The sequence below is a fragment of the Dipteris shenzhenensis genome, chromosome 10 (genome assembly GCF_047967505.1).
Source record: "Dipteris shenzhenensis isolate YYH24624 ecotype China chromosome 10, Dip_SZ_1.0, whole genome shotgun sequence".
Lineage (NCBI taxonomy): Eukaryota > Viridiplantae > Streptophyta > Polypodiopsida > Gleicheniales > Dipteridaceae > Dipteris > Dipteris shenzhenensis.
Genome location: NC_141605.1, coordinates 43,652,563 through 43,724,651, shown reverse-complemented (window position 1 = coordinate 43,724,651; position 72,089 = coordinate 43,652,563). Strand labels below are relative to the sequence as shown.

Sequence of the window (72,089 nt, the reverse complement as noted above, 5' to 3'; positions counted from 1 at the left end):
TTCAAGGCATAGGGAATCATCTTTAGGAGTCAATTATCAGGAGATAATCGAGGCCAATCAAAAACTAGTCAAAGGATGGTTGCCCTAGGTTTTGACTAAAAATCGGCAATTGTTGTTGATTGTAGGCCATCAACAGATGAGGGAGGTTGCACTAGTGTACCACGTGTTAAGTTTTAATTAGAGAAATTGGCGGTGGTTTGGGTGGGTAGGTGTTGTGGTGTTTGTAGTCATCTCTATGTGGCATGATGTCAATGCTAATGCTAATGACGTGTGGCATCCAATCGCATGGGGCAGAGTCATTCAGACTACAGACATGCTACCACCCTTTATTATAATGGCCTTTTTTTCGAGGGGATTCATGGAACCTTATTATTATTCTCGGAGTAATTTGGATCGTCAAAAAAGCAAGAGATTATAGTGCTGCAATGATGGCCAGTTAGTCGCATTATGTTGGAGGGCTTAAACCAATCCAAGGGTTGTCATTAGGCATTGATCGTGATCCATCCATCTAACCAGTCAATTTTACCTGATGATGGTAGTCTAGCCAAATCAAAATCTGCATTACATATTCCCATGATGGAAAAATATAGATATGACAACTAGGATCTCACCTCCACTAGAATCCAACATGAATCAACATGTATATCTTTCTGGCTGTATATGACCACACTTGTATTAGGCTTTGCAAGAATTCTGAAAGCCACAAAATATAAATCCATCTTCCCAAAGACCACCGCTTGATGCCGGAAGAATCATTTGTGTAAGTGTGTTTCAAGTCTATGTTGTTCACGTATGAAGCTCAAATCCAAATATGTGTTGAAGCAGCTTATTGCTTGCCGATTGTTATTGTGTAAGTTTAAAATAAAAATTTGGATTGTACTAGTCTAAAGTTGTTCAGAGGTTATTTTTTTCCCAATAGGTACACAACCGTTTGAAATGAATAGTCACCTATTGTATAATCATAATGTATGATGGCTCAAGTTCTGTTTGTGCAAGATGCTATCTATTGAATTGTTTTGATCCATTGTTGTTGTTCTAAATGTCAAGCTTGTCTTTGTTTTCTTTTTTATGAAAAAGAAATCAATGGGTGACCTTTATAGTTTTAAATGGATCATTTTACTGGCCCTTCTAAAAGCCTCACATAATTGGAGAAAATAAAAAATACAATGAAAGGAACTAAAAAGGCGAAGACTTTATGAACAATACCTCCTAGACCAATAGTTCGATGCAAAGCTTTGATGGCAACCTTTTTTTTTTCTTTGATTTTTTTTAAATTTCAGTAAATAGGAGTCTTTTTACTGGCAAGCATAAAGCCCATTTGGCTGGTGAAAAGCTCTTTTGGCAGGCAAACAACCCTTTTCAGCAAACTATTTTTGCTTTGCATAGAATAGATTTATTGGTATTTCTTGCTGTTTTATTGTTTTTAATAATAAAAACAAAACATCCACTTGGAAAACAAATTTTTTTTTCAGGGAAATGGCTTATTTTGGCAAACAAGTTTAGGCAACAGCTTTAGTAATGAACTCGTCCTCAGTTTTTGAATTTTGCAATGGATCTTCATTTTTAGGATCTATTATTAGTGCATACCAAACTAGTACATTCCTAGACATTAGTTTGAATTCTTCCGCAGCTTGTACTGAACTAAGTTTTCATCGAAAATATTTTGCATTTTTGTTGAAGTACTGATCAATAGTGGTGGTTATTACAAGTAGCGATGTTATCCAAGGATCTTTAACATTGACCCACACTTGGTTGTCATCTTTGTTTTGATTGTTGTAATCATATGATTGACAATTCCCGGCTTGATACAACGTTTGCAGTGAGTACAATTGTAAGTGTTCTTTCCTATTTGTTGCAACCTGGTCTATATCTTGCAAAGTGTATAAGTAGTGCGGGCGGTTTCGACGAACATTAATTCACCACAAATCTGCACAAGAATCAATGTTATAATAAATGGGACACTACTCAATAATAACAATCAAGAGTGTTGTTTTCTGCTATCATTCACCAACTCAACATTATTGTCTTGGTTTTGGTAATGTTCAAAAACTTATGTAAGTCTCTTTATGGTATCCTCATCAGCCTTGGTGGTGTTGCTATTGAGCATGTAGCAAATTGTTGTTTCTTCCTAGGCATATATCTTCGAGTTGTTGCATTCTTTATCACATATATAGCGGGATGCCCTTCGTTTAGTGCACACAACATCTCATTCTTTGATAAGCTCATGGTCACTGTAGAATGCCAACTGCACAAAAAGCAAAGAATACACAACATTAATAGTATTAGTCATATCTCCACTCACAATAGGAAAAATAGACATTACTGCAAGGCTACTTACAATTGAGTAGTCATCTGGACCCATTCCATCAGCGAGCTTTAAGAAATAATTTGAGAACCTTTCGTTCATATGTATTCCATCATCTTCCAAAATGACAACCACAATGTCGCCAGCTGGATATGTTTTCGGGCTGGAGAAAGCAATAAAATATAGATATATGTCAGTTCAGGACTACAAGTGTGTCAGTCCAGGGAGGAATAAAGAAGTCCTTTTAAATAACCAAGAAGACGCTACATTAAACTCTCCTTATAGATTCTCTCTCCATATAGATTTTGCATCTCTCATAAAGAACCCATAACTAATCTATTTTTTCAAATATTTGAATGGTTACCATGAAAGATTAACGATGAGTTTTATAAAAAGCAGATGAGATGAAGAACCAAACCTCAAGAAATGGTTGTGTGTAGCCATATTGGTAAAGAAGAACCTCATGGTATTTGTGATAATGCATTTGACATTCAGACTTCTGTAAAAATCCAAAAAGTTGTAGTTGAGGTGACTTCTTTTTCTCCTTCTCCTTTCCCTGAACATCTGCATGTCCACCTTTGTATAAACCCTTCTCATTGGGCTTTCTTCTCTTGACTGCACAATACAAAATTAAATTTGAGTCCTGCACAATGTAGCTAAAGTAAACAGAAGGACTCAAAAAGCAATTCTCACTAGGAGATTCCTCCTCCCTTACAGCATAACCTGATAGGTCAATGGTCTTCCTGAATGGTTTTTTTGCATTACCTGCAAACACACATAAGGGTTAGGTTCCCTCTTTGAATGTTTGCACATAAACGCGATACGAACATTTTTCTTATTAAATACCGTAAAATCACATTTTTAGGCAAAAATTTTTATCTATGGAAATAATGCTATGTACCCTAACATCAACCCTTAGCACACATTGGATGAAGCATATGCATGAGGCTAGGTGTAATAATAACAGGTTTTGCCCATAGACGCAATATAGGGTGTTTCCCAGCAACATACACTCAAATCGTGTTTTCAAGGAAACACCCTGGCCTCAAAGTAACAATAACTAGGCTCCAAGGAAAACATGAGGTTTGGATAATTCTAAAAGAAAATGGTCTTAGATCATGCAAATGCCTAAGATTTGGTGTAGTATTTACCCATTAGCTCGATAATCATGTTTTTCTTTCAACAGTGCATTGGAATTGTGTTTTTAACCAAACATATGGAAAGATAGATCAAGAAAACACATGGAGATGTAGATCAAGAATATGGTGTATATAAATACCTGTATTTTTTCTCTCCATAGATTTTGCACAAGTGTAGGAAGGCGAGGATGATGGTGAGAGAAAAGCCAAGGCTAAGGTGCTATCCAGATGAAGATGAGGAAGAACATGAGGCTATGGTGTTGGGATAAAGTGATGAAGATCAAAACTGTTGAAGGGATGGAGAAAAGTGAAGATAAGAGGGCATAGATATCTATGCAAGTCACACTTGTTAGCCACACATGCCAAAACGGTCTTCTATGTATTAGTGAATTAAGTATGTAATGATTGCTTGCACCTATTTTGAGACCAAGCTGCCATTAAGTAGACTTAATCTCCCCTTTTCATCTCCATCTCAAGTTTCATCTTCCTCCCTATTGTCTTTTGCTATCCAACCTCACCAGCTCCATCACATTGACCCACTATAGCTTCAGCTCCATCACACAAACCCACTATAGCTCTAGCTCCACTTGGACCATATAGGTCAGAAATCTGTCACCCATCAAGCTCATATTATCTTCATATAAATAAGGTTAGTCTTTTTGGTAAAATGGTCTTTCTTTATGCATTTTAGAGACTCCTGCACAAAAATTTGATCCAAAATGCGAATTTGCCAGTATATTCAAATTTGTTGCTCCAAATTGTGTTTTCAAGCAAATCAGGGCAGAAATAGCACGTTTTGACCATAAACACATTATGTGGTCTTTTTTTTGCTAATATACTCTCAAATCATATTTTTAGGAAACAATCCTGGCCTCTAAGTAACAAGGACTAGGATCCAAGGAAAGCTGAGTCTAGGCCTGAGTCTAGACAAACATAGATCAAGAAAACACTACTGCCCACAAATATAGCAGATTCCAAAGTGGCATATATAAATACTTGGATTTTTTCTCTCCATTGCTAGACTTTATGACTTGTCTATGGCTCTTGCACAAGTGCATGAAAGGCAGGGAGGATGTTGTCCAGATGCAGATGAGCATGGGTGTTGGACAAAAGTGAAGAAGATCAAAACTATTAGAGGGATGGAGAAAAGTGAAGATAAGAGGAGAGTCACATCAACCCTATCAGCCACATGTGCCAAAAACGGTCTTCTAGGTACATGTGAATTTAAGTATCTAATCATTGCTTGAACATATTTTGAGACCAAGCCGCCACTAAGTAGAGTTAACCTTCTCTTTTCATCTCTATCTTGAGTTTCAGTTGCCTCCCTACTATCTTGTGCTATCCAACCTCACTAGCTCCATCACACAAACCCACTGCAGCTCCAGCTCCTCCATCCTGAACAATCATGTGGACCTATCTGTCATCAGGATGCACAAGCCATGGTAAGAAATATGTCACCCATCAAGCTCATATTACCTTCATAACTATAAGGGAGTCATTGTGTTATGCCTGTTGTTAAGGTAAAATGGTCTTTCTCTAGCTTTCTCTCAAAGACAATATATCATTTGTTTTTGTTAAGCATAACTCATCTGCATTCTAGAGTATGCTACATCAAAATTAGGAGGATGCTGCATCAAACTTATTTGTTAGAGTATGCTATAGACAAATTTGATATAAAATGCGATTTTTTCAGTTTCTCTAAATCTCTGCTCCAAATTGCATTTTCAAGCAAATGTTTGCCTGGCTTATTTCTTTGATGTGTTTGGATTTATGTTTAGGAAAAGAAAACAATAGAGTATGGCAAGAACAAAAGCAACAACTAGGAAGAAAGATAAGGGACCTGACATTGCAGGGGCTGCCACAGCTACATCAAGATCAAGATCCTCAAAGAAGAGCAAGCATATGCATATGCTAGCAAGGAACATGAAGAAAAGAGTCAACCAAGGTAGATCTATCTTGATGGATCTTAGGAAGGCCTAGAAAGGCATTGGGTATGCAGTACCCATGGTACCATTCTAAATGCTTGTGATGGCAATATGCAACAACTGGAGCTTGGACTTCAGGTGGCAAAGGTCTGCACTGCTTGCTCTCCAAGAAGTTGCTAAAGAGTGGCTTATAGAGTTTTTCCAAGACACAATGCTGGTAGCAGCACATGCACATAGGGTGACTATAATGAGAAAAGATATCCAAACACTTGTAAGGGTCAGGTGGAGATATAATAGGATCCTTAATACAGAGGATTGGGATGCATTAGGGGAATTTTGGACTCAAAAAGGGCCTCATTAGGAGTGGATTAGCAAAATGGATTAAGAACTAATAAGGCTTACAAAGGGATTCATCACCCCATATGGGGACAAAAAAGTACATCTCCCTAGGTCCTTGGTGGTCCCCAAAAGTGCACCCCCCTCTCTTAGTTGGAGGGCCCCCCCACTCTCAAAAAGTTAACTCTCTTTACAACCTTTAGGTGGTCCACATTCCCAAAAAGTATCTCGCGGTTGCACCCTAGCCCAAAATTTTGAAAATTTTCAAAAGTGCCCAAAATGGCCCAAAACTCTTCAAAACTTTCCCCCAAACCATGCCTATGCACCCAAATCACTTTTCAACATCTAAATCCTACTCCTTCTCACTGTAATCATCTTTCAATCCCACATTTATACTCCTATCGTAAGCACATTGCAACACTCAAATCCAATTTCTTCTCATCATTTTGTTCCAAACTTGCTTCCATTGATCCGATTATATCTTTCCATTGTCCCAAACTTGTTTGCATTGATGCTATTCTATTCTTCGAACTAATCCAAGGCCTTATTTCTAAATCCCTCTCATGGCTCCATTGGAAGATCGCACCAACAAGCCACGAAAAAGCACCTTGCACATCGAAGTTGCACTAGAGTATGCCGCAACACATCAATGTTATGGCCATAAGGTTGCCGATAAAGATACACTAGATCAATTAAGACAACAAGGAACAAAGCATGCCGACTTATGAAGTGTTGGTGAACTCTATCCAGTGGATCCTTTGACAAGTGCTCCACCTTTGTTTGAAAATGTGACGAGTTTGATTCAATACATAGGTGATGGTCTTCAAGGCTTACTAGGATATTGTAAATGCATCGGCCATTCCAATGCTGAAGCACACTTTGCGAAGGTTCACGTGTTGAGAATGGAAGGAGAGACAAAGATACTTAGAGATACCATGCATAACCTCCAAGAACAACTAACCCAAGAACAAAAAAAACTTGCTGACTCAAAAATTGCAAAAGAGAGGTCACAAGAGACAACCACAAGATTAATAGATGAAAAGAACAAAGTATTAAAAAAGGCTTGGTGTATCCAACAAGAACTTCCTACATTGACTAGGAGATTAGAAAGGATAAAAAGAACCCCTCTAGGTTACAAGCATAGGATCAAGCCCATGCAACCAATGGAGAGCTTGGCATATGGTGGTGGAGCAAGGAAACGCAGAGTGAAAGCTACAACATATGTATAGTTGGACTATTTTGTAATTATGAAGCATTGCTTATTACAAATGAGTCATTTATTTTTCTAATCTTATCATGATTTATGCAGAAATTTTATGGAGGAGGTTATTGGAAGACATTCCTCTGACAAACTTTGTGCCGTAAAGAGTGTAGTTAAGAAGAAAGAATTCATTTCTATTCTTAGGGACCCTCGTCGGTGTGCATTGTGACATGCAATATTAGGTAATTTAGAGAATCTTGTAGATCCATCGAAAGTTATCCATGCATGTGATGCTACTGGCATTAGTCGGCAAGGGTACTTAGTTGTGTATAATGTCTTTGTAAATGGACTTCGAGGTAAAGGCATTAAGAATCCTCTATTGTCGAGACCGGTATATGTTAGAAATGCAAGGAAAGAAACAAATTCTGCTGTTCAAAATTTGTTGGGTGGGTTTATACACATCTCAGAAAGCATGACATTGGAAGGCACAAATAAGACAAATGTCCAACATAGCAAAAAGAAAGGAGGACCAACTACTAAAGGGGCAAAGCAAGGACCAAGTACCTTTGAGTACACAGAGCATGATAATGTTTTTTTGGATGTACATAGGGTCCAAGCTACAATGGTGGAGTTTTACAACATGAAAGCATGGGGTAGGTTAAAATTATATTGTTTAGAGAGCTGGAATTTTTATTGAAATCTTTTCTAATCACGTAAATCTTTTAATCTTTCAGATTTTGAAGGAAAGTTAGTATTCTTTATTAAATTGGATGAGTGTGAGGTCGTAAAAGGCCACAAGTTAGAGAGGGTTAGTATTACTTTGATGAATAAAGCCCTCGGACATGCCAAAGATAAGGAAATTAGGGAAGATTTTAGTGTGCAATCAGAACAGCACATTGGTGGCTTGCCGCATTTGAACTTCCTAAAGAGACACACCCATTCTTGAAATGGGTATTTGATAGATCTCCAATTCAAAGTGTCATAGATGTGCAAACGAAAGGAGAGTTGCTTCAAGTTGAAGGGTTTGGATCATTTAAAGTTGATTGGCACATGGTAGGAGATCTTAAGACATTGAAGTGTATGTTTGGAATGGAATTGAGTGCAAATGCAACATATTTGTGTCTTTATTGTATGCACTCACACCAACCTCGAAGCAATAACATAGGAATACATAGAGGGAAAGAGCAAATAAAAAGAGGAAAAGACTTTGGGAATCCTAAAGATGTAATGAATGACATCACAGATGATGAGGCTAACAAATGGATGTATTGGAGCAATGGAGTAATGAGCTGCAATCAGAATGCTGCACCCAACAGAGATCAGAATAATAAAAATTGGGATCCAATTTTAAACATTCCATTACAAAGAGTGCATTTCTGTGTGTTACATGCAGAGATGCGGCTCATTGTGATAAATTACTTTACTTGCACATTATATATGCATGGAACATGAAACTGGAGGAGGGAGTGGCATCATGTATAGCAAGGGTCAAAGCTTTACTCTCGAGCATGGGTCTACATGGGGGGAATGTAAAGCTAATCAAGGACACACAATTGTCAAGAAAATCAGGAAATCTTCCAAATAAAGTGTCCATGGGAGGCTCTAAGGCATGAAGGTTTTTGTCCAATCATGGAAAACATCGATTAAATCTGCATTGGAATTATTGGAAAAAGTTATGTGATTGCACCACTAATTTGGAAGATGATCCTCATGTCAGAACCTTGAGAATACATGTTTGGAAAGAATTGGATAATCTAGTAAAGATCTTGAGGAAGCATTCCATAGATGATGATGATATGCAACTATATAAAGTCATCGTGAAGAGTTCATTGAAGCCAGGGTAGATAGATGGGGTGAATCATAGATTACTCACTACATGGTGTGTTTGGTCTTTGCTATTTTCAAAATTATAATTGCAATCAATTTATTATTGTTTACTTCATGTGTTTTTTCTATGGATGCAGCACATTATTAATGCTCATGGTCCATGGTTTCTTCACTAATATGGTTCCTTGAATGCTTGGAGTGCCCAAGGGATGGAAAAGTCTCATTATAGAGCTCGAGGTGCTTATTTCAAGAGTACGTGACATGGAGGGGGGGATTAATGAAAGTAATGCTCTTCATGAGATATTCGAGTGGTTCTATAGTTGTATAGTCGGGTCCTCCTATGCAAGGAATAAAGCTTTGAAAACGGAGTTAGACCAAGCAATTCATCAAACTCAAACGAGTAAAAGAAGGCATTCGCAAGGTTCTCAAAAACATAGAAGTTGGATAGCAACCAGAAGTTGTGTTGGAAAGCGTTGGATCACTAAACCAAATGTACTTTGATGTTAATTTCTTGTGGACATTTGATTAATTGGCTCTTTTTGTTAGAACAAGTGTTAAATTTTGTACTTGTGGACCCAAGGGCGGGCGATGAGAAAAGGTTGGCGAGCGACCTCATGGGAGTTTAAGGGGAATTTCAAAAACCCCTTAAATAAGTTTTTTTCCCAAAATAAACACCCCTCCTCTTTACATAAAATTTCCCTAAAGTTGAATGAAAAAACCCAATGTTTTAATGAACTAAGTAATTTTTTTGATAAATATCCCTTCTTTACAATGCACGTGGTACTCCCTTCTTTAATACAATGCATGTGGTACACTAAAATTTTGTGAGGTTAACCCTCCAAGGGACAATGACAAATAGGGGGGGGGGGGAGGAGGGGTTGAGCAGGGCTAAAGGGGGAAGAGGGGGGGGGGGCTAACTAATAATGATGCACAAAATAAATATACCCCTATATATATGCAAATACCTTCATTTTCTTAGTACCATTAGTACTCTCTCATACTAGTACATTCCTTCCTACTGTTACATTTCCCACACCAACATGGCAAGTACAAAACAGACTAGAAGATCGGTTGATTCCAAAACAAAGATCCCAATCCCTCCCGATGTATACAATGCAATGATCGAAGAGAGAAGAAAGAGGAGGCAGGAGGAGGAGGAGGAGGAGTAGGAGGAGGACGAGAGGACATAAACCAATGAGCAAACACATGACAATGAAGAAGATCATGGGGAGCAATTCAATTTTCAGACTCAACCCGAGGCACTTCAAGAGCCAGAAAGTAGACCAGAAGAATAGGAACACAAAAGACACAGATTGGAAGAATGGCCAGAGGACAAGAAGGCTAGGCAAATGTGGATTCAATTAGCTCAACAACAAAGGGCACAAATGGAGAGCCAACAACGATGACCCGCATGGCACAATGCTACTCAGGACTTTCCACATTCTAGACATGGTGGAAAATCTTTGCCAGAATTGCATCGCACAGTGAAAGAAAAAGGCAAAGCTTACAATAGGTGAGGTGGAGGTGGAGGTGGAGTCCCTAGAAGACACCGCACAAAGCCTGGAAGGAAGGCGCTTCAAGAGATAAGAAAGTATCAAAGTAGCATGAACCTTATAATCCCAAGAGCTCCGTTCGCTCGATTGGTGAAATAGATTATGCAGTCCTACAGGGACGACTATCATATTCAATCAATCGCACTGGCCGCCATACAAGAAGTAGCATATGTGGCGATTGTAACTCTTCTTGAGGACACAAACTTGTGTGCAATCCATACCAAGAGGGTTACGATCATGGAAAAATGCATGCAACTGGCAAGGCGGATCAAAGAAGACCCACAACTTAGGCCATAGATCATATTTTTTGTTGTATTCACTATGGACACCAATTTTGGGTGTTAAAAGCAATTTTATGCGAAGATGGTTGTAAATCAAAAAATAGAATCCTTTGGAAACTATTTTTCTTGTAGATTTTCAACTTTGAGATTTCATTTTCAAGTGGAATCTTGTAGCGTATTATTTACTTCCATATTTGATGTATGTGTGTAATTGATTGTTGATGGCAAATAATCATGGTAGAATGTAATTAGTCACTAGTATGTAATTAGTCAATAATCATGGTAGAATGTGATTAGAAACTAGTATGTGATGGGGATGCATCCCCCCAAAAAACAAAAATAAAAAAAAGTCCCTGGGGGGCCTTGGTGCGACTTTGGGCCAGATGCCTGTGCGCACCAGAGACCCTCCAGGGCTTTTTTTTGTTTTTTAATTGTATTTGTTTCTTGTGTGTATGATGGGTGTGTGTGTAAGTGATGGGGGATGCATCACCAAAAAAAAAAAAAACCCGAGAGACCTTGGTGCGCATAGGTGCGACTTTGGGCCAAATGAGGACCTCGTATGGCCCAAAGTCACGCCTGCGCACACCAGGGCCTCTCGAGGGCTTTTTTTTGTTTTTTTTCCGTATTTGTTTATTTGTGTGTGTGTGTGTGTGTGTGTGTGTGGGGGTAAGATATGCCCCAAAAGAAAGACATACCCAAAAAAAAAAAGCCCTCGAGAGGCCCTGGTGCATGCAGGCGCGACTTTGGGCCATACGGGGTCCCCTTTTAGCCCAAAGTCGTGCCTGCACACACTAGGGCCTCTCAAGGGATTTTTTTGTTTTTTTAAATTAGGGGATGCATTACACACACACCCATGACACACAGAAGAAACAAATACATTAAAAAAAACAAAAAAAAGTGCCTATGTCATGGCCAACTTTCGATCAAAGATGCAAATTTTTTGCCCAAATCAATTTGCTTCATGCTTGAAATGTGCCCCAATTTATAAACCCATATCTTGATTATTAGCATTCAAATTTGGGACCCACTTTGAATCATGGTTTCATACGTCATGTTATTCACATCATTTTAATCCATTGCAACGATTTTAATCCATTGTTGCTCATAGCTATCACTGCATTTGTCAACCTTACCATTTTGTATCAAACTTCATTGCACTCTTCTAAAGCAAGTTTGGCCATTCCTAGCATATTTTACAACATTTTACACCATGAGGGCCTACATCTTCAATTGTGTGTAGCACCCCTTAGCCACAATTTTTATTAAAGTCAAAACCCAATCTCCTATGCTAGGATTGAGTCAGTCATATGCTCGTTCTCTATCCAAATTTGATAATACACAAACACCAACCAAGTATACATGTGGATTATTGCTATCTCCATGTGGAACCATTGGCATAAGTGAGAGCTTGCCATCTCAATCATGGAGCATATATCCTCTTATTTTAGATTAATCCTTCCAATTTACCATGCACATAACTAAATTAGCCACCATATTATTTTTTTATTTTCCTCCTAGGTTTGGGATGCAAAACATTCCTAGTCCCAAGATGAATTTAAATATGAAAGGGTTTGAGATTGTGCATTCAATTTCACCATTTAACCTTTTGTTGCTATCTTGATTAGAGTTCATCGGCAGTCTTGATCTTGTCTATTCATACGCCATGTAACTTGAAGAATTCTTGAAACCTTTGATAAGGGAATGCACTTTTCTTCAAAATCAACTGTATATTTAAATTAAGGATACACTTAAATCCAAGAAATGAAACTCAATTATAATGCAAAACACCACCCATTTGGAAAACAAGAGAAATGTATATTCAATTTTGATGTCTATACAATATTTCTTGTATATTGCATCCAATAGATGCACTTTTTGCTTGCTTAGCTTTAGCTACTATTGCTGCTCTCCTCTGAGTTGACAAAATAGTGGGTTCACTGAAAGATTCTACAAGCTGTCCAGCATCATAAACACCTGCTGAAGCACCCATAGCAGCAACTGCCATAATTCTTCCAGCTAGTTTCTCTCCAAAAGTAGGTAGTGCCAAGTCCCGCCTCACCAAAATATACTTGTGCCTAGAAGGGGGTAAAGGCACAAGGGAGACTAGCTTTGAAAGTGCCCTGCACTTTATCATCTCCTCCTTCCCATAAGGGGAGAACAAAGTATGGAAGCACACTAGGCTATGTTGCTTGAACATTCCCATGTAGTGTCCTAGTGCTGAATCCACACCGGTGTTGTCACCTCAACCCCCTTTACGTGTCGCAAACTTATCAACTTTGATGACATCCTGAAAATTGAGATAACATCATTAATCTTCTCAATGCCAAACTAAGAACATAAATTCATTCATATTGGCAAAATATCATGAACTTACAATATGGGCACCATCTTGTTCATCCATTCCCGACCAAGTTATATCGATGGAGCTTTTGCTCTCATCAATTGCTGGAGGTGGTGCAGATGATGAGGCCTCTACAATATTCTCAAGTCTCTGTCGTTTCTGCACCCTCTGCCTCCAATCTTTCTTGGACCTCACGGAACTCCATCTCTGTGACTACTGCATTAGTAGAGCCATGCATTTCCTCCCACACAGTTAAGATCAGATGCTCTAAAGTGTTTGCAGGTGCCAAATATGTGCACCTATCCAACCCCTCTTTTGGGGGTAACCTAAGTTACTACTACTCTCCCAAGCGGAGAGTGCCCCTAGTACTTCATCTTCCCTCAAAATTTTAATATATTGAATGTCAATTTAATAATAAATATTCTCTATTTTCAATCAAAATACGCGGAAGGGTTTGCATCAAAACCTCATCCGTCATACCTTCTTCCTCCTCTTTTTGCTCTCCTTCCTCCTCTTCCTCTTCTGGCTGTCCTATGGGGGATGATGTCCCGCTTGCTTCGGGAACCACAACCAACTCTGTTGTGTTTGATTTTGGGTATAGAAGATTATGAAGAAATTCATTTTCTAGACCTTTGCAGTCTTGTGAATGAAGACTGATTTAAAAAAATAAATAAATGTAATGGAGGGCATGAACCAACTAATGCCCACAGATTTTGAACCAAAAGTAATCTTAATTAATGATTGAATATCTGATCTCATCTTCATTCTAAATGCATCTATAGAGAATGGATCAAGAAGAGGCCATTCTGGACTATAAAAAAACTAGACTTTGTCAAGGAGGCATCCGTCCTGAGAACATTGATTCCCCAATATTTGAATGAAAAGCTTAAAATATTCCTGTGAGACTATCCAGAGGCTCGGTTTCAACTTTGGTAGAGGGAAAGATATCTACATAGAAAGCAAAGAAAGATGTTAATGGGCCAATTAATCTATCTCTCTCATTCTCTACCTATCTCTCTCTCTCTCACACACACACACTTCTCTCTCTCTCTCTCTCTCTCTCTCTCTCTCACACACACACACACACACACACACACACACACACAAATCTCTCCCATGTATTATCTCCTTCTAACACCCCTCAACCCCCCCATTTCTCTCTCTCTCCCTCCCCCCCTCCCCCTCTACTATCACCACAAGACACCATCTCTCAAAACGCATGCTCACATACAATCATTACAATACACAATTGAACTAAAAATGAAAAAAAGTTAATGTAAAAGAGAGATACAATTTGAAGGAAAGCAAGTTTGACTGGCAGGATCCAAGTTCATGTCTCGAGCCATGTACATGTGCTGAACCTTTACCTTAAGTCCTTTTTTTATATTACAAAACCCAACAATGCAACCCTTACAATGCTTCTCTTTCTTTGCTCTATCCTTTCTAGAAACCTTGAATGGTGGACCTATTGCAGATGGTTGCATCCATGACATTAACCTAAACTCTTGAGGGATCCAAATATCACTGTTGTCCTTCAAAATGCAACCCACACAAGATTGAATTGATAGCTTTGGCCTAGGGGAAGGGGAGTGCTTCACCATTATAGAAAGACTGGGAACAAGCAAAGATAAAGAGATTGGGAGGAGGAAGAGGTTGAGAGGAGGAGGCTGAGAAGAGGTTGAGAGGAGGAAGAGGTTGGGAGGAGGCTGAGAGGAGGTAGAGAGGAGGAAGAGGCTCACAGAAAGGTGGGGAGTGAATGGGGATAGTTTGGGGAGACTCCTGGAAGGAGTTTGGGGTGCTAGGGACGCTTTTGGAAATTTTTGATTTTTTGGAGGGAAAAAAAAGTCGCGGATTTGGGGGCCTACCAAGAGAGCCTAGGACCTCCAAAAGTGAAAGGGGGGAGTAAATGCCTCAAGAGGTGGTGGGGGCAAGAGAGAGGCAAATGGAAGCCTAGTGAGGACCAAGGAGGACTCTCCACCAATGAGAGGCCAATATGGAATCTTCCATTCTTTTAATGCCCAAGCCTTCCCATTGGTTGGTTTGCTAATCACAAATCATAAGGGACTAATCCAAGAGGCCCTTTTTGAGTCCAAAATTCCCCTAATGATCTTAAAATGGAAATATATTGCTTATACCTCTAGCTAGGAAACCTAAAGCAGATGCAGTAAAGATAATAGAGGTCACTCACTCACATGAGACCAAATACAAGGTTGCATATGAAGAGTCCCGAAGGGAGCAAGTTAAAGTAACAATGTCTACCTTGGAATCCTAGACATTACTAAGGTAGTTGCAAATTTAGCAAAAGCTACTGCAACTTGGACCAAGTACCAAGGATCAGAATATCTATACAGACTATGAATGATGATCATGAGCTGGGATTTGTTTGATAGAGAATTGCTTAAGTGATTTAGCACAGAAAGAAAAACATGTCACTTGCATAATCATGCTTGCAGCACTATAGTAAGTATATCTTCCAGGGCCAATTGTGTTTATGTCTTTGTGGCAGTCACTTTTTCATAGGCTAAGTGAATTGGGTTTTTGTAGTTTTTTGAAAAGTCAGATCCACCAGAGCCTTTAGCATACTGTACATATAGTTGATCCACCTATTTCATTCAAGTTGAATGATTACAAGACATCAACAAAAAGCATTTCCAAGTGGTTCCATTTTTGCAATCTCGATGTGATTGATATTCTTCTCATCCCATATTGTTCAGAGTATGTTGCATGCTGACCTTTTCCACTAGTACCCTCTATGTACAAACTCTTGATATGTTCAAACTCTATTGACACCCTCTTGGTCTAATCCCCTCATGTTTGTTGTTTTTCTTGCAGCAATCCACTAGAGTTTGGTGCACATAGGCATACAACAAAAGTTATGCTATACCTTCAACTCTTTAAAAGACACCCACCAGGATTTAGAATTGTAAGTTAGTGTTCCATATGTTTTTGCTACTAAACGCGTTTTCTATGTTTTCTCCTGAAAAATTATCCATATCTCCTTTACATGCAAAAGTATTAATTTTATATTTTGTTGCCCAATTTAATTTAATAGTATGAATTCCCACAACCTTCATTCCCATTGCAACTGCCTCAAAAGACTAATGGATGCACTAGACCTCCATAATCCGAATTTAAAGATGTTAGATTCAGTTCAACCAATGTCATTGTAGGAATAGTAATCATAGTCACTTATATGTATCTCTCTCTTATTTTGGCACTCTTCTTAGTCCAATATACATCTTAGCATTCTATTTTGATACATACTTTTTAGAGGTACAGCCTAAATTTGTAAGCACCTTTGTTGCATACTGTTTAAGAAGTTCCAAATTCAATGCATTTGTACAAAGAAGATTGAAAAAATACTTTGTTTTTTATTGCAAATGAAAGATAGTTTTGGCTTTAAATATGTAAATAGCTTCAGAGAGAAGACAGTTTTAAAGCTGCTAGAGGTCTTTGCCCCTGCTCCAAAACCCAAGCAAACATTCCATACAAGAGAGGACTCAAAAGACCTTGAAGATCTCTAGGTTGAACAAGAGGTTGAGGAGGCCAACAAAAATGTCCCTGTTACTAGCAATCTGGAAGATATTCTACAATGTGTTGGTGTTGATGACTTGTTGTGGAACAATTCTCAAAGGATGTTGAAGAAGAAGCTGCATTTGATTCTTTCTAGGTAGAGCTACTAAAAAAGCCTAAGCCCATGCACGAGGAGGTAGAGAAATCAAAGCAGCACGAGCTTGAGCCCATGCATGAGGAGGCAGAGACATCAAAGTAGCCTGAGCCCGATCCGATGCATGAGGAGGCAATACGCTTACAATAGGCCGATAGGAGGAGTCAAGGCATCGGGAGGATGTACAACAGCAACCACCTAACCCCAGCATGTGGAAGAAGCTAAAGACAACTCTTCTCAGAAGGAGTCTCCACTACACAAAAGTCCATAGAAAGATTCTGAGCAACAGTAGAAAAACACACGATACTTGTACTCATTTCGTATTAATACATCACATGTCCAAATTTTTTTAAAGGATTGCAAGTAATACTTGGAGTTAATAGCTTTAAATTATCTCAATTGTTCTATTTACAATGTCTTTGCATTGAATTTTATTTTTGCTCCTTTGCAGTATCTGCAAAAATAAAATTTTAGCAATATCATACCTTTAGAAGTGATAGATGAATGTATCATGCAAATGTAAAGAGAATAGATTTAGGAGGAACACAGGGTGGAAACCAACTTAGTTTCTTGTTGTTCAAAATGAATGAAAATTCTTTGCAGCGGGTATTGTTCTGAGTATCCATAATAATGGCATTGTGTAACTGAGAGAGAGTGCAACATTGTCCTAGTGAGATGGATGTTAGAATGATGTCATTCTCAATAACATTTACTTCAATTATTGGACCCAAAGAACTCTCATCTTGGTCCATTTCCACAAGTTTTGTGCCTATCATCTTGCTGTGTTTATAGTGAAAAGAGAAGATAAAGTTTTGTGAGGCAATCATGTACTTATTGTTGATGGAGTTATGAGCAAGCTCACAATACACATTACTGGCCACCATTCTATCCCAACCATTATCCAAAAATTTTGGAATTGGAATTTCATCATATCCTTTTGCTCTGAAAGTCAGCATTAACTCACAAACTTTAACCGGATAATCCTAAAAAATTTCTACAAAACCGTAAGTGGCATGAAAACATTGATTTTAACTATTCTGGTAGCAATATTTGGTTTTAGGGAATGCTGTATTTCTAAAAATAGTTTGGCTCTGTATGATTCTGTGATGCTGCCATTATGGACTGGCCAATCAACCGTATTCCACGATGGGAGATCTTGCTTTTTTAATAAACTGTGTGAGTGAGCATTGTGCATCAATTGATAAAAGTGATCATAAAAAATTATACCCAATTCAACCAGCTTTGTTGATTTTCTACCTTTGTACTATTCCTCCCCAAATGCACCATGTAAAGCATCAAAGAATCCCAATATGCACTCCAAAAGCAAGGTAGAGCTTGGTAGATGATATCATTGATTGAGCAATTGGGTTCTATATTTTGATATATGTATTTCAATTAAGACAAGTAGGGCAATTGCCAAAGGCGACACAATACATAACATTATCCTGAGGACTTTTGAAATATGTCATGCCATGGTCCTTTTATTTGCATTATTGGATGCATAGGTCCATTGGTTTTGAGACATTATTGTATTTTATGTGGATTTTGTATTCTAAGTAAAGTTTTTCATGCCTGTTTTTTGAAAAACCGTTGTCAAAATTTTTTCAAAAAATAATGGTTTTTATGTCTTTTGTCAAACGCATGATATCATCGACCTAGCATGTGGATGAATGCTTTGCCCTCTGGGAATTTTCAAAAAATCATCGGAAGGTATCTGTGTTTGCAGTCGTTTTCAGGGTTTTGGGGCCTTCCGAGCTCATTTGTGATGTCAAAAGTACTAAAATATGAATCTAAAATTTTTTTAACCCTTTTTCTCAAATAATTTAGAGCTTTTGGCTTACTTGAATAAAAGTTCTCCATTCTTTTTATATGTGATTTAAAAAGTGGGTGAAAAGTCTTGTTTTAAATAATAATGAGTAGAACATGCTATTAGGTGCAACAAGTTAAGATAATAAAAGTTATTTTTAAATAAAAATACAAAGGGCACACGAAGGTAAAATCTTTAAGACTTTGAGAATATAAAAAATCGAAAGTTATTTTGCGATATAGTGGAGGCCCTTTTTTATTTATAAGCATGATGTTTGAAAAATGTATGAATCTTGTAAGTTTTTAGTTTTTGACTATGCAAAATATACCTTTCTTCTAAAAAAGTTATAATTTTAATGAATTTTTGAGGGAATCTTAAAACGGGTACCAATGTTACGTACCTGAAATAGATGTTACATTGTTTGATGAGGGATATATATCTGAACCAAAACAAAGATACTATTTGTCATAGAAAGCAAAAGTTCTTTTGTTTCAACTATTTCATTATACAAATACACTTAGAATTGGGTCTATGGTGTGGAAGATAAAGCATGATAATTTTGCAATACAAGTTCTCGATGCATGTATACATGTTGTATGCAAACCTCTATTATGCATTTTGTGCCTTCTTTTTTGACTCTGAAATCTTTCACTCTGCCCTTCCAAGAAGCCAAAAAAGTGTTAGTTGATTGTTGCTTTCTCCTCTTATTGGGTTGCATTACCACCCATGCTCCTTTTGCCACTGCTATCCTTTTCCAGCTACCATCCATGATCACAGTATTGAAAACTTCTACACATATCTTCATGGCAAAGAGATACTTTGTACATCCATATCTTCGCCAAGTAGAGTGACAGACCGTTTCCTAGTGGCACGACCATAGTTTTTGGTTGCCATCGAAAATCCTCACTCTAATACATACGAAGTCAAAGAAAAACATAGCAAAATAGTCAGACATTATACTTTATCACTCTGAAGTATTTTGCCCAGCATAATTGACGTTTAAAAAAAAAATTGAACGAAACTAAGAATAAGAGAATGAAAGGTGAAAGGAGCTTATTGTCTTGAAAGTTTAAGAGCTCATCACAACAACAGTAATGCAACGAGGAATGCTTGTTGAAGAGAGAATGGAATGGCTCATGGCGAAAGTAGAGGAATGTTTGTTGAAGAGAGAATGGCACCTGAGAACAAGAGAAATGGGATGGTTGTTTTAGGTCACCACGCGGGAAGGTTTCAAAATGGATCCTTATTTCGATTTTGGGTCCACATCTCTTGATAGGGACAGGAAAACCGTAAAAGAATAAAAAACAAGTCTTCTCATTAATGCCACATGCTTGTAGCAACATAAAGTACTATTTTTTTTCATATTTTTACCTTTTTTGTTGGAATTTTTACGTTACGTTGGCCTTCTTCTCATTGGTTTCAAAATGGATCCTTATTTTGATTTTGGGTCCACATCTCTTGATAGGGACAGGAAAACCGTAAAAGAATAAAAAACAAGTCTTCTCATTAATGCCACATGCTTGTAGCAACATAAAGTACTATTTTTTTTCATATTTTTACCTTTTTTGTTGGAATTTTTACGTTATGTTGGCCTTCTCCTCATTGGTTGAGAGACATTTTTCCCAAACCCTAAAAGGCCCCAAAATGAGCTCCCTTTTTTCCTAATGTCACCACTTGCGAGCCCCACATGTCACTCAAAAAACTCAATCTGGGGCTTGTGCTCAACCTCTTTAGCCCAACGAAGTACTTGCGCGTGGAGCATCTTTTCGACATCTTCATCGGGTGGTGGGGAAAATTTGCTATAATGTTGTTTGGCCAAAATATCTGCATAGAATGGGGTTCCTGATGCCCATGATCCCACTCACTGAGAGACGCAAGCACGTCATATGTTGTCTGCATTGAGGAGTCCTCTAGCTTATCACTCTTATTCATGACCACCTCTCTGTGTCTCCTTGAGCCTACCAAGTTTTCTTTCATATTGAGGATGTGTGGCATGCATGCATTGGGCATTCTCAAGCTCTCTCCTTCTCTCATTTCTTTCCAAACATATGAGAGATGCTATATAGTGGAACAAGTGTAATAGTTTGAGAGAATGGTGTCCTTGTTTATTCAAAAGCATTAACTTCTATTTTAACACTTCTTAATTGTGATGAGAAATTGGAAATTGTTGAATTCATGTTCCTACTGCTTTTCACGCTTGTCTGGCTGCAAATTCATTTCCCCAATTTGTTGAATTTATGTTCCTATTGCTTTTCACTCTTGTCTAGCTGCAAATTCATTTCCCCAAATTGTTGAACAATGTTGGCCAATGGTCTTATTGTGTTACATCTCCTTGAATTATTTAATTTTGAAGATGATTTGCTTCTTGTCTAAGGAGATATGGACTTCTAGACTTTCCTATAAGCACCTCATCATGTCAATGGGAAAACCTAGCAATATGTTCGTAATGGAACCAACACCTAAAATGGCGATTCCACCCTACCTAATAAAATCAATTAACTTCCTCTCGATCAACATCTTAAAGTGGCACTCTCCTTGCCCTACCTTAGGTAACTTGTGTTGCTCTCTTGGGTGCCATTATAGCAGTAAATTACAAAATTTAAATTCAACCTTGGCCAGGTCCATATTAATTTCAGACCCAATTTTGATCGTATAATGGAGTCTTGTACTCCATGAAATTCCCATAAACATCATTGCATTAATATTACCACAAAATCTCTTGATTGCACACTCAATTGCTCTAGCAACAACTTTAGTGGCCAACTAGGTAATTCATCTAAATTGGATTTGCATATGGATGTTATAGAATGCCCGAATATGGGATAATTACCCCAAATGTGGTAGTTCCAAAGCTCCCAAACATTAAAACCCAATATCTACTCCTTGAAATAAGAGATTCATACATATGAGACAATCATCTTAGCAACTCTAACTTATCAAGAGTGCTCCTTAGTTATAACAAAAATTCTTGTTAGAGGTTCATTCTTCCTTTCATGAATCTTAGGCAAATAATTGTCTTCTCTATAAAAAGGAGTTTAATCTCTACACTTTGTCCACAATGGGATATTTTAACCAACAAAAATTTGTATTAAACATTGAATGCTTTTTCTTCATGCTGTAACCTTCTTTATAGAAAGGCAAGAAGGCATAATCCAAGATTTAATTTGACATTTCCAATCATATAATGTCTCAGCACGGCTGCTTTATTAGCACTCCCTTGATAGAGTACTATAGGGGAGATCGCCTCATAGTTTCAAGAAGTGTAATTGCTGCAACTCAAATTTTCATTGGCATAGGACTGGTTGGCAAAGGTGACAAATTGTAACCTGATGCATCCCTTGCGTTTTAGCCATATAAAAGTTTCTCAAAGTCTCAAATGGCAAAGGAAGCATGTTTCTAATTCAATTGGATATATTGTTGTGGACCTTTGACTGATGTTTCTCAGATAATAGATTGAGCAAACTTTTTCAAATTTCTGGTAGAGGCCACGTTCTCATTGCACTCCATAAGAACAATTGGGTTGCAGCAACAAAAGGCTTCCATGATTCTGTTCTTGAAAATTTCCAGATAAATCATAGTCTCCGTGCCTAAGTGTATTGCTCAACAGAAAGAACAGAGACTCCGTGCTTAAGTTTATTGCTCAACAAAAAGAACAGAGACAGCACAATTTCTGTGAAGAAAGCAATTTTTGAAGGTACGAACTTACAATCTACTGCCCGGCCTTGACAATTGCGTGCCAATTTTCACTAAATGTCGTTGTGTATGCGGCCTGGAATCCACGCAACTCTTCAAAATTTTGCTTAGAATCTCGTGGCAAAATCAAAAGGTCGCCCTTTCGTATTACTTGCTCAATCTTCTTAGCTTGGCGTCACCTTCTCAAGACCAGAAAGACAGCATTTGCTAGCTACATGGAACCTGCCTGAATCTAAAGGTTTGCGATTCTTCAATGTAAAGATTTCCATCACATCGTGCAGTTTTTCTGTAATTTAGCAACTGATCCGTACTTGCTTCGACACCTGAGACCTTAAAGCCCTGCATACTCTCTCCAATTCCACCACTCGTTCTTGCATACTGTGCAGCTGTGACTTCAATTCTTCATTAGCTTTCACCAGAGATGCATAATCCGATCCAGCTGGGGAGTACACCACCACTTGTTGACCGTTATCATCTCGTCCAGGGATTGCTCTCCTTGACCAGCTTGACTGTAGTGCAGCCCTTAGATTTGCCTGTTGCGACGCGAGGACCTGGAGGCTTAACCTGGCAGGGATCCTGGGATTGTCAAGGACATGCCTACATGCTTCCAAGGAAAGCTTCTCTATATCGATTACTCTGCAAATTTCCATGGCTCCTTCTTCTGGGGTTCCTGGATGCGCCTGCAACGAGAACAAGGTCGGTCTAAGACCTGCGTCCGCAAAATTTCCGGAAAACTAGAAACCATGAATGCGCGCACACAGATGAAAAGAGCTCCTGGTTGATAACGTCCCAGGATGAACCGAGAATAATGAATTGCGAAAATCATCCAAGAATAATGAATTGCGAAAATCATCTGTGCAGAGTATACCTCAAGGTATATGTCCAACGCCCTGTAGAGACCATCATGGGAATCCCTGGCCTCATCAGGTAGAGCTTCCGCCAACTCTCCGAACTTTGAGGCGTTCAGATTGGGGTCAGTAGCGATTTCGGCTAGATACATGTCCATCAGTTTTCCCACTGTCTTCAAAGGAACAAGAGGACCGGAATGAACGACATACTGACGCATGGCGCCATTGCGATTCTGAAGACTGGTTTGCACAAAACGCTTCACTAGGCGTAGAACGAGATCAACATTGTAGCGGCAAGAGCTGCGTCCCGGAAAGATCAAGCGAGGGATGAGGATGTCGTCCAAGGAAGCCTTATGCAACTGCGAGGCCATCATCTCCTCGAGCTGTTTCCTGCAACTTTTGCTAGCGTTCATGGCAATCGCAACTCGCCGCAGCTCAAAGAGAGGTTTGGTCGGCACAGAGGCCCATTCCAAGCTGTGAAGCAAAGACACCACCGTCTCCATGACTTCTCGCTGCACATTCTGCGTGTACTCGTGAAGGATTCTCTCGTCGGAGCCAGGTTTCCCTGGCCCGTCGAAACAGTTCAGAGATGGCAGCGACCCTTCCAGGTATCGGATGAGAAGCCTTGCAAGCTGCTTGTTGTCCACCTGATTTGCTGCGAACGCTTTGACGATCCTCTCCATCAAATACATCGACAGAGACGACATATCCTCGCCCCACCAGTTTCTCCTCGACAACATGCCGTTCGAATTGAGCTCCTCTGAGCTTCCTCTTCCGCGAGGATGCCAACCGACCGGCGAATTGCAGTGAACGGGGCTAGAATTCTTCGACGTGCCGCAGGAGGAGCTTGCTTTCACCGCGAGCGAATCGACACACCTCTGTATGATTCGAGTTTTCTCTGCCAAGTGAAGCAAAGTTTCACAGCTCTTGAGGACGACCAGGCACTCTTCCCAGCTCCAGAACGCCATTTTGGACAAGAAGCCCTCCGTCCGCTTAGCCAAGTTCCCTGCGCCATACTCTTCTGTCATTTCCAGGTAATCGGCAACGCAACGCAACATCGCGACATTGCTGATGCTGATTCTCAGCTTCCCTCCATTGTAGCAGAAACGCGCGAGCAATTCGAACGCCTGGGGACCGCCAGGCAAGTCGTGGAGGATCATTCGCAGAAAATTCGATTCTCCTCCACGCTCGAACAACACCGCCCGATTGTAAACCTTCACAAGGCGTCCGCATCGGCGCAGCACAGTTCCCTGCCGGCCCAACACGCATCGACAAATCAGGCCCTAAAGCACCAAGAAAAAGAACGAACAGCAGTCCGTTCAACTGCATGGATCATGGGGCTTCAAATCGTCAATATTGCGGTGCGATAGTTGACAAAAAAGCAATCCAAAACATGAAAAGGAAAGGCGAGAGGAGAAAAGAGACCTTGGAGAGGTAGAAGGTGTGCTGAGCATTCACCTGGACCTCGAAGTCACAGGGAGGGAGCATTGTGGATGGAGCAAGGGCAGCAAGCAAGCAAGGTCTTGCTTCCCCTGTCCTTGATCACCATTAAAAACAGAAAATGTGCAGAAGCCAGCAGATGATGAGGTAGAAGAAGAAGAAGAAGCAAATGAAGGAGAAGATGAAGAAGTTGCCCAAAACGAAGAAGATGAAGAATTAGGAAGAAAATCAAGTAGAAATTGAAATGAAGAAGAATTGAAACAATTCTTTCTAACTTTACCCTCACCACCTCTGGCTTGCTTGGTTTGGCCCCCAGATTAAAAATCTCCTTTGTCTCATCATGTGACATTCAGAAATGGAATCTTGCCTCCCTCTTTCAGATGCACCGCGTTGACGTGTTGAATGTGCCTCAGATCCAACCGTCCGAAAATGGCACTGCACGTGTACTTGATCAAATCATGGTGTTCCATGTGTGCCGTTTGATCCTACTCATACACGTGGCATGCTAATACAGGAATGGGCGGCCTTTTCGGGTTGAAGTGGCTCACGGTCGTCGGCCACTCTCGACTTTCAGGGCCCTTTCCTCTTCGAAAATAACTCCCTCATCCCATTCCCCAATACTTCAACATGAAGGGGAAGTTGAAAACGATTCTTGACCGTCCAATCATCAATCTTTCTTCTGCAGAATTAGAATTGCTTGTCATCTCAGTCTTCCATTAGCCGAGCAATCACCACCATCCACCTTGGAAGATGGCCACGAACATAAACATGGATTAGTTTTGTTAAGAGGCGAAACTTTTATATTGGTATTTAAAGTTCGTATGCTCTAATTTAAAAAAAGGTTTGAAATTTTTGCCAAGATTTGAAACTTTTATGAGAAAAAATTTAAAGTTTAGCCAGGATTTACAACTTTTTCTTTAAAATTCAAAAGAAAGTATATCAAATTGTAATATGTTATACAAATATTGTGAAACTAAAAAGACTAGCTTGATAAACTTTCGCCAAGTTATATAAGTAAAGCTTCGATATAAAACATCCCTAAACATAAATCTACTCAGATGGCAACAAAAGATTCATTCTCACGGCTGGATGTCAATTATTGTTTTCAACCCACCCCCAAGCCCTTGACGCATGAGACAAACGTTCACAAGAGCATTTTCTTTTTCTTTCATAAGAAAAATGGCTCTTGTGGATGATGCCACTCGCCATTTTCTTATCCACAGCCTTTCAAGGGACTTATCGTGGCCTTCCGATCACCCCTTTCCCACAACACTACTCTCTAGACTGTGTTTTATGGGCCAGTAACTATTTAAAACAAATGGACCTTGTAAACATCTCGTGTGAATCAACAAGGACCGCCTCTTGCAAGGCTAAATACTTCTAGGTCGCTCATAGCAAAGCCATTGTTAAATCCTTGTAGTAGCTAATCTCTCTCCCAAAGCCATGGAGTGAGGAGATTGATAGGTGGGTTATAGAACAAGGGTGCATGTATGCACGAAAGCACTTGGCTCCAACTTGTGGGTTTTACGAGCCTTTAGACATTGTCGATTGTTTAGTAAGAAATAAGAAAAAAGAAACGCTTTGAGGGCGTGCAAGACACATTAGGCTTTGCCAAGGTTCTATAGTTATTTGCATGCTCTCACATTGACTGCAAAGCCAAAACCTTTTTATTAAAAAAAATCTAGAAAGGTAAATCGGCCTTGAAGGTTTTACGAATGATACCTGTAAAGTTTTGATGTCAACATTATGGGGGTTTTTTTCCTTTATTTTTATAAATAGATCCAGTAGATGACAATCTCTTCACCGGTAGGCATAAAACTTGTTAGACAAGCATAAAGCCTATTCGGCAGGCATAAAGCCCATTTGGCTGGCATAAAGCCCTTTCAACAATAGGAAAACATATATTTTTTACAGGCGAACCTGCTTTTCTAGCAAACGGCTTTCTAAATAGCAATTTTTGTTAAGGTAACGGCTTCAGTAGTTAGCAGGCGAATCGGATTTAGCGCCTTGCTCTCAAACGAACACATGAGACTTGGATGAGCGACCAAAAAGCTTGAAGTGACTTGAGAACTTGTAGCTCGAAGAAGCCAAGGCAATTATTCTAGGGAGAGCTCAAGCATGGAGAGAGAGTGGAGCCCTTGAATTGATTTATAGCCATGTTGGAGAGGGGTAAAAAGCACACACAAGCTAAAAACTAAAAAGCCAGCAGCCACACACAAGCTAAAATCTGAAAAGCCAAGAGCCATCTAAAAGTAGAGGTTAAGAATTTTAGAAATTCCTAATAAAAATTTCTTAAAAACTAAGAATAATCACAAAACTCCCAATCAACTCAATCCTAAAGCACTGTCTCTAGGATAGCCAATGCTAGTAAATAGTCAACCAAGAAGTGAAGAAGAGAAGTCCCTTAGTGTCTATCATACATGTTCTTGCTAATTATTGTAGTAGTATTATGATTCACCTAAATATAAACTATACAATATAAAGTTCATTTTTGTTTAGAAATAATAAGGAGCACCAATTTCATCATTACTCACATAGTGTAATAAATTACATTTACTATCATAAGCCCTATGTTGAGAGTTCACCCTCAACATCATGTGATCATGTGTGCATAGCACCATCATGTGATCATATGTGCATAGCACTAACCTTTTAGAGTGCTATAAAGGAAAGGGTTAGATGCCCTAACCCTAACCCTAAATGGGTTTGTATATATTCTACATTTTCAACTAAATCTAGTGTACAGTTAGTCATTTGTGGTGTGCTCTCTTGCTATGCCCTCTCTCCTCATCTCCACTCTTCTCCTCTCCCCTCTTCATATTTTGTCATAGTATCAGAGCTCCCTTGCCTTCAGCTAAGGCACTGTGATCTGTACGAGAGAGTGTGAAAGATTGAGCGATTGAGAGTTCTTGAGTGATCTTGTGTTCATTCTTGCACTTTCATTGAGTGATAGAATTTTCGTCCATTTGAAATGTTTCCGTCATTCATTTCCGTTCATTGAGTATCCATTCTTGTGAGAGCTAGATCAATTCCATTTTGAGAGAGAGTGAGAGATCTTTGCCTTGAGAGAGAGAGACATTCTGCTCTAAGAGCCTTTGTGAGATCTGTTTTATGAGACACCGATTATAATCCTAGCCCTTAAAGCAAAGCTAAGGTGCAAGGGAGGCCAACAAAGGCAACAACCTACCTACTGCAAAGGATCTCAAGTCAAGCTACATCTACAAGGCCAACAATGCCTACAACGAACAAAGGCACAACCTCCTCTATGAGCTACCGACTCCTTTGCTCCAACCTCGCAATAGACTCCTCGTCATCAGCCACCACCATCTACACCGGCAAATAGCTCCATAGCGTCTACTCACGAAAGGATCTTCAAACGGCTAGCACCAAGCACCTACGTGAATAGTGGCTCCTATATTCTATCCACAAGCCTCAACGCTTCAAGTGACTCAAGCGACCCTTGGCAGCCGCCATCGACCATCTTCTGCAACAACGCACAGACCACGCCTAGCACAACAACTTGCTCAGCCCACGCTCCATGGATCTGAGAGCTCCAGACGACAACTCTAGCTAAGCCGACTATACACCAACCAGTGCTCCATCCTTACACAAGGAACGATGCCAAGCGTCTTCGGAAGCTCTAGGCCACTCCATCCACGGCTCCTCTATCAACGACGCCCATGCTCTATATTCTTACCAAAGTTTTAAGGTTCTAAGCTCTTGAAATCATCTACATCGCGCAATCCACTAGCTCTATCATAGCATCGACTTCTAGCTCAGTGACTAGACCAAGCCATCAAACAGCAACGAAAAAGCCATCAACGGCTCTACTCGGCTCCTCCAATCTCACGAGACCATCAACCCTCATAGCCTCACGCTGCAATGCTCCAACAGCCGTGAAAGGTTAGATGGTCGTCATCCCCTAGTGCTACGTCCTTCTTCAAGGAGTCTAAACTTGCTATTTCTCTCTCCAATGCTCTACTACGGCTTAGCTTCAACACGTAGTATCTACTGCAATAGGCTCCAAAGCTCCAACCACGAATGGGACTACAACAATGTTTCGACATCTTGTTTCATGAGGGCTTTAGAGGATTCTATTGAGGGTCGCAATGGCCTTCTATAGCGCAAGCTCGCAGCGCCTCTGATGGAACGACCTCTTCCTGCATGGGCGACTTCGACGAAAATCCCAGGAGGACAGAATCTCCAAAGATTTTGTGAGAATCACAGAAGATTTTGGCACACAGACTGGTGACACATGGAAGAAACACCACCTAGGATAAGGTCACCCCTAGGTTTGGTCTATAGTGTGCCATGTGGCACATCTTATCTACAAACCACATCAACAGTGGCCATGTAGGCACCACGTCAGCATATGCCACATCATTTGCCACGGTGGTAGCCACGTCAACTTTGACCAGTCCAATAGGCCATGTCAACAGGCCACGTCAGCTAACACATCATCAGCCACCTCAGCTGTCATGTCAGCTCAGCCATGTGACCCTGGTCAAATTGACCCTGGGTTAGTCAGTCTGACCATGGTTAGGTCAGCATGACCTTGGGTTAGGTCAGCCAGTGCCACATTAGCAGCACAGTCACAGCATTGACCTCTACAAGCACACATAGTGCTCCACATGCACTTCATGTCAACACAAGTGCCACCTCACCACACTGCTCCACAGGCACACCTCTTGCTAGGCACAGTGCCACATCATCATTGAGCACATTTGCACTCCTTTTGCCCCTCTACCTAGATCAAGCCGTATCTCTTGATCCAATAAGAATTTGAGGGCGCTCCACAAAGGAAAGTCGCTCGATTTTTCGTGCTCTACGCACTCGTCACATCACGAACACATTTCGATGCAAGTATCACTCACTTTTGAGCTTCGTCGGACAAATCCACTTCCTACATGCACATCAGTCTCTACATCGATGCATCTGACCCAACACTTAAAAAGAACAAAAGAAAAGAAATTATTTGATGTTCTTTCATCGATCGACAGTTGGTATAAATCTAGATCAGAGTAGACTAGATTCCCATAGAAGGGACGCTTTGAATCTCCCCAAGTTGCCAATATAAGCCATGCCCAAAATTCCCGACTAGTGCCTACTCGGAGTCAGTCCATATGCTCACATACGATTTCACATCATCACATTACCTAAAACCTGACATTCATCAGTTCAGTGAGCAGACTTTAGAGGTTCAGAGGCATTGCCGATTGTTCAATGGGGGCAGATAGCACATGATTTGGTTTCACACACACATGCCGCCATTGTAAAGCCTATAGGGCTATTTCATGGCATTGTGCACATAATTTCAGCCTTGTAAAGACTCTTGGCTATTCCCGGCATCATTTGCCACAAGTCTTGTGATTCATATCAAATTTTATCTATTGTAGTTCTATCTTCACCGTATAGTTCAGATTTCACTTGCTACAGTTAGTGTTTTGCAGTTAATTCATACAGTGATTTTCACGACACTTTGAGTACATTTCTTGCACCATGTCTATGACTAGCAACCTCAATCTGGATGCATCTGCTAAGCTAGACAACTCCAATTACAGCACATGGAATACCGAATGGAGACCATTCTTGTACTTCATGACAAATGGGAGTATGTCAATGGATCTACACCTAGACCATTGGACTATCCAGCCAGTAGTAGCTCTACTCCACCTTTTGTCACAACACCAGCAGCGAGATCTATAGCTACACAAACAATTTTCGCACCTGTAGTAGATCTTGCCATTGCCCGAGCTCAAGAAGAATGGGATAAGAAATATAAGTACGCATATCATCCGATCAAGCAAAATGTGCAAGATGTCATGCTAGGACATCTCAACACCGTCGAGACTTTAAAAGAAGCATGGGATATGTTCGCAGCTCTCTAGAGTCCAAGAACACATCCAAGATTCTCACACTGAGAAACCAAATCAACCAGAGCTTCCACTACAACAACGAAACTGGTCATGCTTACGTACTCAGGATAAAAGACTACAATAATCAACTTGCATCAGCAAGAGAGACCATGAACCTAGCAGAAATGGTTCAAGTCATCTTGAATGGACTAGGAGGATACGAGAATCTAGTCTAGAGTATTACCATCCAACGGTAAATTCCAACAATGGAAGAGCTCCAGTCAGCAATCTTACTTGGTGAAGAACTCAGGATGCAAGCCATTCAAGCACGCAAAGGTCATTCTAATGATCAGGCATTCACAGCTTCAGACAGAAGCAAAGGCAGAGGCAGAGGAAGAGGTAGATCATTCCAAAAAAGTGGTCATCATCGGCAACAACAAAGTCATTAGCAAAGTCAGCATCAGCATCAATCCTCAGCAACATCAGAATTAGCAAAGAGGAAATCATTCCAATCGAGAAAGATTCCAAGGATAAGGGAATGCATCCAGCAATGTATCAAACATTCGGTGCAACTACTGTCATAAGTTTAGACACTATAAACGAGATTGCCGCAAGAAGCAGTACAACCAAGGCGATCAATCTAGTAGTAATTGAGGGAATTTCCGCGGCAGAGGAAATCATCGTGGTGGACATTCTAGTCATAACCATTTTGCAAACGAACATGGGAATATGTTTCTTACAAGCAAGGAAATGCAACAAACTGATACAATGCACCTAGACACTGATTTCAATCCAAAAGAGAATTTCAGCTCTATCAAGTCGACCAAGCAGAATAGGATTCGTGGTACATCGATAGCGGTGCATAATCTCACATCATGACAAATCATTAGGAATGGTTCACAGAGATGAAACCATTAGAAGGTCAAAAAAATGCCATCTACATAGCAGCAGATAATACACCGAATCCAGTTCAAGGGACAAGTGTTATCCCTATGAACAATTTCATGGGTACAAAAGGATTGGTGAAAGATGTACTCTACGTTCCGAAGCTCAGCAAGAACCTCTTATCAGGAGGTCAAATGATGGAACACAACTATTGAATTATCTTCGATGGATATGAATGCACTATCAGAGACAAATCCAGATGATTTCAGCTACTAGTAGTAAAAGGTGTCAAGGAAGGATGATTGTATAGAATGCTAGCTACAATATTAGATAAGCATGCCATGTTAGCTCAATCGCAACAGATGCCACTATCTGCAAAATGGCACAAGAGATATGGTCGTGTCAATTTCAAGTACTTGCTAGATCTCAGGAATCAAAATACAGCAATAGGGATGCCTAAGCTACAGTTTCTTGGAAAAATTTGTGAAGCATGCTGCTTCGACAAACAAAAGCAAACCAACATTGGTAGAAGTATCTCTTGTGCACGAGGTATTCTTGATTTGATACATACAGATGTATGGGGTTATGCATAGACACGCAACATCAATGGTTCACTTTACTACTTGACTTTCATCAACAACTACAACAGATATTGTTGGGTCTACTTTCTGAAAGAGAAATTTGAAGTCTTTTCCAGATTTCAAGAATTCAAAGCCATGGTAGAAAACCAGACAGGTAGAAAGATCAAAGTCATGAGATCAGACAGAGGAGGTGAATACATGTCTTTAGCATTCATGAACTTTTGCAGAAGTCATGGCATTCGAAGACAATTCACTTGTGCAGATACTCCTCAGCAGAATGCAAGAGCTAAAAGGAAGAATGGTACTTTAGCAGATAGTGCTAGAGCAATGCTTAGTGAGAAGCATCTTCCAAATTAGTATTGGGCAAAAGCAATAGCCACTATGAACTATTTGCTTAATCGGCTTCCTACCGAACTGATTCATGGCAGTATGACACCTTATGAAGCATTCATTGGACATAAGCCACACATTGGGCATCTCTGCATATTTGGTTGCATAGCATATGCCCACAGACATGATGATCATCGCAGGAAATTGCATGCAAAGTCACGCAAATGCATCATGGTTGGCTACAGTGAAGAAAGCAAAGCATACGAGTTGTATGATCTCATCAACTGCAAGGTCATTATCTCCAGAGTTGTAATCTTTGATGAGGAATCAGAATGGAAAACCTCAAATACACAGGAGATAGAAGCATCAACTTCACAGTCATCTACAGAAAAGGTTGATGAAGAAGAGCAAGAATTGCCAGAAACATTCCAAGAAGAGCCACAGCAACTCAGACGGTCTACTAGAGAAAGCAGACCTCCAGCTAGATTGACATATGCTCAGAAAGGCAAAGCAATTCAAGTGGAAACCACCAATTATGCTCTTATGACTACCATCATGGCTACAGAAGAGCTAGTGCACTTCAAAGATGCAGTAGACAAGCCAAAATGGCAAACTGCTGTGAATGAAGAAATGGATGCTTTGTATAATAATAATACTTGGGAATTATGCAACCTTCCACCAGGAAAGAAGGCCATAGCAAACAAATGGTTATACAAAGTGAAGTATAATCTAGATGGCAGTATTCAAAGATACAAAGCCAGACTAGTTGTAAAAGAATTTACATAGCAATATGGTCAAGACTATGATGAGACTTATGCTCCAGTAGCAAAGATGGATTCCATATGGTTCATGATATCACTAGCGACACTCAGCAAATGGAATGTGTATCAGCTCGATGTCAAGAATGCATTTTTCAATGGTTATCTAGATGAAGAAATCTACATGTAACAACCAGCAGGTTATGTTGAACCAGGAAAGGAGAATAAGGTTTGCCATCTTAAGAAAAGTCTCTACGGCTTAAAGCAAGCACCCAAAAGTTGGTATAGTAGAATCGACAAGTATTTTGCTACTCTCGGATACATGAAGTCCGATGCAGATCATACTCTCTACTACAAAGTTCAAGGGGAAGACATTACTATTGCACTTTTGTATGTAGATGATCTGATTGTGATCGGAAGCAAGGATAGCTTCATCAGAAAACTAAAACAAGACTCATCTGTAGAGTTCGACATGAAAGATCTTGGAGTATGCACTATTGTCTTGAAATTAAGTTCTACAGAGATACAGATAGCACATTCATGAGTCAGTTCAAGTATATTGACAGTCTCCTGAAGACATTTCATATGGCAGATTGCAAGATTACAACCACTCCCATGGAGCAGAGTTTGAAAATTACTAAACAATCAAAAAAGCCTTTAGTCAATGACAGGTACTACAGGCAGCTCATCGGATCTCTTATATATCTGACTATCACTCGGCTAGATATTTGTTATGCAGTAAGCTCACTAGCACAGTTTATTGCAAATCCAAAACAGTCTCATTGGAATGCAGCCAAAAGAGTCTTGAGATACATTAGAGGTACAAGATAGTTTGGGATAGAATACAGAGGAAGTCATCCATGGTTGCATAGATGCTGTGATAGTGACTATGCTAGAGATCATAAGACCAGGAGATCGACATAGGGATATGCATTTTTCCTTGGTCAAGGTGCTATATCATGGTTGTCAAACAAACAACCAACTGTTTCTTTGTCTTTGACAGAAGTAGAATATAGAGCTCCCATACAGGTGCATGTGAGGCTATATGGATCAAAAGACTATTGTCAGAAACAGATTACTTTGATGAGTCAAAGGCAACAACAATATACTGTGATAATCAATCAGCTCAAGCATTGGCCAAGAATCTAGTATATCACTCCAGGACAAAGCACATTGATGTCAGAGAGCACTTCATCAGAGAAAGAGTGTTACTTTACAAAAATATATGCATATCTGTCCATATTGAAATTAATCATATGCCTATGCAATTGTTATGCCTACCTTTGTAATGATCTACAAGATTTATAGTGGCATACTTATTCCTCCAACATTGTCTAGTAGTACATTTACAAGAAATCCGATGAAGACAAAATCTTCATAATAGTTTTATGTTTTCCCCTTCACTTTTCTCCGATTGCACACTCTAGACATGCAATCCCAAAAATGGCTCTATACTTTGGAGGAAGACAATAGGGTTTAGGTAAGTACTTTTTTAGTGAGCTTCAAAACTTAGGCTTTTCTTTAAACAAAGAGGGATATATTGTTAATGTGGGATGGATATGCCACATATTGAGTAAGATTTCAAAAAAGAAGATCACCTGCTAGGATTTTGGATCAAATATTCACCTTTCATGGTTCCTCTTTTAGGAATCTAGTGGTATGTTTCATTATGCATTTTGTAGCTTTGGACAAGGCATTTTAATGCCATCTATATTCCATTCATTGTGTTATGTCTATTGTTTTCTACTAAGAGTGTTTTGTATCTAGTTTTGTGCCACTTTTGGGGAATATTCGTATTTTGGTATTTGTTCAAAAATTTGGTCAAATCTATTAATGTTCATACATGTTCATACTGTCTTTTGTTTATAGGCATGATGTACTATATTTGTTCATATTTTTATTTATATTTGATTTTATTTATAGAGGTTTTTTTTCATGTGGTCATTTGTGTTATAGTAATCAGCTTGAAGTTTTTGTATAATTCTTCGCAAGTTATGTTATTGCTATGTTTATAGAAGTTGGAAATTCTCCAAAACTATAGTGGGTGCTGGGACTAAGAGAAAAGTGGACATTCATTTTCAAATTGATAATGAGAATGCTCCTTTTTGCAAGTGAAGGTGATTTCAATAGTCTTGAAAATGAAGAGGAAAAACACATTGATCTATCGGGGTCAGCGTTTGCTTGGGTGTAGCCGATCGCAAAACTATTTTTGAGGCCATTTTGGGGCCGCGATGCAATGCGCTCTAGGGTGAAATTTTGAATTTTGCACGGACCCATGCCCTCATCGAAAATTTTCCCAACGTCATGATGCCACACCGCAGAGCTTGACACATGATAGCTCTGCACTACATCGTGCATCTCTGCACTACTTCACGCAAGACAATGTCTAGCATGACCACCTATCATCATGCACCCTTTTGCCGCAGTTTGCCACCTGCCATTGGGAAGCAAGCCCATGTAGATCATTAAAATCCAAGGTTGGCTTGGAGAGACTACCACACTGGTTCTTGGCATAATAATGAGATGCAATCTATCATTCTGAACACCGCCGGTGTAGTCTTTGGCCTGACCACCTATCATTGAGCATCGTTTTTCCACATCTTTGCCACCTACCCCCACTGGGCAACACACCCATGTAGTTCATAGGTTGGCTTAGAGAGACCACAATGCTGGTTTTTTGCATAATAATGAGATGCAATCTATCATTCTGAACATCGCCTCAATGTAGTCTCTAGCTTGACGATCTGTTATCGCCTATAATTCAAGGAGCGACCACCGCACTGGTTCATGGAGTTATAGCTCTGTTACCTGTTTTTACGTATTGCAGGAGGAGGTCTATGATGACCACCGTGCTAGCAAACAGAAGGAGATCTATGATAGCCACCGCACTGATTCTTGGAGTTATATATTTGTGTACCAAGGAAAATGTATTTCCTTATGCAACCAAGGAAAATGCAATTGACGATATGGCCCTTAAGGGTCCCCTTTAAGGGCAAGGGCCATATCGACATGCCATATCTATCCAGTGGCATCTTGGATATTGTATAATGCATGTCGATATGGTCCTTGCCCCTAGAGGAGACCCCTCAAGGGCCATGTCGTCAATTGCATTTTCTAAAAAATTAATTGTATTTTTCTTGATGTATCTCCATGCAAGCACAACGATGGGTTTTTGGAGCTATTTTAGCGCTATTTTGGTCCTAAACCAAGGAAATTGTAGTCCTACTTTACGAGTATTTTAGTCCTTGTTGCAATAAATCTAAATGAGTGTAAAAGTATTCTGAGCCACTGTGGTGACTGGAGGCCCGGTGGTGCCATTCAGATAATCAACTACAATTCATCGAGTGAAAATTGAGCAAAAGAGGTTACGATGTAATCTACATCCAATAACAGGTTATACAAACTAACAACTTATACTGAGCAAAAATTAAACAGAGGATCTTACATTTATAAAAACTCGGCACAATTGTTGAGAGCCTTAAAGGCCAAAAGATTACATCTAGCGACCATAACCATTCAAATATAAAAGTTAACAACAGTGCATACTGAGAGCCTCAAATTGAACAAAAAAAGATTACATAAATGTAATAAGAACTCAGCAATTGTTGAGAGCCTTAGAGACCAAAACATTACATCCAGTGAGCCAAAAGATCGTTGAGAGCATTAGAGGCCAAAAGATTATATCCAAATGAGCTTCGTTAAGCAAGAGGAAATTTGTACAACCCAGTATTGTCACCAACCCAGCTTGTTGCATTAAATTTTTTTAGGGAGCCAATAGAGGAGACGATGGAGAGGCCGAAGACCACCATGCACATTGCTAGGACTTAGATTACAGCCCACCCAACAAGTTGAGAGTACTTTGTTGTGAAAATCCTGAGACCTTCGTTGACATCTAGGGGGAACCCATACAACACAACCATAAAGAGTCCAGAGGTGAGCATGTCATCTAAGGTGGTGACATGGAGATATGGGGGGAATCGACCATGGGAATGAAGGGTGTTCACTAGTGCCAACATTTCTACTCTAGGTAAATGCAATGCAATCACCTCATATGAGACGGCAGATAACATTGGGATCACAGTGCATCGAAGTAGGCATGGTAAAGATGAGTGGGTGGGCAGCAGATGATCAAGGGAGTAGATGAGTGACGAGAGTTGGAGGAGGGAGCATGGAGCAAAGTAGAGTAGGGGCGAAAAAGAGCTGGAGGAGGGTGTGGAGCAAAGCAGTAGAGTGTAGTAAAATGCCAAATGCCACAGATCTTATATATTATAAAGTTCAAGCCATCGTTGTGGTTGGAGCCCAGGGTTCCATCCATATTAATTGTAGGCCACCACGGTGGAATCTTAGGCACCACCCGAGACAAGCTGGTAATCATGAAGCAGACACCTAGTGGTGGGTGAGCACGCCACTATGGTGGTTGGTAATTAAGCGCTAGCCTGATGGAATTTTAGCCCCATGACAGATGTGGCTGATGAGAGCCACCAGCATCGGGCAATAATTACCACAAAAGTAAATCATGAAGCCTAATCACCTCTAACACCTTATTGTAGCTCAAGGCTTAAAGATTATTGGGACTAGTAGTCTCTCCTACATGTTCATTCACTATGTACTCCAAATGAGCCACAATTGTCTCTACCCCTAGTAAAGGAACAAATCCAGTGCCATAGACCTAGTGTTTTAGGCATGGCAATTGTGGATTGGGCCTTTCCTTTCTACATGAGCTACAATTCTTTTGACTTTGGTTGTCACCTCCATCAAGCTTGTTGGACCTATTGTAGGCCCCTTAGGGGCATCCATCTCTGTGTTGGGCTCAGTAATAGGTTTCCTTGGCTCTATATCCCAACTTTTTTAGCCAAGTTTTGAGTTGTTAGAGTGGCCTCTCCCCTTTCTTGTGTGTCCTCTTTGCCTTGTTCCTTTGTCCTTTCTATTTTTGAGTTCCTTCGATGTCCCTCTTAGCATATTCACTTGGATTATCTGCATAGTTTGGATTTGAATTTTTCTTCTCCATGCCAACAATGTTGGTAGTGGTTCCTTTAGCCATGTTGAGACCAAATGTGGCATCTTCTTCATAGTAAAAGTTGCTTTGCGACATGTTGTTGAGGTTTGGGTATGGGGTGGAGAGAAACGAGACTTGAGATTGATAGGGGCCATATCTTGGAAGGCTAGTAAAGTAGGAGGATCTTGTTCGGACCAAGGCTCTAGTGAAGAGGCTATTTTGTGATTAGGAGGAGGGGAGCTCAGTCAAGTCGAGGGGGTCTTGAATGGGACTCTATAATTGTTATCTCTAGTTTCTCAGTCATTGAGCTAGCTCTAGCTTTGCAAATCCTGAGCTACCTATTCTTTTTTATGTAGCCACTCCCTTTGGCTCTGTTGATGACTCTCTCAACCCACAAGGGGTATTGGTTAGTAGTAATATCAAAGTTGGGCCTTCTAGATTAGACATTTTCGTCTGACCCGTAACACCTGACTCCAACCTTTGGCAAATCATGCAAAGGTGTAGCACCAGCTTACAATGATCTTGGCATGCCACACACACACACCCCAAAGCTATTTGTCAAATTTTATAGTGAAGATGTTGAGGCAATCGATTTGAACCTTGTGTTCATAGGCTATGGGGGCCTTGTCCATGAATTTGCATGGAATATATCATGGCCTCTTCTTTAAGCCAACCTACTTAGTAAGAAACCAGAAGAAAAATTGTTCATATTAATCTTTTGCATGAAATATATCATGGCCACAAATTTGCATTGAATATATCAGGCCTCTTCTTTAATCCAATATACTGGATAAGAAACTAGAAGAAAGGTTGTTTACATTCATCTTTTGCCTTGCTGATCAAATAACCGTAAGATTGGTGGAAGATGTTATCTTTGAACTTTCGATCACAGTAACATGTAATTGCTTGCTACTCTTGTTTGGACTATCATAGTAGCAATGGTGCCATCATGAAAACCTCAACATACAACCACTTGTTGAGGTGAACTTATCGGCCGTGGATGCTGATGCTATGTGTCTCCCTCATATGATTTTAGCAATTCCTCTATAACTTTGGGGCTTCCCATATCCAACGCCCTATCAAATGATGGTAGATTCACAATGTCTAACAGATTGTTCCTCTACGGCATTCTGTTGCTTTTAGTTAGTTGATTGATAGAATAAGGCCCTTGAAGTTTCACGGCCCACCTCTACCCCTTTGCAAGTCTCTCCCTTCTCTTGGAAGTGGAAGAAGCCATGGATTTAGTGAGAATGGAAAGGATAACAAGAACAAGGATGCAAGGGTGTCTAAGGTTGTGAAGGTGACTGCCATAGCAATGGGTAGTAGAGAGTAGAAGCAATGTGAGTTGATGCATGAAGCAATGGCTCATTGAAGATGATACATTGCCAAATCCAATGTCCCATGGAGGTCTCATGTGACACCTTGGTGGAAACCCACTTGTAACTCATGATTAGTCCCAGTAATGGTAAGTTTATGAGGCTCATTGCCATGTGGCATCTCATCAAGCCCCCTATGAATTGTTGTGATCAGACTCACTGCTGCACTTTGGTATGGCTTGTCTCGGCTTCCATTAATCTCAACTCGTGAATCATCTTGTATGGTGCATTCCAACCAAATTTGAAGTCTACATCTTGATTCCCTTAGTATTATACAACAACACAAGCATACCCTTCTTCAAAAAATTTGGCACAATATACCAATCATTCCAAGCCTTTCTTCTCCTTTAAATTACTTGTTGTGTTCACATAGCAAGTAGTTATATACAAATTCATCCAACTTACTAAGCTACCATTGCAACCTACATTAAATTGCTTTTGACTCACCATTTTTTATTCTAAAAGAGGAAGTTTAGATATATTTTGTATTAATATTTATATAGAATTCATGCATAAATAATTTTATTGAAAAAGAGAAAGTTTATATTTATTTATCTATTTGGGAGTGGGAGGAGGAGGGCAAAGAGGGGAGGGAGAGAAGGGAGGGAGACCAAAGACACAAATGGGGAGAACGGAATGGGAGAGGAGATAGGAGGGAGGGTTGTTGTGGCCATGAGAAAGGAGGGGAGGGGAGACAACATATATGAGCTCAGCACTCTTACAGTCACTTCAAACTTGGAAACATGAAAGTAGCCGAATAGAAAGAACTTTTAAGGCTTTGAAAGAAAGAAAAGGGAAGAGACACTCAAGAGAGAGAGAACCTGAAGTGACCTTCATTACAAATAGAGTGAGAATCCACTTTAACACTACAAACACAAGGGAGAAGAAGAGGTTTCATACATACAAGAGGGAGCGGAAGCTCCAAGACTACTCATAGAGAGAGAATAAACTAGAGAGAGAAGGACTCAAGAGTCTACATAAGAGAATATCTACAAGAGGGAGAGAAGGCTCATGAAAGAGGCTTGGGGAGACTAGAGCTACAGCAACATGAGGCCTAATGGTGGAAGAGATTCTGATGAACAAGGGAGAGGAGGGCTCCTTTTATAGAGATTTTGTTACCCTCCTTCACCCATTTACAATTGCTGCCTGTAGATTCCTTTCCCCATCAATCACATAAGCACGTATGTCACCATCCATGTCCTTTTTGGCTACTCTTGCCATGTGTCCCATCAAAAGATGCTCAAGACTCTTAAAATATTGAGAAAGTCAAGAGTCTCCCCACATGGAGCCCATAGAGACCCTCTCTTTTCCACATGTCCACATCCTCCTTATTCCACATAGGAGTTCTAGAAGGATTCCTCTTGACTTCACACTCCTTCACATGCCTTCCACACGCTTGGCATGTGGCCTCTCTTATATTATTAGAACACATGGACATGAGCCCACCTCTTTATATGACTCACTCTTCCTATTTTCTAAAAAACTCATAATATCCCATACACAAATAACTCTCACCCCATACCAAGGTATTTATAATTCATACCTATGGTATTTACAATGAGCCATTCCACTCATCCTCTCAATCCCATACAATATCATAGAAAATAGAAATAAGTGAGAGCCACTAGGCTATCACTTGATACTCAAACTCTTATCAAACATAGAGAAAAACAATATCAATGCCAAGTTAAAAATATCAATTTTTGGCATCACAACATGTTCTCGAGGATAGATTTTGACCAAATGAGTCACATGCAGTGATGATGTGGCATTGTGCTTAGCAAGAGGTGTGCCAGTGAAGCTCTGTGCCGAGGTGGCAACTGTGTGCACATGCAGTGTGTGCACAGTGTGCTTGACAAGGGACTGTGTCTGCAGAGGGTCAGTGCTGACTGGACTGCTAAGGTGGCAGTGCTGAGGTGGCACAGATGATGTCAGCAAGGTGATGTGGCAATGTTGATGTGGCACTGATGATGTGTCCCTGATGACATGGCACAAGTGATGTGGCTGATGATGTGTCACTGATGATGTGGCACAAGTGATGTGGCTGATGATGTGTCACTGATGATGTGGTAGGTGACATGGCTGATGACATGTCACGGATGATGTGGCAGGTGACGTGGCTGATGATGTGTTATTGATGACATGGCAAGTGACGTAGTTGATGATTTGTCATTGATGATGTGGTAGGTGACATGGCTGATGACGTGGTAGGATGATGTGTTTGTGCTGATGTGGCAGTCGATGGTGACATGGCAATCGGTGATGATGTGGCCTGCTTACGTGGTGCTAATGACGTGGCACTGTGGCTAAGGGTGCCATGTGGCAGAGGATAAGATAGCTACACATGGCACATCCGGGTGCCTGATGACATGGCAATTGGAGATAAGGTGATGACGTGTCCGATGGATAAGGACTTCATGTGGGAGCCTATGGTCCAAGCTTTGTAAGGCCAGAATCTTCACAAGATGCTGACAGAATCTTTAAGATTCTGTCATCTTCTCTGTCGTCGGCTGTTTGGAGGTGAGCTTTGTTGAGAGGCTCATTCGGTGTGAGAGTCGCAGGTGTTGTGCTAAGGAGCCATCGGTGGGCTCAAGGCGACGGAGCTCTCATAGCCCGTAGTCATTGCAGGTGAGACGGCTGAGTTGTCGCTTAAGGAGCCGAAGCTGTTGAGCATCTAACGGAGGCCCGTCTCAGAATGACTCGAATGGCTCGTTGGCGAAGGTGGCTGAGCATTGTGTTGGTGGAGACTTTGATACCACAGACTGATGGAGCCGTCGATGGGCTGCGCTGACCTTCGATGGAGCCATCGGTGGCTGTAGCATCACCTATCCCAGATTTGAAGTGCGGCCCATTTTTAGCGGCCTGTTGAGATGCACAGGAAAGGCTTGAGCAATGCGCAGGAAAGGATATGCACGCGGTGCAGCTGAGCGCAGGGAGGAGCCTTAGAGCTCCTTAGTGCAATCGGGAGCGGCTGGAGCCCTTTGTCGATGGCGCAACCTGTGCAAACTGCAAAGTCAGGGCACCAGTTGCCGTGAGGGTGGAGGCTTTCGGTTCGTATGGCAGCTTGCGGCTCGTTGGTGATATTCTATCGAAGCTCTGTCGATATCATTTGTATCACCCACCCCACTTGGCCTGTTAAAGCTTGGCGCGGTGGTCGCAGGAGGCCCATCTCCAAAGGTATTGTCTCCAAAGCTGAAGCCTCATGTGCCTGTAGCAGGGTCGCCTTGTCGACCCGAAGAGGCTGGAGATGACTAGAGGAGGCTTCACTGCAATATGGCAGTAGCTGAAAGGTCATGTGTGTCGGCTCCTTTGCAGTTGCTTTGTAGTTGGGCTTGTGATAGAATAGAACCTCTGTGACAAGAGATGAATCTCTTCACAATAAAGCTCTCGAAACTAAATCTCAGGAACTTTCCGAATGGATTTCCTCTCTAAATCTCTCTCACAAGCAATGGATTCCTATCTCAATGAAATCTCTCTCACACAATAAGAATGAACCACAAAATGAATTGAAATCCTCACAAGGAAATCTCAAGAAATGAACGGAAATCTCTAAAGGAATGACGGAAATTTTCTCTCAAATGGACGGATGAAGATCTCTCACCGGAAGTGGACTCTCACGGAGAACACTCAAGAGAACTCTCAATCTCACAATCTGTCTCACACTCGCAAGAAGAATGGCGCCTCAGCGGAAGGCAGAACCATGCTCTGATACCATGACAAAATATGAAGAGGGGAGAGGAGAAGAGTGGAGATGAGGAGAGAGGGCACAGCTAGAGAGCACACCACAAATGACTAATTGTACACTAGATTTAGTTGAAAGAATAGAATATATACAAACCCTTTTAGGGTTAGGGTTAGGGGATCTAACCCTTTCCTTTATAGCACTCTATAAGGTTAGTGCTATGCACATATGATCACGTGATGGTGCTATGTACACATGATCACATGATGTTGAGCGTGAACTCTCAACAAACCGTGCCTATGGCCAAAGAGTACCCTCTCCCTTGCTACTTAAATCCAAAGATCGTAGCAAATTTTGTGGCCAACTTCAACATGCCACCAGCACTACCTCCTAGGAAGATGAAGCCAACATCATGTGACACTATTGGTTCATAGTATAAATGGCTCATTTGGTCCTTTGGTCTCCCAGTTCTTGGCATACCCTTTGTACAACTGCACCGAATGGAGAAAGGATTAATGGGGCTAGTCCATTACTCCACCAAGTAGCACAGGGCATCGTACCGATTAAGGCAATCCAAAACCCCACTTTTGCCAGGCTGCAACATGGGGAACCTCCTAGCCTAGGTTGCCTTCACGGAGCACCACAATGTTATAAAGGCCAATATGTTGTCCTGGTTGTACTAGCCCAAACTCACCAATTGGGTAGAATATTTCTATAACGAGCTCTAGGTTGTATGTGGCCATGCCAGTATAAAGTCGGCAACTGAATACTTTTTATGCCAATCATGGTGCACTTGTCTGAAACCCCACTCCTAACAGACACCTATGGTGATGCAGCAAAGGACATCTCCTTGCCTATCAGCTCTAGCATCAGCACGGCTACCCCCACGAAGCCGACCCCTTCTCCAAAGAAAAAGATCAAAGGTGAGTCTCGCCACCCTCCTCCTCAAGAAACTCAAGCCAAAATCGATGCCAAACTACAAGAGGCTAATGAAGTCCTCTGAAAGGTAGGAGACAAGGCCTAACAACAATAGCAGCAATAGCATTCGACAACAAAAACGATGGCAACAATCAACAAGGGACGAGTGGGTGTCCCAGATGGAGGCCCTTACCCATTGCACGTCCATCGAGTGGTATACCCACCTCATGGAAACAAATAGGGATGCTTTAAAAATGGTGAAACAATTTATGGATGCCCTAGTCTCTATGGCCCAAGCAAAAACATCTTCACCACCAGGAAGCAGGAGCATGCTAGGAAACAAGCCTTTAATGCATACACAACTCCTCTTCAAAAGCACAAAATGGGTAAGGCTATGAGACTAGAGGAACCCGTGTTAGATATGCTCAATGCCCCACCCTCCTGGTAACCACCAGTGGTCCAAGGTGCTCAAGTTGTAAGGCCCCCATATGAGGAGAAGCCATGTGTGAGCCCGGGACACTCGATGGATCCTGACTTGCATGTCAGATGAGGTCTATCAATGAGATTGTTGATGGTAGATAGGTGATTGTATGGGAGCCCCTTATTCTTGCTGGGGCTTGGGGGCCAGCTGGGGGTCCCAAGGGGGCCAATGGCCCTTGGTGGGGATTCGAAGGCGATGGTATATGGAATATTCCTTGAATATTCCATGGACAACTAGTCGGGTTGATTGGTCAACTTTATCGACTAGGTTGACTGGTCGGTTCAACCGACTATGTTGATCTGACTACCGCCCTCATAGCTATAAAGAGGCGACCTCCCCAACCCATTGTACCAGATCAAATCTTCCAACAGAGATCTTCTAGCTAGTAGCTCTTCACTTAGTATCTGTCTAGATCGCCATCTAAGCTCCACTGTGGGAGCGCACGGGGGACGAAGCCATCATGTGTACTACGTCAATATTAAAGGAAAATTTTGTTCCTCTCCAGTTTGCTGTGCACTCTCTATTCTTTGTTCAGTTTCTGTTCCACTGCGCCGTGTAATTTAACATGGTATCAGAGCCCAGGTGGCTGTAAGGATCGAAGAGTAGAAGAGAGGCGAGAGCTTCAACAGCATATGGAGTGATGGCAACAGGAAGCGACTCAAGTTCAGCAGCTGCAGCTGCACCAACAGCACCAACAATCCAGGCGTTGAGGATTTGCCCGCTAGCCTTCACTGAAGGCAAGCTAGATGGTACACACTACACTCTGTGGAAGTTTAAAATTACTGCTATTCTCGATTCATATGAGCTTCTAGAGACAGTAGTGGGGACTGACCCAGAACCACAAGGAACCACCGACCTAGCAAATCTGGGGAGTACGATACCTCCTAATGCTGACCTTCTATGAGCTTGGAAATGCAGGAATGCAGATGCTCTATGTGCCCTGGTTACAAGTACTACTGATAGTGTTTTGACCTTGATTCAGCATACATCTAAGGAAAATGTGGCCTGGAACATATTGAAGAGTCAGTATGAGACGCGAAATCAAACAAGGATCTATAACCTAGAGAATCAGCTCGTAGGTTGAGAAGTTTAATGAAGGAAAGACAGTGGAGGCATTCATAACCCGAATAAAAATCTGCGTGACCAGATGGCTGGTGCTGGGATACAAAAGACTAGCAAAGAGCTAGCTCGGCGGTGTCTCCGGATATGTCCACCAAGGTTTGATGGACTACTAACAGTGCTTAACACTCAGATGAGACCCCAACCATTCTCATTTGAGGAGTTCTATGCTTTACTTATGGAGAAGGAATTGAGGCTTAAAGCTCGAGATGGAGGCGGCAATGGGGATGCTGCGTTCTCTGCCACTGCGAAAGGTGAGTCCTCTACTAGTGGTGACAAAAAGAAGAAGGACGACAAGAAGAAGTTTCAGGGAGAATCCTTCTGCTGCAAGAAGAAGGGCCATGTGATTGCAGATTGCCGGGTCAAGAAAGCAAATAAAAAGAATGGTACCTTGAAGAAGACAGATAAGGGGAAAGAGACAGCTAACACAGCAGAAGTAGAGTTGGATCTTTTTCTAGCCATTGAGGAAGAGTGTTCCTCAGTTCAAGAAGCTTCAACCATTGATTCATGGGTGTTGGATAGTGGTGCCTCCTGTCACATGACCTGTAAGAAGGGTCTATATTGTTCCATGCAGCCTCTACAGGAACCCATCACCATGACGGTTGGTAATAACGTAAAATGCCCTGTTGAGGGTATAGGTACGGTTTCACTTGTTTCTATAAATGGAGAGGTTAAGAAACTATCTAATGTGCTGTATGTTTCACAAACCAAGAGAAATTTGCTATCAGTTGCTTCCATAACTGACCTTGACCATGAGGTGAGGTTCAACAAGATAGGAGCAAAAATTTTGGATAGTGCACGCAATCTTGTTGGCACAAGAGTAAGGAGGAACAACCTGTATGAGCTAAGTGCTCTTATAGCCACCGCTGGAGTAGGCACAAGTAGACTTTGGCATGAAAGATTCGGCCACATCGGATTTGCAGTGCTGAAGGAGATGCAAAAGCAAGGTATGGTTGCTCACTTACTTGCAGTCGCAGAAATCAAAGAACCATGTGAAGCTTGCATGATGGGCAAGCAACAGAGAAAGGCATTCCCACAAGAAAGCAAGAATAGAGCAAATGCTCCTCTAGAGTTGGTGCATGTTGACTTGTGATGTAAGATGTCTACATAGGCCTTGGGGGGATCTTTCTATTTTTTATTGATTGTCGATGACTATAGTAGGAAGATGTGGATGTACCTTCTTCACGAAAAGGCTCAAGCTTTTGGTAAATTGAAAGAATGGCTACAGCTTGTTGAAAATGAAACAAGGAGTAAAGTGAAGAAAATCAAATCGGATGGTGGTGGTGAGTTTGTTTCTACAAAGTTTGGAGATTTTTGCAAGAGCAAAGGGATCAAGCGACAAACGACGACACCACATACGCCTCAACAAAATTCAGTTGTTGAACACCGAATGCGGACCACCGTGGAGATGGGGAGGTATATGTTGAAAGGTGCTGGACTACCAAACCACTTTTGGGCTAAGGCTGTCAATATTGCGGTTTACATCCTTAATTGCAGCTATACAAAGGCACTCAAAGGTAAAACATCACATGAAGCTTACAGCGGTAAGAAGCCATCTGTCTCCCATTTCAGAACGTTTGGGTGTGAATGCTATGTGCATGTACCAGACAAAGAGAGAAATAAGCTACAACCAAAAAGCACCAAATGTATCTTCTTAGGCTATTGTGATGAGAAGAAAGCCTATAAGTTGTATGACCGAGAGGCAAAGAAGATCATAGCAAGCCGTGATGTGGTGTTCAGGGAGCAGCCACATGCAATGGAGGTAGAGAAGAGCTCTTCCACTTTATCATCAAGCGAAGAGGTAATTCACTATGGACCTGTCCCAGGAGCTATAAAGGAGGAGGAAATATCAGATGATGAAGGTATAAGCCACCAACTTGTTACACCACCGGAAAAGCCATTGCCACGATGGGTAAGATAGCTCTACGACCATGATAACCAAATGCCTATGTTTGTTGAGCAACATGGAGATGGACCAAGGCGGTCTCAGAGAATCGAGGAGCAAAGGAGGGCTTCTGCCTACATAGTCAATATGGCCTTGATGGCTGAGATGATTGCAGAAGTAAAGGAGCCTACGAGTTTGAAGGAAGCACTTGCAGATCGAGATTGGAAAAACGCTATGCAAGTAGAATATGACAGCATCATGAAGAATGAAACTTGGGAGTTGGTAGATCGACCACCTAACAGAAAGGTTATTAGCACCAAGTGGGTTTGGAAGGTAAAGTACAAGGCCGATGGGACTTTGGAAAAGTACAAAGCCATATTGGTTTCACAAGGATTTTCGCAGGTTGAAGGGTTTGATTTTTAAGAATCTTTCGCTCTGACTGCCAGAATGACCACTATTCGCATAGTACTATCAGTGGTTGCTCATAAAAAGTGGCCAGTTTATCAAATGGATGTTAAATCAGCATTCTTGAATGGTGACCTCAAGGAGAAGGTGTACGTGGCTCAGCCACCAGGGTTTGAGGCCTCCCATTCTGAGAACAAGGTATGCAAGCTGAAGAAGGCTTTGTACGAGCTGAAACAGGTTCCAAGAGCATGGTACCAATGGATAGACAAATTCTTTCATAAATTAAACTTCAAAAGATGTGCCTCAAATGCTAACTTGTATGTGTACAGGAAAGGTGGAAAATCTGTTATTATGTGGACAGAGCCATCATCTGTACTACATCAGTATTGAAGGAAAATTTTGTTCCTCTCCAGTTTGCTGTGTACTCTCTATTCTTTGTTCAGTTTCTATTCCACTGGGCCGTGTAATTTAACACCCGAGCAAGCCCAAGCACTTCAAGAAAATCTTCAGGAAATGGAGCTCATCCTCAGTATAGAATGACCAAGTCTCCTTGGTTGCACAATATGAGGCACTTCAATGCCATGCCACTATGGATTAGGAGCAATATTAGCTTGATGTCTAGCTATAAAGAATCAACAGGTACAGTAGGCTTGCTAGATTGACCATGTCCTCCTCAATTAGAAAAATGAACAAAATCTTCATCTCCAAGAGAAGCACTAGAGTAGACAAGCCATCATCATCGTTGTCGTAGTACTACCCTCCTCTAAGGAACAAGACCCTGATGAGATCCACCAACAGCAGCTTCTATCAGCATCAACATGCGTTGCTACACTTGCACTTGCACTTGCACCATGCACAGTTGACGACGCCTTCAACTACTACTTCCACACACTCACTGCCATCACCACACAACACCACATCAACTTCTCCAACCCCCTCTCGTCTATCACATTTCTCTTCCTCCTCCACCAAACTTCCACCTATGCCCACCCTATTATAGCCATGGCCTTCTTCCATGAGGATGTCATTTTGAAGGATGACTCAGACATCCTCACACTGAAAACCCACCCAATTATTTACAATTTTATGGCTTGGTACCAGATCCTCTGGAATTCCTCGCTTTTCCCACATGATAGGCCTATCTTAGAACTTTTGAATCCCAAAGACTTGCAGGATATACATTATAATTCACATTCGTTAACCAAAGGTCTTGGGTGGTTGCAACAATATGGCCAGCAAGAAGCCGAATATGTATCTAGATCCCTCGCTTCATACAATAGTTTACAGGATCAGCCTACCACCATAATAGTTTGATGATTCACGTGTTTCTTACCCAACTAAACTCCAAGAAGTAGAAGTTGACACAGCATGGGCAATTTTTTATTCTACTCGCCCTGCCCCCAATAGGCCCCACTTCATAAGCATCCACGTCATAGCATGACACACTCACAAGGCATGACGTTCCTACAAAAGCCTACTAGTTTGGACGGTCCGAAAGATCTGGGAACATCGGCATGGTACTATATCTTAAAGCCCATGATCTTCATGGACGTCCAGGGTCCTGATGACAAAGAGGATCCAGAGGAGGTGAACAAGAATCTAATAACAGAATAGGACACCTTAACACATGAACCCCAACTAGACCACAACACCTACTACCAAGTGATCACGTTCTTCAAGATGTTCAAAAACATCTCTGATGTCAATAAGTGGCAGGGGAAGCTACAACGTTTCCAGCTCAAGTGGAAGGATTCAATGGAAGTCCATGTCCTCACCAAACTTCTACAGAAAAGATTTCGCAAATGGCACAGGGACACCTCTCGGGAGACAAGCGGTGACTACATCTACCCGAATATTAACAAGGTGCCAACTATTGACAACAAAGAAAATCTCCAGCCTAAATGGAGGATCCCATTTTGAATCACAAGGCGTTTTAGCGGACGTACTACTGGGCCGAGCAAGTCCGACAAGTCGACCCCACTGAAATGACTCTTCAAAGATACTCGATGTGGAAGGACTTTAATGCCCTAAGGCCTTGAATCCTGACATCGTCTATAATATCCCCCAACTCAATTTTCCAAATGTGGCTAGCTCCTACACTCTCACTGCACAGATGGAAGAGTTTAACACCATGTTTGTTGTAGTCCCCGATCCCGTCTTTAAAGAAACCAAGCACTTTTCTAACTATCGCTGATCGTTTTGCTATGAGACATCCTTGCAAATGAGCTCACAATAGAAGAAAACTTCAATGGTGTGTGAGCTTTAGTGGTGACTCACAAGAAAAGGAGATCTTGGAGGAATGCCGAGGGAATTCTCCACCTCCTACTCCTTGTGGGAGCAATGCAAGCCCATTTGGTCCATAGTATCACTTCAATGGCTTCCGAAGTTGCAACAATGTGAATCCTCAAGAGGGGAGGGAAAGAGTGGGAGAGATAAAGGAAGGGAAGGGGTGAGGGGAAGGGAGGAAGGATGCATGGAGAAGGAAGGAGAAAGGGAGTGAGAGGCATTCACAAAGGCAAGAGCATGAGAAACATAGAAAATACCTCTCGACAAGAAGAAAGTCTTCTATTCCTCAACCTTGCATGTTTACAAGTGAAGACCAAAAGTATGTTAGGAGCAACGCGATAACGGAGCAACAATGCAAGGCGCGAAATGCATAAAATACACAATACAAAAAGCGCACGTAATGGAAGAGACAAATAGACACTGATATGTGGTCCACCCAGTGTGGGCTACATCCACAGAGAAACAACCAATCCTGTGTCTTTCTTATCTGGCAAGTGAGAAGATACAAGATACAAACAGTATATCCACTACTTTCCTGCTATGTTAGCCACACCCCTTATCTTACAATTTTGACCACACAACTCATAAGCAACTCATGCACCAATTTTCATGTATCTTTGGCTTCAGGGATGCAGCCCTCGACCCCTGCCAAGGGGGGCATAATGCATGTCGCCGGCCTCCCTTGGAACCCCCCTTGGAACGTCCTAGGGGGGCATCGCTCCCCCTACCTCCCTTCATGGAATGGGTATAAGCACTCTTAGGTCCAAAGCACGGCCAAAAAATATGGGTATAAGCATACTTAGGTCCAAAGCACGGCCAAAAAACAATCTTTAAAAAAAGGATTAGGCTCCACATACAACAAAGTCAACTTTTCTAGCGTTTATAATAGCATCTTTTGAAGGGAGGGCCAATTCTACTCCTCCTCACCACTCTCCCTATTTCTTATGTTACAACCATTTGGCCATGCCAAGGTGAGAATACATTCCTATTCTATCCTTTCTTCTGCTCTTACTCTTGGGGTGTAACATGCACCCCTTCCTGTAGTTGATCTAACCTTGGATCATGATGTGCGGAGAATGTCGGTTGTGTGAGTATTGACTGGATGAGGGAGTGGTGGTCAAAGAGTCATTGCGAGATTCGAAAAAAGGGAATTGGGGCTCCCAAAAATGTGTGGCATGCATGTCCTCGAATGTGCAGATGTGGTTTGCATGAAGGTTGCGCACTCGGAGGGGGGCCCTTTATCCATGTTGAAGACAATGTCATGGAGTATTCGCATATTCCGTTCTTTGAGCATGGGATACTGCTCTAGTACGTCACGCGACAAAATGATGAGATGGAAGTAATGGATGAAGTGACGATGGTGGGATCGAGAACTTCTACGAACCGATCAATGTAGCCTTGCATCTAGGTAATGAGGCCGTACGATGTGCCGACGAGGGGAAAGTTGAAGCATGGGAAATTGTATATGACATTAGATTCATTCTCTTGCTCCACCTCTGAGGCACGGGCATGTATGTAGGGTGTATCTGATGGGAGCGGTAGGTATTGCGGTAATGGATCCAAAATTCTTGCTTTTGCAAAAATGGCAACCTCCAAGCAGGCTAAATCCCTACTTCATCAGCTATAGTGGGTACCTGAGAGGGGTTCAATACGATATACCCTCCTCTTTCCTTGGGTCAATGGGTTGCTTCCCACTTATGGTAATTCCGGCTAATTAAGGCGATAAATGCGCGGACTTCCATGATATTAACCGCTTTAAGGTAGTAGCTTTGGAGCTTGCCTTTCCACAAGCTCAGGTTTCTCAGGTCCTCAAAAGTTATGCATTTATCTAATACATGATACCACCTTGGATCGGCTACTAGAATGTCATCATGGTGATCTTCGTGTTGTTTGTAAAGTGATCAGAGCTCGTTTAAGGTGGCAACTATGGAATGTCTTCGGGAGGGACAAATGCCAATCTTAAAATTTTTTGCACCTGCTCCAACGTGAGGTCATTCAGAGTGTCTATAGAAGCCTCAAACAACTCCAAGTGCATGGTAGTGGAGGGGTGGAAAGAAGAGGGTTGTGTGGTGCACGGCTGTGTAGATGGGGTGGATGTGGTAGGCTGAGGAAAATTGAGATATGTGTTAAGGAAGTACCGAGACGGTTGGGATTAGTTGGTGGATGAGGAAACTGTGTTGTGTCGGGGTGGTATATGGAATTAAAGATGGCGATGGTTGTATTAGACTCTTCATCCATTAGGGAGCTAGGATAAGCGACATGCTCAGTTTCAAAATGCTAAATCCATCGTTGAGCACATGCTGCATGGCTTCTAAAATCTTATTATACAATTGGAGGATCCCAATAAAAGGGTATTGAACCACTCCACGTGCCAAAAGAAATTGATAGGTCTATCTTCAAAATTTTTGCCAAAAATGGTTTTTCACCATCTTGCATAGTAGATCTTCCTATCCTCCAACCGGAATAGAAAGTGGGCACTTAGGCATGGGATGGCCTAGTGGAAAGATATATGGCGTGAGATATGGAAAGCTTGTAAATCCGATAAGGCTAGTTTTCTACTATGGAAGACCCTCAATCATTGGCTCCTAGTGCACAGTAAACTGGCCAAGAGGATGCCAGTAAATCATGTCTGCCCCTCTAGCAAGAAAGCCATCAAATTGGTTCGCCACCTCTTTTGGAATTGCTCCATCTCGAGAGAGGTGTGGAGGAGGATTGAGAGAGTAGTGCGCATGTCAAGTTTGATGGCGCATTTCTTCATAAAAAATCAGTGGAGATTCCACTACTAGGTGATACACCTTGCCTCCCTTCTACCCTAGTAGCTTGTTGGCCTCTTATTCGAGTAGAGAATCTGCGTTACTAACGATGGTGAAATCCAACCTCAGCAATCTGAGTCAAGTGGTCGGGTCCAAAGATCTTGTGGTAAGTCAGTGAAGTCTCTATATGGATAGTTCAGAACTAACATCTTGCTGCTTGCAGTCTTGGGCTAGGACAACTTGCCCTAGTGTGAGGCCCCCTTTTCGTAACGGTGTTTTCTCTTTTGGGCTGACCACCCCTTGAAATACAATCAGCAGTTCTTTAAAATAAAAATTAGAAAAATAACAAAAACAAAAATAAGGACACCCTAAAGAACCAAAGTAGAGACCTGAGCATCAACGTCTCTTAGTCTCTATAACATACTAGGAAATCAATGGAAATAGAATTGCCTTCTTAGGTTAACTTTAATGTGCGACTCGTTAGCAACTAGTTTTCTACAGATCCTCACATGCTGACGATGAATTTATTCCAAATATTTAAATAAGAAGAGTCTATAAATCAAGGGGTTAGAAATATCATCTCCAAGAACTTTCAGCTAGGTTTTAGGATTTCCAGAAGCTTGGGGCACATCATCTTTATGTTGAACCATTCCTGTGTCCACTAGATGTGGAACTTCAGCTGCTAGCCAAGGTCCAAGCCCTAAGCACAGTGCATGTGCTATCCCAAATCTGGGGCTGTAAAACACAATAGATTCTATCAGAAGAAATCAGTGTAAGAATATGAGCCTCTTTCGCTGCAAAGGAACAGAGACTGTAAAAAAATGACTCTTAATCTTTCACAGGGTGACTAAGATTGACAAGCTCAAATGAAGATATCATTGTGAGAAAGAGTTCAATTATCCCGTAGCCATACCAGTTCTTCGCCCATAACGGCTTGAAATGTATCGTCAGACAAATCTTCCCACCTCTATACATCTGCACAGCAAAGTTGCACAAACTGAGAGAACTATATTTGTCCCAACCTTCAAAACTACCCTACTGTCTCGATTTTGATTCACCTGAGATGGCAGTCACTGTGAAATTCACAAACCTTGGCTGTCTTGCCATCGAGTTCAGGGAGTTCAATTTCAGGAGCTGTTGCTGGGTAAGTTACAGGAATGTCAAATTGAAGGTCGAATTCATACTTCAACAAATTGTGAATGTACCAGCACTTCCCTTTCCATTTTGTACCATCTGCATTTGCTGATATCCGAAACCAATCATTGTCATTTGACTTATTCATCTCCATGTACTTAATCAAAGCCTGTAATCAAAATCCAAGGCTATCACTATGAGTGCTTTCATATTCAACAACAAACCAAAAGACAACTCAGATACTTTCCTAAACTTGGAAATTTGTGGCATGTAATTGCATAGTGTAATTCAAACTTTTCAAATTCAAAAGATATGAAGAGCAATTCATTGTGAGTGCAGATGGAGATTTCCACTTTGAACTGATGACTAGATCCAAGATTTCCCTAAGCAGAGATCATGCACCCAAAACAGGGTCTCACCATTGTACAGATAGCCAAACCTAAAGCAGCCATCTCTTCTGTCAAAATTTCTTTTCTTCTGCTGCCTCTGACACCAATGCCACATCCTTGCTTGGTAACATCTAACAATAGAGTCAAACAAAGTCTCCAAAACTCAATTCTCTATGGAATGATAATAAATAACCCCGGATAAGTCTACAGAACATAACAAGGGTAGGTCGAGTCTATTGCATCCAAGTCCCTAAATATGCACCACCATACATGGTTGCTAGCTTTACATTCCTAACAGCGGCTACCGTTTCTAGCCCAAAATCTGTACAAATCCAAGGTCAAGACACATGAATCCAGAATCATGAAAGCACTCCATTTACCAAAGACTGACACTTGAGCTAGCATGGATGAGGTCAAGAAGCCTCTTTTTTGTGTATTACCTTTAGGATCAGGGTTTGATGTAGAATATAGCTGACGACACCTACACACACACACACACTTGTACATATGTGCATATGTATGTATGCATGTACACGTGTGTGTGTGTGTGTGTGTGCGCGTGTGCGTGCACGCGTGCGGGTGCGTGCAATCTTCCTCTGGCCCAGTTAGAAGTCTTTTATTACTGCTTCTAGTTTTGAGTAGTAGCTGTTCCACTTTGGACAGCTACGAATGTACATTTTTCTGAATGATACATCTCCTTTACCCAAAAAAAAACTTGTGTGTGTGTGAATGAGAGAGAAAAGCGTATCGCTTCTTCAGCATGCCCTACTTGTTCTCATCCACAGGAGACTCTTACATCTACTTTGGACCTGTCCTGTAGAGGTGATTTTTTTTCAAACTGGGTCGCTCTTGGGCTCTCATTGTTGTATCATGCTCGTACCATTTAACCGTAGATGTCTTTCCCTATTTCCGATCTTCTTTGTATCTGTCTCCCCAGGATGCTCACTCTCTTGGAGACCTGCTGCTGGCCCAGTTAGAAGTCTTTTATTACTGTTTCTAGTTTTGAGTAGTAGCTGTTCCACTTTGCACAGCTGTGAATGTACATTCTTCTAAATGAAATGTTCTGCTTTACAATAAAAAATGTGTGTGTGTGTGTGTGTGTGTGTGTGTGTGTGTGTGTGGATCTGTGTGATCCTTTCCTTGTGAGAAGGGCCACCGTGAAGATCCATTGGTGAGACTGCTGTCATTGTCCTCCTGTGCGGGGTGTGTTCTTAGGAGCCCCTACCGGAGTAGGGCTTCCAAGGTTCAAAGCCTAGAGCCAAACCCTGACAATAACCCCAACATGGCGTTGCTCTGCATCTCTGGATCAATGATATACCTAGGCCTCCCTCTGCATGAGGGAGCCACTATCTTTCAGGCAACCCTGGCCTGGGTTATTTTTCTGTAGCCCAAGCTTGCCAAAAGGAGATTGTGCACCAAGTGCCTCAACTAATTGGTCATTGCCAGATTCATTTGGTCATTGAAATCCCTGAGCAAAGACAACCATGCAGTACCTTAAGCACACATTTCCACATGAACTCCCTATTGAAGCTTAGTACCATGATTTGATATCAACGTAACTTGCATTGGCCCTATGTATGGCTATTGTGCTCATTCATCACTTCTATTGGCAGCAAAAGAGTTGTGCGTGTGCTTCCTGATGGCACCACGTGAGCTAAATACAGGGCTTGGAAACTTAGCGTATTGAGCAAGGTGGTTTCACTATGGCTGCTTGCTGAGGGCTGAGGCCTGATGGCTTCTTGCTTTATGCTACTTTCGTCGGAACTGTTGCTAGGGGTGATGCTGAATAACAGAGGAATGAGGTTAACTTTGTATGTATCCATCAGGGACAGAGTTCTATGATGGGCACAGCAAGTACCTTGCAATTATCCTAGCTGTCAAAACAGTGTGCCAGCTTGGTATGCCATGTCAGCATTTCACGAGCAGAGGATCGACTTACTTTATTTGGTCAGATCCTGATAAAAAATGGTAGCTGCATAAGTCCATGGGTGGCGTGGGATGACTGATCTTGAGACTAAAGCATATGCCTTCTTCCTTTATATATAGGTGAGTGCTTGGCTGGCGATCCGCTGCGTCAATATAGCCTACTGGCACACCTAAATTTACATTTAGACACCAGCAAGGGGTGCAAGCCATTTGCATCCCTGACAATTGGCCAGAATAACTAGTGCATGATTGCAGACTTTTACGAGTCTAATGATTATGTCAAGTCCTGCATTGCAGTCATACTGCTTACACATATTCATCAGGCCATCCACATGCGCTTATGTGCCACTCAGCCTTCCAGGACTCGGATTTGACGAGTAGCCCAGCGTTAAGCCAAATCTACTGATCTGCATGAACCGGCCTTTAGGCCTTTTCCAATCACCCTTACTTTCAGCCTCCTGCAATTGATTCTCTAAAAACCCAAACAGTACCTGTTGCGAGCCCAATACTGATTATAAACCAGTCTGACAGTCCCTCGCATTAAAACACCTTTTGTGCAGGTTGACAAAATGTCCAACTGTTCAATATTCAAATTAGTAAATCGCACCTGCAACTTCACTCAGCTCTTCCAACCATGGGCAGATTTTAATTTGAAAGTTGATGGAATCTGCTGGGGATAACCCAAAAGACAGCCACACTTGCTACGGACGATGCACAATCGAAATTCCCCCTGAAGACATTCCTTTGATTCGGCTGATATTTCCAGCCTATCATCTAGGCTCCTACCCATACTTAAATACAAACCTTAACCCAAATTCAAGTTGGCGAATTGCACTACATAACACACTGCGATGTCTATCTTGATCGAGTATGGCTAAGGGTAATTAACATAATGTTTTACATCCATAACATAAAGCAACGAAGGGAAGGAGACCTGGTATTCTTCTTTGAGGCGCTGAGTCCAAGCCTGACCATCCCGAGGACCGGCTCGAGTGGTAAGTAAGGGGATCTTGGTGACAGTAGATTTAGTCCGACTATCCCAACCATCCATGGCAATAATTGGTGAAGAAGATCCTAGAGTGCGCAAACGTTGGTGGATGTATCAAAATAGGAGACTTTGGAGCTTAAGAAGAAGAAAAGACGACTCCTTGTATTACGGCTCAGTATTTGAGTGTTTGACCCTGTCACACCTTTGCCCATAGTGGATAGATTTTTCATGAAAAAGAAAATGATGGGATCCACAATTTACTTTATAAAAAACTATTATATTAAGAGGGAGGTGGCAGCTCACTCTGTAGGGCGTTGAGCTACCTGCTGACATTCAAATCTGAGTAGATGTGCCACTGGTGCGTGGGAAAAAAGAAAGGTCAAGCCCTCTAATTTAAATAAATTAGAGGGCTTATCTTTTTAGGCTAAGAACTGAAAACCTTTTTACAAAATCCTTACATAGCATTTGCATGTAGCCTTTTGGAAAGACCTTTTAAGTGGATAGAGGATGTCTTAAGGTAAAGTCCCCCCTTGAAGCTATCTCTTGGACCTTAGCTTAATTGGGTGATCTCAATTGAATTTCTCCTTTGAAAATAAATGCCTTTTCCATCCATTATCTTTCAAGTTGTATGTATGAATAATTTATCAGATTAAGGCCCATTAAAATAATAAGTTTTATGTATGAATAATTTATTGAGATTAAGGGCCATTAGAATAAGTAATGGAAAGTATAGAGGAGCAAATAGAGGGACGAATTAGGTGAGAGGCCAAAAAGACTTTGCAAAGATAAAAGAAAAAGGGGTTGCATGATGAAGGAATCATATGAGAACCAAAAAGACTAGAGATATAAGAAAAAAGAGATCTTCCACCAAGTAGAGACAAATGGAGAAAAGCACCTAGTGTAGAGTATCTTCAAAATAAGAATGAATGAGGAAAGAAATCCTTGATCCAATGGCAAAAATAACTCAATTTGAACCCCTAATAGAGTCCTAGATTGAACTCCTACCCCGGATAGACTCCTATCTTGCATACAGCAAATTGAACTGTTATTAACCTGGGAAAAGGACATGCCCACAACAAGTGAGGCATAGTCTAAATCCCATACTTACAGAATACATAGTGAGGATCTGTAGAAAGGAGTCCATAAAGCTTACTCCTGATTGTGAAAGAGGACTTTCCAAAGGAGGATTTAATTCTTGAAGTAAGTCAAAGGTAGCCATAGCCATTAATGACATGATCTTAGACAAACTCTAGGTCCTATACTTTCCAAACCCTGAGAAGACAAGGAGTTAAGGGGGAAGAAGAGTGTGAAGCCTATTAAATCTGAGCTGAGAACTTGACAACCTATGCCACTTTGGGAGAGAAACAATATCCCAATAAGATGTACCAAAAGGAAGTGTATTTTGTAAGCGACCATATTCAAGGGCAGCTACATAGAAAGTACTAAGTAGTCAAGAAAGTCTTGTCAATAATAGAGGCCAAATGTAATTCAAAGTCCTTTGAAAGAAGCCCAATGGGCCTATAAAGTAATTGAAATATCCTTCCAATAATTTCAATCCCTTGTTGCGACGATGAGGTACTACTTTAACAAATAGACACACAATCCCCAACAAGACTGCACATAACATCTCCACTTGGTAAACGCATAACTCAGTATCCATCATGATCACCAAATAGTGACATTGTTTATATGAAATGCTTCTAGCTTTCCTACTACTACTACTACGTGCCTCCTGAATTGGGGTTAATAGGCACAAGTTGTGCACGTAGTAGATTGCTATACAAATTCATGGCACTAAAAGTATTGAGTAATGTGTTCGATTGCATCCTAGTTAATATACTCCATCAGCTCTAAAGTTTCTACTACATATGTCAATCAAGCATTAGGATACTATCATAGTAAAATCCATTTCCTTTTAATAAATGATTTCCTTTCATAAGAAAGAGTTTGCATAGCCTAGACATTAAAACTATAATCATCAAGAAACCACATTAAACAATGGCTACTACCAAATCAATTCCATCTCACACATCGCCTTCTATAGACAACTACGCATCTTCTTAACATAGATTCCTCAATTATTATTAAGTGAACATGTGACCAAGAAAATCCACTAGCTATGATATTCTCCTCACTACAAGGATCAACTACATCACTACCACTATTAAATAGTAAAATATAACAACACGCAAAAAACTAGTAGTGGTCAACTAAGAAAAGCCTAAAGATAGATCAAATATTATTGTTAATTTCTTATGTCCTTCTCTCTACTCTCTCTCTCTCTCTCTCTCTCTCTCTCTCTCTCTCTCTCTCTCTCTCTCTCTCCATACAGCCACCACCCCTCTAAAAAAGCTTGCTCCTTTTCTTACATGAGTTTTTGGGTTCGAAATCAAGAAGAGCTCCGACATGGACTCAAGCAAGTCTACTAACCATACTTGGTGCAATAGTGGATGAATCAAAACCACTAGTGACAAAACGTTTCACTCCTAAGGGAATTTTCATGCATGTGCACTTAATCAAATTTCTCTTAATTATGTAACCATGAGTGAGGTGGGATGCAATTCATATTCCATTGCATGTAAAGATGGGATTCACTTTATATTCCATTGGATGCAAAGGGGATCCTTGATGCTACATTGATGTCAACATCATAATTATATCAAGGTCACTCTTGATCATGCACCTATGATCCTACACTTGATGTCAAGGTCAACTTGAACCTATGCTTGACGTCAAGGATACCCTTGGTACTTCAACAGATGTTCCCACTTGGAGGCTCCATATGATGCTCTACTTGACATTTCGATGTTTCATGTTGTTCGTTCTTGATAAGTTCCATTTGATGGAGATGTCTTTATGGAGACTGTAGACGAGTTTTATAAAATTCATGATCATGTTGCAAAGATTGCTCTAAAGGCACTTGATAATGTCATCATACCTATGAATGAAAAGGTCTTGTCTTCAAAGAGTTGCATATTTTTATTTTTACTATCTTTGGAGGTACTCTTTAGGCCAATCTCATATTTATTATCTTCGGAGGAACTATTTAGACCAATCTCATGTTTTGAGCAACTTCACTCTATCTAGGCATAGCTACACATTAGTCTTGTGGATTGGATGACCACCGCGGTGCCTGCACATGGAGCCTACTCTTCATCTTGCTATGATTCTACCATTTATATTGTATGAGCTTCATTGGTACCACTTGTACTTCATGGGTTGTTAGCCTTAGCATTTTTTGAGGATCTGATGCACACTTGGTTTCAATAAGGGTGCAAAATGGTTTTGGTTTGGGATAAATGTTGACCCTTTAAATGGGGAAAAGGGAAATAAAAGCCTTGGGTCTTAGCATAGGATAGAAGAGTAGAAGAGTAGAAGAATGTATCTCTTGGTGTGCCAGAGATGGCCTCCTAATGCTATGGAATGTTGTGGATCCTCCAATTACCTTGTACTTGCTCGCACATCAGTTGGGATCCACCCACTAATCCAAGATGGTGAACTTAATGGTTGTAGTGTCTCTTGAGAACAAGGATTAGCATTGATGATTTTTCTTGGTTTGCTGATGTTTCCTTCCACTAGATCACTATCCTTGAACTCAACACCATGGGGAGAGATCAAGACTAGTCTAGCACTAGCAAAGCCTATTGTTCACTTGTAGGCATTATCCAATAGCAATTTCCAAGTGGACAATGGGCCAAATTTAGAAGGCACACATCCCAAGCCTCTAGATGCTTGAGGATGGGGAGAATTAATGTATATGGGGAGGCAAATATATCCGCAAGCCTAATGGCTTCAAAAAAATTCAATATACATTGTTGGTGGTGGTTAATATATCTTCTAAATAAAATGAGAACATGCAACCCAATGCTATGGTATAAAAATTTGGCTTAAAATATGGCTGAACATAATTGAAAGATATGAACCATCATTATACCAATCTGATTCCAAGAAGTTTACCAAATGAGCCTGGTAGTAATCGTACTAACTTTTTTGTGGAATCAAGTAGATTCCACAAGAACATATAAGCCTAGTCATTGGGGGATTCCCAACCCTCTAAGCCTACCAAACCTGTTGGATATAAGACAAAGAAAAATTAGAGCTATTTACTCATAATCAAATGTATTGAAGGTTTTCAAGATGATCAAAAACTTGAAGGTCTCTTTCATTTACATGCCATGTTGTAAGATGCCATTTATCATTGAGTTGGTGAATATGATTAATAATAACTTGTCATAGTTCGATTGGCACTCCAAAAACAAGTCCCTACAACTAGTGGGTAGCTTTGGACTAAGTTGGTGAAGAAAATTTGGGAGGTCGTTGAATACCATGCAAGAGCCTAAAGAGGGGTTGTTGAGGAATGTCAAAATTTTAATAATTGAAAATACTTCTGAGTGTTTTGATAATTTTACTGGGTAGAGATTTGAAAACCACCAAGATTTTTTTGTTAGAGTATCAAAAAATACTATTTCCATAAGAAGTCATGGTCATCTAAATCTTTTTGGATGTCTTTTTAAATTTCAAAGGATACATGTCAATTCTCTCTTATGTCACATGTCACTTTAAAATTATTGTCAAGTCACGCATTGTTTGGAAGTGCTACCCTTGACGCCCCATGCACATTGGCGATAGCCATGAGTTAAGCAAGGAGGTAATATGTGGAGAGGTAGGAGCTATGAGAGAGAATATGGGAAGGAGTCACTAAGGGACAAAAAGGTCCCACTAGACAGGTACAATAGGATCTAGAGTAAAGAACTATATTGAGGGAGCGAGCAAGGAAAGAGGGGTGGGAAGATGATGGAGAGACAGGGGGAATGGAGAGGGGAAAGATATGGAGAGAGAGAGAGAGAGAGAGAGAGAGAGAGAGAGAGAGACAGGTACAATAGGATCTATTCTCCATGGTTCTAACATGTGGTCGGTGGCCTATTTCGGGACCGACCTCGAGTCAACCATTTTGGGCCGATTGGATCGGTCTCCCAATTGGGTCTAACCGACTACAACTAGTGGCTATATAAGAGCAAGCCCATGAAGCCCATTATCATCACTGGCTACAGTAACCCTGATTCCTTAGCATCCGGCCTCCGTCCTCTACTGTTTCCAGCACGCCATCGAAGCTTCTCAAACAGGAGCGCTTGGCTGGGAGGCAGTGCCATCTATTGTATCAGTTTTATAGTAATCAAATTTTTGATTCTCCATACTATCTGCTTTTCTCTCTTGCATACGAGATCCTATTATCTATGGAGCACAGATGTATTTTTTTCTTTCATGGTATCAGAGCTTGGGCTCTAGCAAGAAGATTTGGTAGTGTGTTTCTATTTGCGAGCAAATTGTGAGAGATGGCCTAGCCCACAAGACTGCAAATCCCACCGTTCGGCGAAAGCGAAAAGTTGGACGGCACTAACTATCCACTCTGGAAGTTCAAGATAAAGACCATCCTAAGCTTATACGAGCTTTGGGATACTGCTACTGGGGTGGACGTAAAGCCGGTTGCAAGACCGAATCCATCCGAGGAGTAGATGCATCAAAAGACGAGGATTGGAAAAGATTCGGCTTTCTCGGCTGGATCAAAGAAAGGTAAGGGTAAGGACCCTGGTAACCCATCTTCTTCTAATCTAATGATAAAAAGAGAAAGAAGAAGATCAAGTGCTTCTATTGCAACAAGGCAGGGCACAAGGAGAATGAGTGCCAGATGAGAAGAACGGAGTAAAGAAAGAGTCCAACAACATCGTGTAGGCAGTACCAGTAGAGCTGTTCGTAGCAATTGAGGAGATTTGCACAAAGGCAGTTCATGTATAAGCATATGATTGACAGTGGTGCATCATGCCACATGACCAGTCGGAAGGATTGGTATACCTCTCTACATCCGGTAGGGAATGACATCCTGGTAGAAGTCGACGATGATGCAAAATGTCCAGCAAAAGGAAAAGGTACGATTGCTCTCAAGCCAGATGGAGTTATAAAACAGTTGTCTGATGTTCTTTATGTGCCAGATACAAGAGGAACTTGTCCGTTTTTGCGATCACGGATCGAGACCTCAAAGTTCACTTCGATAAGAATGGCGCACAGACTTTGGATCTTCAAGGGAAGGTCATTGGTAAAGGTACAAGGTGCAACAACATCTACGAACTCTCAGCTTTTAGTGCTCGAGCCGATGTGAGCAACACTAAGCTGTGGCATGAGAGGTTTGGTCATCTAAACCTTAGTTCTTTAAAGGAGATAAATAAAAGTGGAATGATTGCAAACCTACCAGAAATTACAAATCTGCCCGATGTATGTGAAGCTTGCATGATGGGCAAGCAGCATTGGCAGCCCTTTCCTAAAGAGGCCAGCAGGGCAAAGGCTCCTCTAGAGCTCGTTCACACGGACCTCTGCGGAAAGATGGAGATGGAAACTTTGGGTGGTTCCTACTACTTCATGATGCTGATCGACGACTATAGTAGAAGGATATGGATATACTTCCTGAAGACTAAAGATGAGGCTTTTAGTAAGTTCAAAGAATGGCATGTAATGGTCGAGAAAGAAACGGGGAGGAAGGTGAAGAAGTTGAGATTAGACAGAGATGGAGAGTTCACATCAAGTGAATTCGAAAGTTACTACAAAAGTCATGAGATCAAGAGGCAGAAACCCTTGCCACATACACCACAGCAAAATGGAGTAGCAAAGCGCAAGATGCGCGACATCTGCGCAATGGGCAAGAGTATGATGAAAGGGAAAGATTTGCCAAATACTTTCTAGGCTGAAGCATGTAACACGGCAGTTTACATTCTGAATCGTAGCTACACGAAGGCTATGAATAGGATGACTCCACTGCATCAAACCACATGATAGGTCATGCAAAATGGATGCAGGATGTAAGGAAAATAGAAAGACCAGGATTTGTGGAGACTGGTGATGATACTGCACATCCCATTGTGCAGATTGGTAAAATTCCTTTGTCTATGCAGGATGGGAAAAAGAAATACCTATCTGATGTATTTCATGTCCCGAACAAGAGTAGATCGAACTCCCCCAACGATGCTTGGGAGGATTCAAGATAAAGAAGAGGAAGAAGAGCCTGCAGAACCACAACGGCAACGGCCATTCCCGAAGTGGGTAAAGTAGCTTTTGGACGGCAGAGAACCTCTAGCCATTGAGGAGGAACCATCCGAACACCGCCGGTCCAAGAGATTAGAGGAGCAAAGAAGGGCACAGGAACACTTGGTCAACTACGCTTTGATGACAGAGGTGATCCGTGCTGAAGAACCCAACTGTCTTGAAGAGGCACAGGGTGATAATAGGTGGATGGAGGCTATGCAGTCAGAGTATGGCTCCATAATGAAGAACAACACTTGGGACCTTGTGGATCGATGACCAAAACGCAAAGTAATCGGCACCAAGTGGGTGTACAAGACCAGGTACAAGTCCGACAGCACGTTGGATAAGTACAAGGCTCAGCTCGTGGCAAAAGGATTCGCACAGGTACATGGTTTTGATTATCATGATACTTTTGCTCCCACAGCTCGACTAACCACAATTCGCAGTGTTTTGGCTTTAGGAGCACAGGAAAGTTGGCCCGTGTTTCAGATGGATGTAAAATCTGCCTTTTTGAATGGAGATCTCAAGGAGGAGGTATACGTGGAACAACCACTAGGTTTTGTGATCCTCGGTTCAGAAGGTAAAGTCTGTAAACTAAAGAAGGCACTTTACGGGCTGAAACAAGCCCCACGAGCATGGTACCAGCGGATTGATGCCTACTTTCTGCAAAATGGGTTCGGGAGGAGTCCATCTGATGCAAATTTGTATATCTACAGAGAAGGAGGCAGGTGCATGATCGTGGTCCTTTATGTGGACCACCTTGTCATAACAAGGAACCATGAAGAAAAGATCTCGCAGGCAAAGCAGTTGCTAAGGAAGAGAGTTTGAATTGACAAACCTCGGACTGATGCATTTTTGTTTGGGGATTGAAGTTTGGCAAGAGCCAAAACATATCTTCATCTCACAGCTGAAGTATGCTGGAGAGATACTGAAGGCATTTGGCATGGCTGAGTGCAAGACAGTTGGCACCCCTATGGAGGTTGACATGAAGCTCTCAAACAAGGATTCATCACCACTGGTGGACGAAGCGAAGTATAGAAGACTTGTGGGCAGTTTTATTTACTTGTGTAACACGCGGCCGAACATCAGCTTTGTGACTGGTGTACTAAGCAGGTTTTCCAATAAGCCCCGGGTGAACCATTGGAGGGCAGGGATGTGGGTGCTGAAATACATCAAAGGCACACTTGATTATGGCATCACCTATACCAAGCGCAACACCTTGACCGGATTCTGTGACTCGGATTGGGTAGGAGACGTGGACAGCAGGAGATCAGTGATAGGTTACTGTTTCTCACTTAGATTTGGAGCTGTGTCATGGATCAGCAAGAAGCAACCTACAGTTGCTCTTTCTTCTACCGAGGCTGAGTACAAATCAGCATAATTTGCTTCTTGTGAGGCAGTGTGGTTGAGGAGGATTTTAGGGGACATGGGTGCAGTGCAGAACAAGCCTACGCAGTTATCATGTGACAATCAGAGTTGCATGGCAATTGCAAAGAACCCTGTGTTCCATGCTCACACAAAACACATTGAGATTCAATATCACTTTGTACGTGAGCTCATCATGGATGGAGAGGTCGACTTGGTGTACTGTCCGATTATAGAGAATGCTGCGAACATCTTCACAAAGGCTCTTGGAAGAGACTTGCTGGAGAGGTATCTTCATCGACTTGGCATTGGGCCGAGAAAGTAGGTTCACTTGCGGGTGGACATTGAGGGGGGGTGTTAGATATCAATGCTCCATGCTCATGTAACTACACGGGAACCAACTAACTCTACTTATAAGCCCCCCATATGAGGAGAAGGCATTTGAATAGCTCGGTTATTCGGTAGGTCCTGGTTTGGACACCAGATGGGAGCCATGTGTGGCCTGATCGCTGGACAGCTTCAAATAGAGTTGGCACACTGCCAACTAGGCTACATGCAAGTGTGGGAAGGCATCCCATGACTGACCGCACTGAGGATAGATGGAGCATTTTGTGAGGCAGCCCACTCTCGGGTTGCGAGGCCCGTTTGGAGCCCCAGATGATCCCGGATGGCTCTGGGCCGAAGGGAAACCATAGGTGAGTTGCTCTATTCTGTGCCACGGTTCTAACGTGTGGTCGGTGGCCTATTTCAAGACCTCAACCTCCAGTCGGCCGTTTTGGTCTGACTGGGTCGGTCTCCCAATTGGGTCTAATCGAATACAACTAGTGGCTATATAAGACCAAGCCTGTGAAGCCCATTATCATCACTGGCTATAGCAACCCTGATTCCTTAGCATCCAGCCTCCGTCCTCTACTGTTTCTAGAATGCCATCGAAGCTTCTCACATAGGAGCACATGGTTGGAGGCAGTGCCATCTATTGTATTAGTTTTACAGTAATCAAATTTTTGATTCTCCATACTATCTGCTTTTCTCTCTTGCATATGAGATCCTGTTATCTGTTGAGCACAGACGTTGTATTGTTTTCTTTCACTAGATTGGTTTTGCAAGCCCATGGGTGGTTTTGGAAGCAAAGAAACGTTTTTTGAGTAGGAAAGACAAATTTTCCTTTAGGTGGCCATTTTTTCCCTTGGTGAACCTCGTGGGTGTTGTTGCTCTATATTTGGGACCAACCTAGCTCATTTTGTGAGCATTTTGGAGACTTTGAGGGCATTTTGAAGCTATTTTATAAGTCCTTCTCCTAATGCTATTTTTTTGTGAACCATGAGCTTAAATCCAGCTACCACTTCCTAAGCTCTTCTAGGCCTCCATCCAGCTGGAAAGCCCGAGAGAAGTAGCAAGAGCAAGAAAAACCTAGTAGAAGCAATCATTTTGCATTCTTTGAGCTCCTGTAAGCTCTAGACGCTCGTGATTCGAATACACTCCCACAAATCACCATTTTTCATTCTGTCTATTCTGATGGATCGGGGATGGTCTAGAACGGTTTCTTGCAAATTTTGGGTCAATTTGGTGAAGGATTTCTCAAATTATGATGCTCTGTGTCATCAATCTGCATCTCTGTTGCAAAACTCTTCAATTTTTCATACAGATGACATGTGGCATTTTTGCTAAGGTCTAAGTTACCAGTAATTAGGATCCACCAGTTGGGATTTTGAAGTTCCAGTAGAAGAGATATATTTGTAGATTGTCTTACTGAGCTCAATTATGTAGTGACGCCCATGTTTTGAGGTATCTCATGCCTATTTTCAGTAGCAGTCATTGTCATGGGCCCATGATTTTTGGGACATACCTTATGCAAATCACTCTGGTTGTAGTCTACTAAGCCATGTGTGCCCATTTGTGGCTTGCATTTAGTTGCAGAGGATGCTTTACAGGCTATTTGGATGCATTGCGATCCTTGTTAGATGCCATGATAGGCCCAGATTGCCTTGTGGGATGCTTTATTGATGGACATTTAGCACACACGTGATATTTTATGCTGAGGGATAGCTTTGACACATTGCATTTGATGCACTAATTGTGCTATGCTCTCTTGGATGAGACATTATTTATGCTTATGCACATGGATGGTGTTTACGCTTGAGGCATTTGTCTCTTATTGGCATTGGGTGTGCCATTGTTTTGTCATTGTAGGTTGATGTTTTCTTTTGGGCTAGATTTGCTCATATGGATGCATAGTATATGCACGTGAGTTACTTGTGTTTTGATGCTTTGTGTTAAGGATGGTGTAAATTACACCATCTACATAGGGCATAAGGGCAAACCCTAACCCTAAGGGGTTAACATGTATATCTCTTCATATTAATGTTAAATACACTTAGTGTACAGGTAGCTATATCATGTGCACTCCTCTCTCTCTCCCTCTCTCACTTTCGCTATCATGGTATCAGAGCAAGCCCTTGCTTCCATCAAGGCGTTAAGCCCTTGCTTCTATCAAGGCACAAGCCCTCTCCTTGAGGCATCTTCATGATTTATTTAGCTCTTTCTGTAGAGCTCAATCTCCTCTCCATTTTGGTTCAAAAATCTTGCCATTTGGAGCTATGGATAGAGAGTTATGTTTGTTTTAGTGTTCATCATTCTCTGAGTTCCTTGAGAGACACTTAGTTCATGAGAGAGACATCTCACAGAGATAGATTAAGGTCCACTTCATGAGTTTTTGAGATGCCCTCCTACAGCTTGCTAGAGAAGTCAAGGTAGCCACAAGCATAGCTTAAGCACCTCGGCTCCTTTGGTGCTCTGCATCGACACCTTCACAACAACAAGGTAGCGGCCTCAACTCATATGGGCTCTAAGCCACTATAAGCAACTGTAGCGCCAAGGTGAAATGAATATTGGCTCCAACCAAAAATCTACAATGCGACCTCATGGGTGCCCACCATGACACTTGCAATGAGCTCACAAGAAACTCTCAACATGCACTACCCGAAGCACTCCATGGGTCACATTGATGATCTGTAGTAGCTAAACTAGCAGTGCCATAGCTCACAGTAGATGCATGGACGATCTTTGCTATCGAGACCCTTCATCTGCAACTCACGGGCCTATTGCAATGCATCCAATAGATTAAATGAATGACCTAAAACTCCTTTTGCTGCATTTTGTGATTCAACATTTAAGTCCTCAATACGGGGCACTCACATCTCCAACCGCATGCAGAGATTTATGCCATAGTGCATCCAGCTCTTCAGATGATTTCATTCCATTATCCATCATTGATGCTTTCACCTCTGACATAGAGCATACTTTGGGCTCAGTCCCCTTCAGCAGTATAGATCAACACATCAGTCTTCAGGACATTCTAGCATCGGCTCAATCATGTCGCATTGCACCTCCCCTGGATCCAGTTATCACCACCACCTCTTTCGATCAGCAGACCATTCCTCAGCATGAGGATACCTATACATTAGTGCGGTCCTGCCCTAGTGTGGTGGCCATCATCAGGTTCAACCATAGGGCAACCTAGGGAGACTTAGTGTTTCATCATGCACTTATGGCTATCGTATACAGTCCAGACTTGATGCACAATAGTGGTTGAATCCATGTCTATAGATCGATCCCTACACCAACATTTGACACCTCGTATGCCTCAGGGACATCATATGCATTTTCAATGACATTCTAGGCTTCTAAGCCTTTAAACTGTCAACTCCTTCTCGATAAGCCTATGAGATAGATGCTACATCCCATGCCGATGGATGTTTAGCTATGCACACATCAGACAACCTTCAGCTCATGATAGTTGAGCATACAGATTTGATAGGTAGCTATACCTTATCAGTTTCACAATCCTATTCATCAACAGAGCAGCGTATCCTACATGCACCTTTGGCCCTAGCTTTTATGTAGCCCCTAGATCACTTTGTCCACATCAACTATGGAGTCTTCTTTGATCCCACATCATTTGATAAAGATTATAGCTCTACTATAGCATACCTCTGCCATTGCTGTCAGTTCTTTTGGGTTGGTGACACTCTTATATGTCACAACCTCCCAGATTATTTCTTCACAGCTACATCAACTAGCCTTAGATCCAAATGCCTCTTCTTCATAGTAGCTGGACAGTCCATGGTGACTTATGGCATGTTCAGCCTTGACATGTAGCCATACATGTAGTCATCTTTTGATCGACCAATCTTTGATCTAGGTGGACTTTACTTTCTGCGTATTTCCTTCCTCTTCCTTTTGGCCTCTCTTCTAAGTTTTATTTCCGAAGATGAATGATGACCCACAACTTAAGAGGGGTAAATGCACATCTTGTATCAGACCACATAAGGTGTACTCATTGTACAAGCTTTCGCTACATAGTCACTGTGCTCACACATGCACACTACTCTGATTTCTTTCAGTTTTCTTTTTAGTTTTGGATGCTATCATATGCACCAAACAAAATCCACAAACAGGTCTTGTACATGCACCTGCTTCTTACCCAATGCAATTTAAGAGGGGGTGTTAAGGATGGTGTAAATTGCACCATCTACATAGGGCATAGGAGCCAACCCTAACCCTAAGCCTAACCCTAAGGGTTTCACATGTATATCTTTTCATATTCATGTTCAATACACTTAGTGTACAAGTAGCTATATCATGTGCACTCCTCTGTCTCTCCCTCTCTCACTTCTGCTATCAATTTGAGCCTTTGAGGTTTGGTGGTATTACCTTTTATTGTTGCATACACATTTGGGTGCACCTAGTATTTGGTGTGATTTTTTCTTGCAGCAACTAGCATTTGGGATTTTGCTTTATTTGCATCATGGCATCCTTTTCCATGTCTAAAAAAAGTTTTCTAGCATTAAAAAGTTTGATGGGACAAACTTTTCTTTGTGGAAAGAGTAGATAAGGGATGTGCTTATTCAAAAGAAGCCAATTAAGCCCTTGGAAGTGTAGTTAAGCTTGCAACTATGTCTGAGGATAATTGGAATGAGTTGGATCGATTAGAAAAGTCTACTATCAGACTTCATCTTGCAGAGTCAGTTTATTTCACAATAGTAAATGAGCAAACTACGAAAGATTTGTGGAAGAAATTATGTGCGACCTATGAGAAGGAAACTACCTCTAATAAAGTTTACCTCGTGAAGAGGTTGTTTGAGCTACAGATGAAGGAAGGGGTCTCCATTGCTTCTCATGTGAATGAATTCAATATTATTTTCAGCCAGCTTTAGGCTTAGAAGCTGAATTTTGATGCAGAGGCTAAGGTTATATTCCTCTTGTGTTAATTGCCATCCTCATGGGATACTTTCCGTTCAACTATCAATAACTCTGTACCTAGTGGGGAGTACTGAAATTTGATGATGTTGTGGATAGCTTGTTGGACAAGGAGATTAGACGGAAGTCTATGGATGGTAACAAGCAAGATGCAGCCTTAAATGCGCAAGTTTAGGGTGAAGTCCCAAGAAAGAGGAAAGTCTCGTAGCAAATCCAAGTCATGAAACACTGAGTGTTACATGAAAAAGGACTGCTACAAGTTGAAAAGAGAGCAAAAGGATAATAAAAAGAATGCAAATTGTGGTGCAAATAAGAAGGAAGAGAATCCAAGGGAGAACAAAGGAAAAGTGAAGATCAAGAAGATCAATGATGTCATCACTGATGATAGTGACAATGACATTCTTTTCATGTCTAGTCTACTTGTAGAGTTGCTTACCACTTCAGATGATACATATTACTAGGATTGGATTTTGGATTCTAGTGCTTCATTCCATGTTACTCCCCATCAAAAATGGTTTTCCACTTATGATAGTGGAAAGATAGGTTGTGTGCATCTTGGAAATAAGTATGCATGTGACATAGTGGGAGCAGGTGACATAAAGTTTTCTTTTGCAAATGGGTCTGTATTTGTTTTAAAAAATATGAGACAGGTGCCTAAGCTGACCAAGAGTCTCATTTTTGGTGGGTCATCTAGATGATGCTAGTTTTCAGACCACCTTTGGCTTCCAGAGTTGGAAAATTCAAAAAAATGATGCTAGTTTTCAAACCATCTTTGGCTTTAAGAGTTGGAAAATTCAGAAGGGCACTATGAATTTGGCAAGGGGTGCCAAGTGTGGTACATTGTATCCTTTACATGTATCACGAGTGTCTGATCCTATTATTGCAACTAAACAAGCCTTATACTTAGTCACGTCATCACCTGTGACCATCTTGTAGACCCATTTACATGGCAATGATTTCTTTCCATGTGGTAAAGAAACCAAGTCCCAAGTATTATTTTTCATGCGTGAATTCATCTTTGATTGCATAGCATACTCCCACTTGCATTGATGCTTGCGCATCATAGCCTCCCTGTAGCAAGAAGGCTCCCTACAATTAGTAAGCATCACATAGTCTACCCCTGGAACAAATCTCTTAGGCGGTCTAGATACTCTAGCCGATCTTCTCAAGGGAATTTCAGCTTGCTCTCCCACCTTCATATCAGCCACATTTGGCTCATCATTTCCACTAATAGATGATCCATCCTTGATTGTGTTCCTGTGGGAGTACCTAGTGGCACCATTT

At 41.4% G+C, this 72,089-nt stretch overlaps 2 protein-coding genes across 3 annotated transcripts; both read right to left on the bottom strand.

Annotated features, from left to right (window-relative positions):
* Positions 1 to 22,099: 22,099 nt before the first annotated feature.
* LOC147897869 (putative BTB/POZ domain-containing protein At5g13600) lies at positions 22,100 to 24,476 on the bottom strand. 2 transcript variants are annotated; one of them, XM_087380723.1, is made up of 3 exons: positions 24,349 to 24,476; positions 22,944 to 24,173; positions 22,100 to 22,755 (listed from the first exon to the last, which is right to left on the bottom strand). In XM_087380723.1, exons 1-3 carry the CDS (start codon positions 24,409 to 24,411, stop codon positions 22,369 to 22,371), a joined length of 1,680 nt encoding a protein of 559 aa, XP_087236849.1. In that variant the 5' UTR covers positions 24,412 to 24,476; the 3' UTR covers positions 22,100 to 22,368. The 2 variants fall into 2 exon arrangements, with proteins under 2 accessions (XP_087236849.1, XP_087236850.1); XM_087380724.1 differs by having other exon boundaries at positions 22,563 to 22,784.
* A 28,628-nt stretch (positions 24,477 to 53,104) lies between these two features.
* LOC147897868 (ubiquitin-fold modifier-conjugating enzyme) lies at positions 53,105 to 57,285 on the bottom strand. Its single transcript, XM_087380671.1, has 4 exons — positions 57,057 to 57,285; positions 53,764 to 53,976; positions 53,587 to 53,648; positions 53,105 to 53,408 (listed from the first exon to the last, which is right to left on the bottom strand). The coding sequence occupies exons 1-4, from the start codon at positions 57,171 to 57,173 to the stop codon at positions 53,270 to 53,272; spliced, it is 531 nt and encodes a 176-aa protein (XP_087236797.1). The 5' UTR covers positions 57,174 to 57,285; the 3' UTR covers positions 53,105 to 53,269.
* Positions 57,286 to 72,089: the final 14,804 nt, after the last annotated feature.

Bases quoted from the DNA above. Each gene is read 5' to 3' on its own strand.
- LOC147897869 (XM_087380723.1), bottom strand. From the start codon at position 24,411: ATGCTCCCTCCCTGTGACTTCGAGGTCCAGGTGAATGCTCAGCACACC. The intron at 24,174-24,348 runs GTCTCTTTTCTC...TTGGGCCGGCAG, and splicing joins ACACCTTCTACCTCTCCAAG to GGAACTGTGCTGCGCCGATG. The intron at 22,756-22,943 runs GTATACTCTGCA...TTCTCGTTGCAG, and splicing joins CGTTGGACATATACCTTGAG to GCGCATCCAGGAACCCCAGA.
- LOC147897868 (XM_087380671.1), bottom strand. From the start codon at position 57,173: ATGGATGGTTGGGATAGTCGGACTAAATCTACTGTCACCAAGATCCCC. The intron at 53,977-57,056 runs GTCTCCTTCCCT...TTTTGATTACAG, and splicing joins GCCTCAAAGAAGAATACCAG to GCTTTGATTAAGTACATGGA. The intron at 53,649-53,763 runs GTTTGTGAATTT...TTTGCTGTGCAG, and splicing joins TCGATGGCAAGACAGCCAAG to ATGTATAGAGGTGGGAAGAT.